Source organism: Rattus norvegicus, chromosome 9, assembly GCF_021556685.1.
Source record: "Rattus norvegicus strain SHRSP/BbbUtx chromosome 9, alternate assembly SHRSP_T2T, whole genome shotgun sequence".
Lineage (NCBI taxonomy): Eukaryota > Metazoa > Chordata > Mammalia > Rodentia > Muridae > Rattus > Rattus norvegicus.
Window position 1 is genome coordinate 19,400,792 of NC_141542.1, and position 72,089 is coordinate 19,472,880.

The following is a 72,089-nucleotide window of genomic DNA, read 5'->3' on the forward strand; positions in this document are numbered from 1 at the left end:
GGGTGAGCTGACTCTGTGATACGATGCCACCTCAACTCACATATGTCAGGGTGAAAATCATGTATGACTTTTCTGGGAAGAACTCTGCCTTTTCCTACCATCTGGAGTTATACAACATCACTATGCAAAGCTCAGAAGAGAGGGGTGGAGATTGTGGAGGCCTTAGAAGTTGAGGATCTTTTCTGATTAAGGCACATATTTTTTCCTGTATAATTTTTCCCTTGCTCTTTCACTAATGATGGTTGACTTCATTCCTGGCCTGAAGTAAACTGGATTCCAAGGTTTTGGATTAGGGAAGCCCCTATTTTTGAGATGACAGGCCCAGCAAGGGATCCCACTGCATACAGGTTCCTATTCCCAAGGAAGTTGTTGTTGCAGAATCACAGCATGGGGGCAGCAGCACAGGATGTCTCCGGGCTTTCTCTCCTGCACTTGCTGCAAGTGTAATAAGGCTGTTTGTTTGTTTGTTTGTTTGTTTGTTTGTTTTTTATTGGAAATTACTACAAAGCTGGTCAGAATTAATACATGGCTTTAATACCAGCACCCACAAGGTATTTTTGTTTTTGCTTTTGTTTTTGTTTTATTTCATTTCATTATTTCTGTAATTGTTGTTAGGATTCTTATTGTTTTCTTTGGTAATTCCCTCTAGCTATTCAATTTGCAAGTAGAATGTAAAGCCATGCTCTGCATGGTCCTCTTATTCATGTTAAGGATTTTATTCTTACCACCAATGCCACAGATGAACACAATATTTACTTTCAAATCAGGAAAACAGGCATAAAGAAGAGAGCTATGTAGTTTGGTCTCAGGTAAGCAGGCAATCAGGAGTGTTGGATGGCTTCCCAATGTTTTGGATTAGGTAAGCTTCTGTTATTGAGATGAAAGGCCTCTGCTGAAACCTTCAGTTGAGTAACAGAGAGCCTGTAAAGACTGAAAGAGTGGTTGCACCTTGAAGGTGAAGGCTGGCTCTTCAGTGCCTCTGCAGCCTGAGGCAGAGTAATTTTGGGAACACAAGAGCACTTGGCCAGAGATCATAGGGGACTGCATTTTGCTTGAGCCCTGAGACCTGGATGAGAGGAGGCCTCCACAGTCCTGATAAAGGGAAGCAGAGTCACATAGATGCGAGGGAACAATGGATCTGTGATCTGCATGTTATCCACTTCATTTATCTTTGCTGTGTACATAGTATATGTAAACGACAAGGGCATCCTACTTTATCACATCTAGTCTCTCTAGATGTTAAAGCATGTGCAAGTGTAAACACAGTAGAGTTATTTCAGCAATACATTGTGTCCCATTTTGTTAAAGAACTTTATTTTATTTCTATTTATGTATTTTTTCTTTTTCACTTTACGTTCTGCTCACTGACTACTGATACTTAATTACTCTCTCCCACAATCCTTCCCCAATTCTCCTGGCACAGTCTTCTCTGAGTGTATGAGGGCCAACTGTCTCGGTACCTCCCTTCTTTTATCAAAGCCTTTCCTGGGGGCATTGGTGAGGATGCTGGTTTTGAATGCCTTGGACTTGGCTTTCTTCATGCTCCAGTTTGCTGGCTTTGAGAAGTTTGTGAAGAACTGTCTGTGAACTTGGTACTTCATCCAGATGGTACACAAGAGGCAGTGGTTTTGTTAACATTTTTGAGAGTATATTTCAATCAAACCTCTCCTACTAATATCCTAACAATGACAAAGGTAATGGGAGGCTACACATCTATTTCATTAGTTTTCAGTTCTTCTCAGACCAGCAGTGTAGAAGCCCACAAAGCTGGCAAAGTGAAGTGAGGTCACGCAGGGGTCCTAGGGGAGCACAGTCCTACTTTCTTAGAGTAACTCCTAGGGACTTACCATATCCATACACCCGTAGCTCCATATGCACTGGACCCCAGTGAAGTGCTCAACATTCATTGCTTTTTTACTCAGTTTGCCACAAATGTTAGAAATCTGAAAAGTTCAGCAAATTTGAAGGTGTGAATAAGTCCCAGTGACTGGAGTAAGCTCAAACAGTCTGTGACAACGAAGAAATGATTAAGTATCCAAGAGAGAAGACCCTCACCAGGATCGTAGTCCTATTCCAGTAAGAAAATTTAATAATAAGGCTTCAGGTGAAAAGATAAATTAGGAGGTCTAGGCCAAATATTTTATCCTCTGCCCTCAGGGTTGCAGCCATTCTGTCAGCCTTTCCTGGCTCTCTCACAGGATCAGAGATCTCACCTGGAAGCAGGAATATCTGGAAGGCACATAATACATATCCACAGACGACTCTTTGGGTACAAACTGACAGGCAACTTCAAGGCTTAAAGTTATTCTCTCTCTCTCTCTCTCTCTCTCTCTCTCTCTCTCTCTCTTTCTCTCTCTCTTTCAGCTTGAGGCTGCACACACTCTGCATTCTTTTGTGCACTCTGCCTTTTTTATTGCAGTTTTCTTTTCTCAAACTCCCACAATCATTCACACATCTGTTCATTACCCTTTCATTCTCACACACACTCTTCATACACACCTCACACATATCTCACACACACCACATGCACTCTCCTGTCACGCACACACACAATCTTCATACACACCTCACATTCTCTCCTCACTCATTTTCACATTCTCCTCTCATGCTCTCTCCCTGGCTCTCACATTTGTTCTTACATTAACTCTGTGATTTACTCTCTCATTCACTCCCTCATGCTCCCTCTCATTTACTCTTCACATGTTCTACAGAACTACAGCCTTTCTCTTGCCCCAGTCCTTTATTAATAATCCAAAAGCGGGTAGAAAAAAGAGATTTTATAATAATTGCCAAATCAAATGCAAAGAATGACTACATCACACCAAGAACTAAAAACTACAAATGTTCTCCAAAGTTTCAGGCTTGCCCTGTACCCAGGCCTGTGGCCAATATAATAATAATAATTGTAAACTTATCATTATTTAAACTTTAACTCTTTACTTTTATACTTCAGAGTCCAAAGCTCCGAGATCAGCTAATTGCATTTTCCTGTGACACTCTAATGATAAATGACATAGGCAAAACTGCCAGGCAGTGGCCAGAAAGAATCAAGGTAACCCTTAGCACACTAATTCCACTAGCGTTCTGTTCCTTGCACACAATGACTCTCATAAGGGTTCCAGTAGTTAGACTTAGTTTACTAGTATATTATTTTATATATTCTATACTTCCTTAACCAGTCTATAATATTATGTAAAACTTACTTCCTAACTTCAATAACTTTTTCCTTTCTTAGGGTCCCAATGTCGGCTCTAATTCATTTTCTCTTATTTTCTTCAAGGTGTCTTTGCAAGTAAAACCCTAATCTAGAACTACAATTCTGCAGTTATTACATCTTTTCCAAGATGAGAATACACAGTATCCACCTGGGCCACTAGGGCTGTGCTGTGCTGTGCCCCTATGCATCAATTTCCAATTGTCTAAGAATCATAACATCAAGGAACATCTAGTTTCACAGAATTCACCAGAGCAGAAGGAGAAAGAAGTAGGAAAGTCAGATATAATACAATAATTGTGCACACCAAGGCCAACTGATAAGCAGTCACACACAAATGAAATCTATACAGCCGTTGTCCAGGGCTAAGGTTTGGAGAAATGGAAATAACCAGTTTTTACAAAAAGCTACTGCGGGCTACTGCGATGTCTCCATTGTATGTTGTCCCCAGCATTAGCCAAAACTCAGACAACAAAGGGAGGTCAAAAGGATACAGATTGGAAAGGAAGAAGTCAAAATATCACTGTTGCAGAGGATAGGGTAGTATACATGGGACACCCCAAAAGTTACAACAGAGAACTCCTAAGCCTGATAAACAACTTCAGCAAAGTGGGTGGGTATAAAATTAACTCAAACAAATCAGTAGCCTTCCTCTACACAAAAGATAAACAAGCTGAGAAAGAAATTAGGGAAATGACACCTTTCATACCAGTCCCAAATCAAATAAAAATACCTCAGTGTCACTTTTATCAAACCAGTGAAAGATCTATGTGACAAGAATTTCATGATCTGAAGAAAGAAATTGAAGAAGATCTCAGAAAATGGAAAGATCTCCCATGTTCATGGCTTGGCAGTTGGAAGATAGTAAAAATGGCCATTTTCCCAAAGTGACCTACAGTTGCAATGCAATCTCCATCAAAATTCGATTCCAATTCTTCATAGGGTTAGACAGAACAATTTGCAAATTCATTTGGAATAACAAGTAACGCAGGATAGCTAAAACTATCCTCAACAGTAAAAGGACTTCCCTGGGAATCACCATCCCTGAACTCAAGCAGTTTACAGATCATTAGTGATAAAACTGTATGGTATTGGTACAGAGACAGGAAGATAGACCAGTGGAATAGAACTGCAGACCCAGAAATGAACCAGCACACCTATGGTCCCTTGATTTTTGACAAAGGAGACAAAAGCATCCAGTGGAAAAAGGATAGCATTTTTAGCAAAGGGTGCTGGTTCAAATGGAGGTCAGCATATGGAGGAGTACAAATCATCCCCTTCTTATTGCCCTGTGTAAAGCTTAAGTCCAGGTGGATCAAGGTCCTCTACATCAAACCAGATCACTCAAACTAATAGAAGCAAAAGCGGGGAAGAATCTTGAACACATGGACACTGGAAAAAATTTCCTGAACAAAACACAAATGGCTTATGCTCTAAGATCAAGAATAGACAAATGGGACCTCATAAAGCTACAAAGCTTCTGTAAGACAAAGGACACTGCGGTTAGGACAAAACAGCAACCAAAAGACTGGGAAAAGACCTTTACTAATCCTACAACTGATAGAGGGCTAATATCCAAAATATACAAAGAACTCATGAAGTTGGACTGCAGGGAACTAGTAACCCTATTAAAAATTGTAGTTCAGAGCTAAACAAAGAATTCATAGCTGAGGAATATAGAGTGGCTGAGAAGCACCAAAAGAAATGTTCAACATCTTTAGTTATGTGGGAAATGCAAATCAAAACAACCCTGAGATTCCACCTCACAGCAGTCTGAATGGCTAAGATAAAACACTCAGGTGACAGAAGATGCTTTTGCGGATGTGAAAAAGAGGAACACTCCTCCATTGTTGGTGAGATTGCAGACTGGTACAACCATTCTGGATATCAGTCTGGAGGTTCCTTAGAAAATTAGACATTGCACTAGTTGAGGACCCAGCTATACTTCTCTTGCACATATACCCAAAAGATGCTCCAACATACAACAGGGCACATGCTCCACCATGTTCATAGCAGCCTTATTTATAATAGTCAGAAAATGAAAAGATCCCAGATGCCCTTCAACAGAGGAATGGAAACAGAAAGTGTGGTACATCTACACAATGGAGTACTACAGAGATATCAAAAACAATGACTTCATGAAATTCATAGACAAAGAGAACGAACTAAAACATATCCTCCTGAGTGAGTTAACCCAATGACAGAAATACACACATGGTATGCACTCATTGATAAGTGGATATTAGCCCAAATGCTCAAATTCTCCAAGATTCACAGACCAAATGAAAGTCAGGAAGGATGACCAAAATGCTGATTCTTCACTCCTTCCTTTAAAGGAGAAGAAGAATCCCTATTGAAGGGATAGGGATGCAAAGTTTATGAGTAAAGAGTAATGGCCATTCAGAGTCTACCCCACATGTGGCCTATACATATATAGCCTTCAAACTAGATAAGGTGGATGAAGCTAAGAAGTACAGGCTGACAGGAACTGGATATAGATGTCTCCTGAGAGGCACAGCCAGATCATGTCAAATACAGTGGCAAATGCTAGCAGCAAACCATTGAACTGAGAACCGGACCTCAGTGGGAGGAATTACAGAAAGATTGAAAGAGCTGAAGGGAATTGCAACCCCATAAGAACAACCATGGCTGCCAAGCAGAGTTCCCAGAGACTAAACCAGTACCAATCACTATACAGGGACTGTGCCATGGCCTCATCTGCATGTGTATCAGAGGATGGTCTTCTTGGGCACAAATGGAATGAACAGCCCTTGGTCCTGCCTAGGCTGGGAAAGTGGATGGCTGGTGAAGGGAGTACTTTTATAGCAGAGGTGGAGGGCGATGGTATTCAGACTTATTTCTGGAAAACAAGGAAGGAATAACATTTGAATTCGAAATGAAAAATATCCAACTAAAAATCAACAACAACAAAATGGTATATTGAGCTTCGAATCAAAAAAAGCCACAGTCAGGAAACAGAGAAATGTACGCCTATGGTTTTCTTCAAATATGCTCAGGGCCCAGGTAGGTTCTGGGTCCAGGCTGAACCAAGCAGGTTCCTGCCACTGACTGCTCCTCTATTCCTCTTTCCAGAGGCATCATGCAGATTAATATTGGGCCAGAGATGTGGGCAGAGCTGGTCAGAAGTGGCTTTCTTTCCTGTGGTCTCAGGATTATCTGCATTCCTGGGTGATCAGCATTTTCTGCCCCGGGATTTGGGTGCAGGATTCCCGATGGCTTTAAACTCCCTTATACCTTTTTTATATGTCCTGGGAGGTGTTACAGAAAAATTTATGTTTATCCTATTAATTTGGTCAAAACTGTCATCGACAGTATAATTTAGAGTTAACTATATAGTTGACAGCAAGCATACACAGTGGGTAATGTATGCATGATGAAGTTGAAATTCAGAGTTGGAAACACAGTGCACAGTGACTGTATAAATGCCTGTGAATCTCAGTCTGACTGGGAAGTGATTTGATGCCCAGTCCCCATGAGAATTCAGAGATCCATCCCTCCCTGATAGCTGTGGGACTTCAGATGTTGACACTAATGATCAATAAAGAAGGTTCTTAAGAGTGAAGAGTTTGAGATTACTCCTTTATTGACCAGAATACATCCAATTTACTTGATAGTAACCAGATGCAGGTAGTCAATATATACAGTCTATATCCTTATCAAAATAGACAAGCAAATGAACAAAACAACAACAGATAAATAATAAATCTTCAAATGAATAGAAGGAAAACCAAATAACCAAAACATTTAAAAATTAACCAAACTTTAAAAAGAAGAATTGCGCTAAGCATTCTTTTGCTGCTCCTTTTGCAGAATAGACTTATAGCTGTGGCTTGCCTTGGAGACATAGTAGAAAAGCTGTTAGTGATGGTAACAATCTTCTCGAGAGGAGTGGAAGTAGGTCTGTTTTGTTGGAGTGGGGGTATTAAGGAAAAAGCCTACCAATACTGAGTATAAATGATATTACAGACTTTGTCACAAAGTCTTTCCAATGTTGTGAACTGATCTCCATGAAACTCTTCTGGATGACCCATCAGGACAAGTACAAATTTACACGTGCACAGTCTTTCTGGATGACCAGCAGCTCTTGATTGATGTGCATCAACACTTCTCTGAGTCCCTCAAAAAGTGCACACTTGTTGGAGAGAGCTGAGGTGAAAGTACAGCCTATTCAATCCAAAGAAGTTAAACTAAAGGAGGAAAATGCCGTCCACAATTGCTATGGACACTACAGATGAGACGCAATAGTGGTGTGTTTGCTGTGCACACTTAGTTCTCCTACTGTAGCTCTTCTCTCCAAGGGAGATCTTGTCCTGGTCTGTGTCATGTTCGAGTTTCTGCTGGAGAATTTCAGACCTAGCAGAGCAAGGGAATAAAGATTTATTGAGTGGTTGTCAATTCAGCTCTCCCTCTTACATCAGCTCTATTCAGTTGGACAATCCAGCATGACCTGTCAGCCTAGGTCAGTCCCTGCATCCCCAAGTGACATAGAGTACCTGCGCTTGGATTTATATCTCAGCTTTTAACACTGCTAGAATTTGAACTGTGGACTATGCACTGTACTGGGATTAAGAGAAAAATGAGCATTTTTTCCCACTGGTCCAGGTATATGACAATGAATAATAACATTGTAGCTATGTCTGAACCTGAGTTCAAGAGAGGTATGAGCAACCTAGAATACCATGTGGATTCCTTCTGGAGAACATGCCCAGAATTGAGGTGAAATTTCTGATTACGTTAGCACTGAAGGAACCTGCGGAGGTTCAATTTGTAACCACTGTATCTGCAAATACACAGAGAAGCCATCTCACATCAAATCCATGGGAATTGCATAGATCCTGTAATCACTGAGAATGTGCTCCATGCAAATCTTCCCAGCGTACACACGGACATTAAATGTGATTGTGATGTAGAAACAGAACAGCACCCCTGTAAGTCTATGGCTAGTGTAAGGCAATTTGTGAGAGGACAGAAGAGAAAATGTCCTCAGATATTTCCGGAGAGATCACAGGAAGAAAGGAGTAGAACATAGCAAGAAATCCAGAGGATCATATATATTGTTTCATGGGCAAAATTCACATGAACTGTACCAGAACAATACTCTGAGTAGCTCCTTAGCTGCCTGAGGCTGAAATCCAGGTGGGGTGGTCATCCACCCAAAAAGGGTATTTATATAGGGAAGGATATTCAAATGGCTTCTTCCAGCCTGTGTTCCTACCTGAACATTAATGCTTAATGTAAAGATTCCCCAGGATTCGCTAGAGGCATAAAAAAAATGTTGAGTGGGATATGTACATAGTGGCCAGAGCCTATAGACAGCTCAGTCAGTGATGTGCTGTCCTCCCATAAACCGTCATAGACTCAGGGTTCTTTCCCCATTAACAATCTGGCTTAGCAAGTCCCAAAGGCTGTGTAGAGCTGTCTTGTTGCTCAGCAAAGGATCATATATTGGTGGTGGACTAGACTCTTGTTCTTGTTCACTCTTTCAGACTTTCCCCAAAGTGTGCAACTTCTTCTAATCGGAGCTGTCTTTACCATAGCCTGAGTGACTTCATGCCCAAAGCTAGAATCATAGGAAATCTCCATAACCAGGATCCAAATCAACAAATTTTCTCCCCGTAATGTGATTGTTCCACAGATAATTTGAATAAGTAAGTAAACGCTTGCATGGATTATCTCACACTGAATCAGAATCTATGGAAGGGCTCCATCGTATGGTACACTTTTACTCCTTGGCTGATGGACGTCTGGATAGATTCTCCTTCAGGGCTACTCTGGGACCACTACAACATTGATGCTCCCTAGTTGCAATGGCAATACCTACTCCTTGTTGTGGAATCACTGGGTTAACTAAAACTTCTGTTCCACTTTCTGAACATGGCTTCTCATAGGGCTACCTGTTCTTACACTGTCAGACCCATTTGAAGCTCATCATTTCTCCTAACCCATTGAGGCTGAAATTAACTGAGAGAAAATGATGTTGATTGACAGCACTTGCAGAATGCTACACAGATAACATAGGGGAGCGCTTTGGATTATCTGTGCACCTAAAGGGTTCCTGAAACTGCCCTGTTCTTGCACCACAGCATAGCTATGGGACTTTTTCTGGATGACGATACAATTCCAAGCAACTCAAATTCTCAATGAATAAAATCCAAGCCAACTCCCACGGGAAGTTGTAGTGTGCCAAGGTAGCTGGAAAGAAATGGTAGCAGGCAATGTGGAAAGCAACCTTGGAGAAGACACAGTGAGTGACACAACCTTCCAGTGGGCTTTCACAATTCACAAAGAACAGAGAAGCAGGATAAACTCATGGATTTTTCTAGAGAAGCCTTGCCCTTACCTCCCAGTACTCCATTCCTTTGATGTGCTCCAAAGGATTTCAATGCAGATCAGTGGTTTTGCCTGTAATCACTTGAAAATCTAACTTTACAGGTGTTTTTGTGTCCTCTTTTTGGGGGTTGCATTTCTAAAGTATTTTATTGTCCTGCTTCTACACCATAACAAAAAGGTACCTGCAAGCTCTAGGCCTGTACCATTTGTTACCCCTGTGAAATACGACTAACTTGAACATATTTCCACTCCTCCCCCAGACTTCACAGGATAATTCTGTTCTGAAATTTTTGGAAACAGAATAAATTAGTAATTTAAGTGTCCTTTTGCTGTACAGAGCTAGATGGAGATGCCAAATGACTGGGCAGCTCTATTTCATGTTTCATGGATGTAAAGTGAATGCTTAGAGTACTTTTCTCATGAAACTTGGAATTGAGGGAAACACACGTTCACTACTGCAAACACACACACACACACACACCACACACACACACACACACACAAACACTCACACAAACACAGACACACAGATACACACTCGCATGCACAAATGAAAACTTTGCTCTTATGCAGCACATTTCCTGTTGAGTGAGGAATTAGTGGGAACAATGCTGTGTACAAGTCTCTTAGACTCAAGCAGGCTGTGCTGCCCTGGCCTGTACTCATTTCCACTTCAGGAAAACTTTCTATGCAGATACTTGCTGGTCCGACAAGTAATTTACATGTTCTGCACAGATACTCTAAACAACACAACATCAAATCCTCAAGAGAGAGATTTCTAGGAAAAGACTCCATCAAGCTCTATGCTGACTCATCATAGGCCCCTCACTAAAACTACCCTGTTTCCTTCATAGAAGACTTTGGAAGCATCAGAGAAGACAGTGACTCATGGTCAGTTCCCAGGAATATTTCATCACATTAGAGTTCCTGTGATATTAAAACAACCTCAATGTCAGTCAGAAAAAGGCTAAATAAATAACATACAGTGACTTTTCTGAAAGGCAGCACTGTGTACAATATTGAGAGGGAATCTATCCTGAAAGAATGCAGTACCCATGATATAGTCAGCAAAGCAATGTCAGCAGAGGGTTGCACTCTAGGATTCCATGCAAGATCATGGTGAAGCCAATAAGACAATCCAGAATCTTCCCGGGAGATAACCTGTTCAGGTAAAGTGAAGAAATCTAATCCTTATTTTTAAAATAGCTGAATGGTTTAAGAATGTGTTGAGACAAATAAGAGAGGGGGCTCATCTTGGAACTGGACGAATGATGCAAAGACTGCTGGCCAGCACAAAACAGGAAGCTTCATGTTTGTTGAGAGACCTAGGCTTAAAGGACTAAGTTAGATAATGACTGGACAAAACTGCATGTCATGAACTGGCCTCCCCGCATGCTCCCTAAGATGCAGGTCAGCACAGCAATGCACCTTTCTTGGTGAGAATTGGGGGTACATATGGATAACTTTGTTCTTGAAGCCTCAAGTCTCTCATGTCAACCCTCAGCCTTTGAGAAACCTTTTCCACATCCTTGCTCTTCTAAACAGCTTCAGGTTCTAAGGCCCAGTTATGAACTCTCCAGGAGCACTCAAATAAGACAGGACTGACATGCTGATACACAGGCTCTGTAGTTACCCAAGATCTATGAAGCATGAAGTCACCATCTTCATATACAGGGACATGAGGGGAGGAAGAACAAAAGCCACCACAAATGACAATGAGAACCATTTCTTTGGCATTTCCACCAAGCTCTCCTCCTTGAAACCTACTTACTTCCTGAGTCTCAAGGATCCCTGTAAAGAAAATGAGCTCCAGGCTTTTGCTTCATCCCTCAAAGCCCTGTTCTAGTCTAAAGAGGGGCTCCCACATAGCACCCTCCATACATAATGGCATGTAGTGCTGTGCTGTGTGATCAACCTATCTCCCTTAATGAAGTGCAGATTCTCAAAGAGCAGGAGCATTTCATTTCCAAACATGCAGTTTCTTGAAAAGGGGCTATCTCCACAGAAAGCCTTGTAAACCATCACATGAATGAACACTTGGATGAGACCTAGGTCAGGACATGGATCAGTCAATAGACAGTTACATTGGTGTGTCTATGTTTATGGTAAGACATGAGGACCACCTGACCTGAGTCCTAACCCTACCTGCTGTTGCTTGGCTCTGGGGTCACAGATGTTCATTCCGGCCTCTTCACAGAACCTCTTTGCCTCCACAGAGGATGCTGGCAGTTCAGTCTGCTCCACCAGCAGTTCTCTCTTCTCATTCAGCAAAATCTGTATATTGTTCTTCAATTGAGCTTGTTCACGCAGGAGCTGGGATTGCCTGATGCTGAACCACAAACAAAAAATGGTAAATCCCAGCCAGCCTCTATTTGCCTGTCACTCCTGCAAGTCCAATCATCCCTTCAAGGGTCCTCATCCTCAGAAATCCCCAGAATAGAGCCACACTATACAAGTTAACACCAATTAGAGGAGGTCAAATCCAGAATCCACATTCCACATGAAGCAAAGTACTTCTGAAAATCCTGACACTAAGACGGTTTATATAAATCAAGGAAGAAGAGATGGTCCATAAGGGAGCTCGTATATCCATGGTATGGTGAAACCATCTTCACGTTGTGGGGAAAGCCCCTCTGAGGGGTAGTTGAAGACCCAATAGCTATACAATCTTTCCATGTGTTTCTCATGGATCACAGATCTTTATATCTCCTGTCAGAGTCCTAGAGATTCAGAGTTGATTGATATTCCCATCATGGTGCAAACCTTTTCTATCTAGAGGATCTTTAACGGGGAAAATAACAATTGGAGGGTCTTCTACACCCCTCACATGTACGACAACTGAGTCCAAGAGCTACAAATCTAAGACCCTTGCCAGGAGGCAGGCTTCTTGTTAAGAGTCAGACACCATGGAACCAGAGCCCTGACTTTTGTTAAAGTCATACAGGACAGAAGCATTCCCTGCCTAGTGCTGGGTTCTCATCTCTGTCAGCGACTCACCGGTAGGAACTGTTCACTTGTATGAGCTCCTTGTACCTCTCCATGGCATCACTTATTGAGTTGGTCATCATTTGCATAGCCATCATTCTCATCTCATGTTCAGATTGAAGTATTGGCAATTCGACATGCAGCCTGGGTTAGGTCATGGCCAAAGGAACAAATAATGTTTTGAACTCACGATTTCAGAATTAGGTGAAATGTAAATAAAAATATATAATAAAAAAGTTCAAATTCAAAGAATGGTGGAAGGAAAGAAATTGGCAAAGTCAAAAACCAGACCAAAACCCAACAGTGAGACTCAATCCACAGAAAATATTTCTATGTAAATAAGCAAACATTTGTTTTGAAATAAGGATCCTTGGAATTCTGAGAGATATGGTTCTGCAAAGACTCACTATATAGGAGGGGGCAGAGCCTGAGAGCTGCCTGTTTGGGAATAACAACTGTCAAGACCACAGTGACCTTTCTAGGTCACAATAAACAATCCCTGGATAGTTAAAAAAATAAAAACCTAAAGATCAAAGCAGGTGAAACAAATTAGGTGAAATCAGACTGTTCTCTCGATTACTTAAACTCAGTATGTACCACATACTTTCTCCTTCAAAGTATTTGTACTGGTTAAGTTTATTATCCTGGGCACAGGACAACAGAGCCACGGTACCAGTTGGAGGGACCTGACCTTCAAGAGCTGGCAAGGTTAGCATGATGGAATTGACTAGTTCAGGAAGAAGATTCCTCCAGTCTGTGCCACAGCTTTGGGCCCAAGAGAAAGCTGTGATGACATTTCTCTTGTTTTGAAAGCAGGTATACTCAATCCTTGGTTTCTATCGTTACATGAATTCCCAGAGGGCATAAATAAGTTTGACCAGGAAGAGGATTTATAGCACCTCCTCCCCTCGGGAGAGTCCTGGGTGCCACCAAGGTATACAGAAGGAACAAAGTTCTCTTTTGATCACTGTGGGCCTCCACGTACTCATCATGATCATGACCTGCAAAGTGTTGATCAAACAAATCCTCAGACCCCATCAAAGGTCCCAGACGTCCTGATCCAGAGTAAAACACCAACAAATACATCCACATATATACACACCAACCCATATCCAAACACACTTAGAATGCCAACTACATCCATGGAGGTGCCATAGAATCAGTGTATAATGAACAAATGCAGAGTAAAAGAGTGATGACATGCAGGCATTTCATTCACTCCCACAGTTGCAGCAAGTGTGACAAGGTCCTTCTAGCTGTTGACAGAACCAAAGCTAATCCAGTGAGATCAGGGTCAAGTACAAAAAGTTTGACCCTAAACACACAGCACCTAGCTTATCTCACAAGCAAATGCCTGCCAAATCTCCTTAAAATCCAGGATGAGAGGTGAAACTTTCTCGTGCTATGAGTAAATCTTGAGGTAGTAGAGAGAGAGCGCAAGACAGTGAACAGGTTACTGGGCATAATGACTACCTGTGGTCCCACTCATCATAGATATAAAGGTCCAGGATTTGGTAAAGTTCATCCCTCTCGAATTGACACTTCTGGATTTCAAATTTGAGTTCCTCCAGTTCCTTTAGACACTCCTCTTGCTTACTGATGACATTTTGGGATGATGCCTTCCTACCAAAACCTGTACACAGATAAACCCAAGTGAATTTGCATATTTGAACCAATGGGCAGAATAGATCATTCTGAATCCGAAAAGGAGGTTGAGGAAGGGGAAATGGTAGAGACTGGGTGAATCCCTGAAAGAGCAGAAAAGCTTTCTTAAAGGTTGATTCTTAAGCTATGTCCCTCTTCCCAACCTCTAATGCCATATGCGTACCACACTCACTATTACACAAACCCCGGCACAGAAATGTATAATCTGACTGAGACATAAACATCTGCGACATTGTTATCTCATATCAGATGTGGTGCAGATAATCCTGGAGTTCATAATGACTTCATAATGCTTAGCACCATCAAGCTCTAACCAAGTGTGGTCCAGCCCAAAGTGTCTGAGAACTCAATTCATGACTAGGGGTGCATCCTTCCTTGTTCTCGCCATCAGAGACTTCTGTAACCTACAGTAATCTAGAGGATGAAGTGCTTCAACTCCCAACCATGGATGGTCACATTGTTAATCTCACAGTGACTCCTCCTGCCAATCATTGACACTCACAGTTAAAAAGCTTCAAGAAAAGACACTGAAGTCTTACCACTTTATGTCTTTCTCTCAAATTAAAGATCAGGAACTCCTGACTCTTGGTTTGCCTTTGAAAAATCCCAACTCTCCTGCTTGTAAGGCCTAGTCTTAGAAGGCACATCTCAAACCTACCTCCTTGAGGATGTTCCCCAACTCTGCCCATGACTCACCAAGCCTTCCCCAGAATGATTTCCTCCTTCCTGTTTCACTAGAGAGGGGGTCAGCTTCCCTCTGACCTGGTGTGGTTTCTCCTTGATCAACACTTTCCTTCCGAAATAGCCTGAGCAGCTGGCGAAACATGCCTGCTTGTGAACCCAAAGGGAACTGAAGTAATATCCCAAAGGCAGTTGGTGTCACCACAACACTGGTGACATCACAGAAGATTCTAGGGATCTCTTAGATACAATAGAGTGTCCAGTGAAGGGCTTACTGGTGATGTCACTGGAAAATTCTATGGCCTACCTACTAACCAGCTCTCCCCACACTGATGAATTTCTGTGGAGACCCTTTCCTCCAGTCTCCCATGTGTCACTGGGAATACCATTTGGCAACCTCTATTTCAGAGCTACATATGCCTCTCTGCTTCATTAGAAGTCAACAATGCTTTTGCTGGGGAGGGTTGCTTACAACCCTGAATTGGAGAACAGATTTTTCTTAGCACCCAAATCTCTAGGGACCAAGGAGGAGGGAGATTTTTCTTAAAAGTAAATCTACTACTCGAGACAATGCATGTGACATGTACTTCGATTCCTAAGCTTTTCCCTTTTTCTGGAGGCCAATATATTTCTTCTATACCTCTGAGTGTATAAAACCTGGAAATATTTGCTTACTGTGCAGTCCTTGACAGCTGACATTGTTTCCATTTACATATCCAGGTATTTCACAAAATCAATGGTCTATAATCCTATTTTTTTTCCAATAAAGGCTCCTTTTCCTTGGGATCATAGGGATCAACTACAGGGCATATAAAAATAATAAATTTCTGTCCGTTTTATATATAAAGTAGGGCATCCTCCCTTTCTCAAATATAACAAGACAATTAAATTGGACATCAGTGAGCAAATGTCAACTTGGACCTTGTGTTACTACATTGTAACTATATAGCCATCACTTCTCCAATATCATACTTCCTGAATAGACAAGTCTAGGCATGAGGATGTTGGGGACTACACCATGATCTTTTACGTGTAGCAAACATAAGAATCAGGAGGATGGAAAGGGAGTGGAATGGCCTGAGTTCAGGTTGAAACTCAATTTTAATGGGTCCATAAGTTCAGGAGGGAGTCCATTTGGCATTGTGATATATGGATTCTGTTTTCTTATCATAGGTGTTATAATAATTCAACATGAATGTGTGCTATAATGCCACCCCACCTAACAGATGTAAGAGTGAAAATCATGTCTGACCTTTCTGGGAAGAACTCTGCCTTTTACTACCATCTGGAGTTATACAACATCACTATACAAAGCTCAGAAGAGAGGGGTGCAGATGTGCGGCCCTTAGAATTTGAGGATCTTTTCTTCTGATTAGGGCACTTATGTGTCCTATGTACTTTTTCCCTTGCTCTTTTACTAATGGTGGCTGACTTCTTTCCTGGCCTGAGGTAAACTGGATTCCAATCTTTTGGATTACTGAACCTTCTATTTTTGAGATGACAGTCCCACCAAGGGTCCTACTTCATACAGAAGTTATGAATAAGTCTCAGGGGCTGGAGTAAGTTAAAAACGTCTGTGACAACAAAGAACTGATTAAGAAAACAAGAGTCCAGCTGCTCATCAAGATCACAGTTGTATGATAGTAAGAAAATGTGAATAGGGCATCAGGTGAAAAGATAAATTAATTAGGAGGTCACAGGCCTAGAAGGGTAGCCTTTGCTCTCAGTGGAGCTGCCATTCTTTCTGCCATTCCTCGCCCTCTGCCACAGGACCAGAGACTTCCCCATACAACTGGCTGGCCTTGCCAAAGACCTGGCAGGGCTTCTCCCTGTAGAATAGGACACATAGAGTCCTTGAGGACTCACCAAGAGGTCTCCTCCACACAGGTTCCTTGTTGTCAAAGGGAAATGTTCCTGCAGAATCCTGCCATGGCAGCAGGAATTTCAACCTGGCTGCTCTTGGTCCAGCTCACTGGGTGCAGGCCTGAGGCCCAGGGGTATCTGGGGAAAGAAGCAGCACGCACTACCTCACAGCTCTCTCTTTGTTGGATGCAACTGCTAGGACTGTGATGGGATTTTTGTTTCTTTGTGTGTTTATTAGAAATACCTACAAAGCTGATTAAAGTTGCAACATGCCTTCATACCCAGCGTGCAGAATGTTTTTACATCGTTGTTTTCCTGTTTTATGTTTGGATTTTGTTCTTTAATCCCCTCAGGAAATTTCCCTGTTCTTAGAATATTAAGCACATGCTTGGGAGGGATCGATTATTCAAGTTCGGCAAAGCTTTTGTTCTCACCATCACTCCACAGATGATGCCATTACTTACTTTGAAATAAGAAAACAGTTATAGAGAAGTAAATTAACCTGTAAGCTATCAAAGAAGAAACACATCATGATTGTGGAATGGCACCCCAGTATTTTGTATTTCCGAAGTTATTTTTATTTTAAATTTTTTATTGGATTTTTTTGGGTACATTTCATCTTTTTTAAATCCTTAAAGGTATCTTTTATTCCTCTCGTCCCATTTACAAGGTGGAATTTCACCTGTGATTGTTAGTCCAGATGGTTTGGTCAATGTCTTAGACATCACCCTGGCCTAGTTTCCTTGGCATAAGCTGAGTTAGAAGCAGACTCAAAGGTTCAGGACCAACAAATAATGAATTCCACTACATCTGGATACCTAGCCTCACAGCCAGGAAGGGACTGGATTTCCATTCACTATTTAAAAAAAGATGCAGTTCATTAACATGTAAAAAATTTTTCAAGTATATTAAAGTGTTTACCATGGTCATACAGTTTTTCAAATACCTGGCATTCATCTTTTTCCAAAACCTAAAATTTCTTTCTTATTCACATTTTTTGATTATTTTTTGGTATTAGTATCATTTTTTTAAATTACAGTTTTTTTACTAGATATATATGTTTTATTCAAACGTTATTCCCTTTCCCAGCTTTTGGTCCATAAGCACCCCTGCCATGACCTCTCCCATATGTATGGTCCCCCAATCCATGCCACTTAGAAACCCCTTCCCGGACATTCCACTGCACTGAGGGTCCCACCTTGTTAAGAACAAGGGCTTCCCCTTCCACAGGTGCCCCATCAAGGCTATTCTCTCCTACATATGCAGTTGGACCCCTGGGTCAGTCCATGTATAGTCTTTTGCTAGTGGTTTATTTGGTTGGCATTGCTGTTCTTATGGGGTTGCAAGCCCTTCAGCTCTTTGAATACTTCTTCTAATTCCCATAAAGGGCGTCTTGTTCTCAGTTCACTAGTTTACTGCTAGCACTGACCTCTTTATTTGACATGCCCTGGATGTGTCTCTCAGGGGAGATGCATAATCTGTCCCTTTCAGTAAGCACTTTTTAGCTTTATCAATCTTACCTAGTTTTGGTGGCTGTATATATATGGGCCACATGTGGGGCAGACTCTGAATGGCTGTTCCTTCAGTCTCTGCTTTAGATTTGGCCTCCATATCCCCTCCTATGGATATTTTTGTTCCCCATTTTAAGAAGGAGTGGGAGCATATGCACTTTGGTCATCCTTCTTCTTGAGTTTCCTGAGATCTGTTGATTGCATCTTGGGTAATTCGAGGTTTTGGTCAATATCTACTTATCAATGAGTGCATACTGTCAACGAGGGGTGTTCAGTACCTGGAAGAGAATGAAGGACAAGAGATGTGATGAAGGACTCCAAGACAAGTGTCTGATCAAGGCGACAATTTTATTTTTCCCCAAGGCTGAATTTGTACCATAAAAAGGGTAACAGAGAGAGGGGGGAAGTAAGAAACATTTACCCACGCTAAGGACACAATATTCGTGTGGTCAGAGAATTGGCTGGTGTTGACAGGTTGTCAGAAAGGTCACGGGTTTTTCATATCTATTAGTCAGCAGGATGTTGGTTTTTCAGAAAGGTTACAGGTCATGACATTGGGTATCTTAATGTCACACGTTATCATATGATTATTCATCTTGACCACCACATTTGTATTAGTCTTCTGCAGCTGGCTGGCGATTTTCCATGAACCCAGGCATACTTAATGCTCACCATAATAATAACATCAATAATGGAGGGCTTCATGGCCATCGCTCCCAACAGCATACCAAGTGTGTTTTTCTGTGATAGGGTTACCTCACTGTGGATGATATTTTCTAGTTCTTTCCATTTGCCTATGAATTGAATGTTGTCATTGTTTTTGATAGCTGAGTGGTACTCCATTGTGTAGATGTACCACATTTTTCGAATAAATTCCTCTGATGAAGGGCATCTGGGTTCATTCCAGCTTCTGGCTAATATGAATAAGGCTGCTATGAACATAGTGGATCATATGTGTTGTTGTATGTTGGAGTATCTTTTGGGTACATGCCCAGGACAGGTATAGCTGTGTGCTCAGGTAGTGCAATGTCCAATTTTACAGGAACGTTCAGACTGATTTCCAGAGTTCTTGTACCAGTTTGCCATCCCAGCAACAATGGACGAGTGTTCCTCTTTCTCCACATCCTCGCCAGCATCTGTTGTCACCTGATTTTTTGATCTTAGACATCCTGACTGGTGTGAGGTGGATTCTTAGGGTTGTTTTGATTTGCATTTCCCTGATGACTAAGGATATTGAGCATTTCTTTAGGTGCTTTTCAGCTATTCTATATTCCTCAGCTGAGAATGTTTTCTTTAACTGTGAACCCCATTTATTAACAGGGGTGTTTGGCTCTCTGTACTCTAACTTCTTCTGTTTTGTGTATACTTTGGATATAAGCCCTCCATCAGATGCAGGATTGGTAAAGATTTTTTCCCAATCTGTGGGTTGCCTTTTTGTCCTAATGACACTGTCCTTTGCCTTACAAAAGCTTTTCAGTTTTATGAGGTCCCATTTGTCGATTCTTGATCTTAAAGCATAAGCCACTGGTATTTTGTTCAGGAAATTTTCCTTAGTTCTTATGTCTTCGAGACTCTTCCCTACTTTTTATCCATTACTTTTAGTGTATCTGGTTTGATGTGGAGGTCCTTGATCCACTTGGACTTAAGCTTTGTACAGGGTAATAAGAATGGGTCAACTTGCATTCTTTTACATGTTGACCTCCAGTTGATCCAGCACCATTTGTTAAAAATACTATCTTTCTTCCATTGGATGTTTTACCTCCTTTGTCAAAGATCAAATGACCATAGGTGTGTGGGTTCTTTTCTGTGTCTTCAATTATGTTCCACTGATCTGCCTGTCGGTATGCCAATACCATACAAACTATTGCTCTGTAATACTGCTTGAGGTCAGAGATGGTGATTCCCCCAGAAGTTCTTTTATTGTTGAGTATAGTTTTGCTATCCTGGGTTTTATGTTCTACCAAATGACGGCAAATTGCACTTTCTACCTTTATAAAGAATTGAGTAGGAATATTGTTGGTGATGGCATTGAATCTGTAGATTGCCTTTGGCAAAATGGTCATTTTTTACCATATTCATCCTGCCAATCTATGAGCATGGGAAATCTTTCCATCTTCTGAGACCTTCTTCAATTTCTTCAGAGATTTGAAGTTCTTGTCATACAGATTTTTTACTTGCTTGGTTCAAGTAACAGCAAGTTATTTTATATTATTTGGGACTATTGTGAAGGGTGCCATTTCCCTAATTTCTTTCTCAGCCTGTTTACCCTTTGAGTAGAGGAAGGCTACTGAATTGTTTGGGTAGATTTTATACTCGGACAGTTTGCTGAAGTTGTTGATCAGGTTAAGTAGTTCTCTGGTAGAATTTTGGTGTTGCTTAAGTAGACTATCATATCATCTTCAAATATTAGTGTTTTGACTTCATCTCTTCTATTTTTTTCCCTTTGACCTACTTTCATTGTTTGATTGCTATGTCTAGGATGTTAAGTACCATATTGAAAAAGTAGGGAAAGAGTGGGCAGCCTTGTCTAGTCCCTGATTTTAGTGGGATTCCTTCAATATTCTAAGTTTAGTTTGATGTTAGGTACAGGTTTGATGTATTTTGCATTTTCCTATATTTAGATTCAGGCCTTCAATTCCTGATCTTTCCAGGACTTTATTAATGAAAGGGTAATGAATTTTGTCAAATAATTTCTCAGCATCTAATGAAATGATCATGTGGTTTTGGCTTTGTTTATATGATGAATTTCGTTGATGGACTTCTGTATATTAAATCATCCCTGCATCCTTGCCATGAGGTCTACTTGACCATGATGGATGATTGTTTGGATGCGTTCTTGGATTCAGTTTGCAAGAATTTTATTGAGCATTTTGATCAATGTTCATAAATAAAATAGGTCTGAATTTCTCTATCTTTGTTGTATCTTTGTGTGGTTTAGGTATAAGAGTAATTGTGGCTTCATAGAAGGAGTTTGGTAGTGCTCTGTCTGTTTCTATTTTGCGGAATAGTTTGGACAGTATTGGTATGAAGTCTTCTATGAAGGTCTGATAGAATTCTGCACTAAATCCATCTGGTCCTGGGCTCTTTTTGGATGGGAGATGTTTATTAGCAGTTTCTATGTCTTTATGAGTTATGGGGTTGTTTCAATGGTTTATTTGTTCCTGATTTAACTGTGGTACCTGGTATCTGTATAGAAAATTGTCCATTTCCTCCACATTCTCCAGTTTTGTTGAATATATGTTTTTGTAGTAGGATCTGATGATCTTCTTAATTTCTTCAGATTTTGTTGTTATGTCTCCCTTTTATTTCTGATTTTATTAATTTGGATACACTCTGTGACCTCTGGTTAATATAGCTATGCGTTTATGTATCTTGTTGATTTTCTCAAAGAACCAGCTCCTGGGTTTGCTGATTCTTTTGATACTAGGTTTTGTTTCTTCTTGTTTGATTTCAGCCCTGAGTTTGATTATTTCCTGCCTTCTACTCCTCTAGGGTTTATTTAATTTTTTCTAGAGCTTTTAGGTGTGCTGTCAAGCTGCTGACATATGCTCTCTCTTGTTTCTTTTTGCAGTCATACAGAGCTATGTGTTTTCCTCTTAGTGCTGCTTTTATTGTGTCCCATAAGTTTTGGTATGTTGTATCTTCATTTTCATTAAATTCTAAGAAGTCTTTAATTTCTTTCTTATGTCTCCAATGACCAAGTTGTCATTGACTTCAACTTCCATGTATATGTGGGCTTTCTGTCCTATTTGTTGTTATTGATCAGCAGCCTTAGTCCGTGGTTTTTTGATAGGATGCATGGGGTTATTTCTATCTTCCTGTATCTGTTGAGGCCTGTTTTGTGACCGATTATATGGTCAATTTTGTAGAAGGTACAATGGGATGCTGAGAAGAAGGTATATCCTTTGGTTTTAGGGTGGAGTGTTCTATATATATATATGTTAAATCCATTTGTTTCATAACCTGTTAGTCTTTCTGTGTCTCTGTTTAATTTCTGTTTCCCTTATCTGTACATTGATGAAAGTGGCGTGTTTAAATTTCCTACTATTATTGTTTGTGGTGCAATGTATGATTTTTTTGAGCTTTAGAAAGGTTTCTTATTGTTTAGGGACACAACTGCTATATACTTGACAAATATAGCAATCACCCAGAACATCCGTAGAAAGCATGTGACTGTTGGCCACATGAGGATGAGTTTCTTTCAAAGATCATCATGATTTTTGGTAAGATCTTCTCTGTAATTGGTGGCATGGCTTCCCACAAACATGGTCCAGTTGTCTAGAATCTCCTCCTTGGTCAGCATCTCATCCTTGTTTTTATCTGACTCATACACCAGATGCTGGGCCTCAGCCTGTGCATGGTCATAGTCCTGAGGGAGGATCCAATGGTGAATCTCATCCTAATCCAGTTCCCCATCCTTGTTCAGATTTGGGAAATCATTGAACTGCTCCCCAGACAAAACCCAGTAGGTCTCAGGGCAATTGTCTTCGTGAGAAAAAGATGTCCACAATGTACTCATCCTGGTCCACAAAACCATCCCTGTTCTTGTCGATATTCCCCAGCGTTTCCAGAACTACAATCTCCTTCATATGTTCTAAATCCTCTTAGTGCAGAAAAGCAATGAACCCGTACTGAGTAGCTGTCAGGTCACCGTCAAGGCCTTAAACCTCCTCTCATCTCGTGGAGGCAACTTTTTAAAGTTGTGATGATCAGAGCTATCTTGGAATTCAGAAAGGTTTCCCAGGTAGTAGCCATAGGTAGCCTGCTTGTATTCCTCCCAGGAGATTTTTCATCTATGTCCCTATCATAATCCTTCCAGAGTTTAGCCACATTTTGGTTGATGTATCTTTTCTGTACCTGTTTGATCCAAACTTTCAGATCCTCAGTAGTAACAAGGCTGCCTTCATCACTGTCAGTTGGATCAACAATTTTCCCCAACTACTCCTGCTCTCGTCCAGGATTAGCTATCAAAGGTCTTGGAGTCCTCCTTGCCCAGGAAGACCTCATGATCGTACAGGAAGCTGTGCTTATTCTCTGGTGGCCACTGGCCCTGCTCTGAATCGGGACAAACCATGTGCTCCTTGCTTATCATGCTCTTGGCCATGAACGCCAGGACCAGTGCCAGCAGCAGCCCATGGACAGTCCCAGGCTGAGACCATGCACCACAGTTGCGATCAAAGGGAGGCAGCAGGGAAGTAGGGGCTCAGAGCACCTTATCCGCTGTCCCTTCCCCAGAGAGGGCTTTTGTTACATTTCAAACGTTATACGTTTTCCTGGTTTCCACAAAACCCCTTATAAAACCCCCTCCTCCTTCTACTATGAGGGTGTTACCACACCCACCCAAACACCCAGGCCTATCTGCCTCCCTGTTCTGGTTTCCCCTACACTGGGGCATCAAGCCTTGACAAGACCAAGGGCTTCTCCTCCCATTTGTGCCCAAGAAGGCCATCCTCTTCTACATATGCAGCTGTAGCCATGGGTCTGTCCATGTGTACTCTTTGGATGGTGGTTTCGGCCCTGGGAGCTCTGGGTGTTTCTTAGTGTTGTTCTTATGGGGCTGTAAACCCCTTCAGCTCCCTCAATCCTTTCTCTTACTCCTCCATTGGGGACCCTGCTCTCAGTTGAATGGTTGGCTGCAAGTATCTGCCTCTGTATTTGTCATGCTCTTTACCCCACTCTTTTGAGCAGATCACCACAGAGCAATGAAGATGTATTGTCTTGGCGTGATGATGTACAGACAAATAGATGATTTCTTAATTCTTATGATGGTTCTATAAGAATTCCTAAAATTAGATTAGTAATTTTAAGCTCCTTTATAATGGGACAGCTATTATGTTTTCTCTGGTAATCAAAATTGCATTGAGAACTCTTCCTTCTTAAAGTTTCATGAGTGAATTGCTTCTGCAATACCAAGCAGGCATCTACAAATTAGAACCCATGCTAAGAGGGTACAAACCAATTAACCAAAGTTCATAAAAAGAGAACTAATGATTTACTATAGGTGCGAGGACTGAACGTAAATAATTGACTGGATTTGCCTATAGGCAATTTCACTTATTCTTTTCTCATAAAAATTACAGCTTTTAACTCTCCATGAACATGCAGAGCCAGTGACAGATGGTGACGGTTTATCCTGATGATTACTCTTCATGGATATGCATGTAAACATTCTCTGTCGTAAACTGATTATCCAACTTATGATTTGAATTCCTGTGCAAACTTGTGGTGAACTTTTCACCATGTGATGCTGTGTTCAGAAAGATATACAAATGCTGAGGACAAAGAGAGAGAAAGCTTTTTAGACAGAACTGAACTGAAGAGAACAGAACTCAAGAAGAACTTAGAAGTAAAGGCATAGCGTTGAGAGTAAGGCATTGAGAGTAAGGAAATTATTGTGTCATAAGAGCAAGAGGAAAGGAGATAAGAAGAAGAGAGCAAGGAGAACCTTATAAGTCAAACTTTATGGAGGCAAACCTTTGTAGAAATTTTAGGAAAACTGAAGAACTTATAAATAAAGGTTAAAATCACTGCTCTTCAGTCTTCAGCCTGGCTCACTGGCTAGCCTGTGCTCTTCAGGCAGGCTCACTGGCTAGCCTGTGCTCTTCAACCTGGCTCACTGGCTAGCCTCTGCTCTTCAGTCAGACTCACTGGCTATCCTCTGCTCTTCAGTCAGGCTCACTGGCTAGCCTCTGCTCTTCAGCCTGGCTCACTGGCTAGCCTGTGCTCTTCAGTCAGGCTCACTGGCTAGCCTCTGCTCTTCAGCCTGGCTCACTGGCTAGCCTGTGCTCCTCAGCCTGGCTCACTGACTAGCCTCTGCTCTTCAGTCAGGCTCACTGGCTAGCCTCTGCTCTTCAGCTAGGCTCACTGGCTAGCCTCTGCTCTTCAGTCAGGTTCACTGTCTAGCCTCTGCTATTCAGTTACGCTCACTGGCTAGACTCTGCATCTCAGCTGGGCTCACTGACCTATGGGCCCCTAGCACATCGCTTAACCATCTGCTCATGATTGCCTGACCACACTGACCACCTGACCGCCCTGACTTCTTAAAGTCATTCTCTAGAAAGAGCAAAAGAAACCAAAGAGAAACACCACAGCAAACTTTTCCCATGGGCTCTGCTTTAACCTTAAGTGCTTTCATTATTTCTTTAAAAGAGTGAAATATAATTTCGGCTATTCATATGGCCAGGAGAGCTGAGCAGTAGTCATTGCTTTAGGGAATTTGGTGCTAAATCAAAAGATTCCTTTATTCTCTCACGATGTTATCTGTATGCTGTAAGATGTATGTTTAGAAAACACAACACCAAATTCCTAAAATCTAGATGTTTTAAGACATCAGCTCATGGAGAAACATAACTGCTTCCTATCTAGACTGGGCTTTTTTGCTATACTGCAGGTACAATCAATTTTCCACACTACTTCTATGATTTTCAAGAATGATTAAGAGAAAAATAAGTTGAACATAATGGCCAGAAAGGGGGTTCTGTCAAGTTGTCTTATGTGGGACAAGATACCAAACTATGATGGTAAACCTAAAACCACCTGTTCCCAAAACTAACAGAACTTACAGAAAATACATACTTTCTTATCACACCTCCTCCCCAATGGTCAGTGATTTAATGAGCACCTACTACGATCCTAGCACTGTGCATCTAAGTGTGTAATGGTGAATAAAAAAACTTAATAAAAAGCCTCATTAAGGAATAAAGAAAAATGAAACATAACTTTGAAACTCAGAATTCAATATAAGCAAAACCACCATTTCTTCAACTGGTGATTTCTGAAAACTTCATAATTTTTTCCATGGGCTTCTATAGTAATGATACTGAGTCTTGATTTGGTAAATCACAAAAAGCAAGTCACTCTTCTTTCTTGGCTCCCACAACTGTCAAAGGGAACAACACTGTTGCTGTCCATTGTGCTTCCCTATCAATCCTGCTATGGATGGTAATGAATTCCAGTCTTTTCAATGTGAAAACAGGCCACCACTTGAGGGCAAAGATTATTAAAATTACCCAAACCGGTATATTCTCTAAAATTTTCACATAGCATTTTACTGATATCACAATGTAAATTCACCACAAATATTTAACCAATGAAAATATTGAATAGCTCTGCAAATAGGAGCGATAATCATATATACTTGAAAACAACTATTATGGAAACAAAGGACGTACTAGGAGAAAAGATACATCACTAAAAGCTACACAAGCAGCAAAAAAGACACTACATTTCTTGGTTTAAAAGTTAGGTGATACACTTGATCTTTAAAGACAGGCAATGTACTTGATCTTTAAGCCCTTCAACTGTGCCCTGTCCACATAGAAACTGCAGTAGATGACAATCTTTTGTAAGATTTATTTATTTATATGTGAGACAATGCATCTGTCTTCAGACACACCAGAAGAGGGCATCAGTACTCATTACAGATGGTTGTGAGCCACCATGTGGTTGCTGGCATTTGAACTCAGGACCTCTGGAAGAACACTTGGTGCTCTTACCCATTGAGTCATCTCTCCAGCCCTCACAACAGCCTCTCTTTCACAGCATCACAGTGGTCTATTTCACTAGATGGCTCCAGGGTGATAACAGAGAAACTTTCACAGTTCCTGAGCACTTCTGAGTTCAAACACCACCAGTGCCAACTCTGTGCTGTTGGCACATTCTGACCTGTCTCCTAAGGGTTGTCAGCCACAAAAGGGACGGGTTAGCACCAGACAGCATTCACTGCCCAATCCTAAAAACCCCATCGATTCTGAAAAAGCCACATTCCATGCTTGCTCCATATTTGAGGAAGCCAAATGGTTGATCTGGCTCAAGGCTCTACTTTTCTTAGCTCATCAACTTTCTTTTTCCACTTCTTGTCACAAGAAGTATTTTTTTATGCTGCAAATACACTGCAGTGTTTGAAGGAAACCACCATCAACTCTGGGTGCCACCTCTTGAAATTTAAAATTCACAAAACAATTCATGGCTTTCTAATCAGCACCATGGAAAATGAACAACAACGAGCAAAACCATTCCAAAGGAACTTGCTGATCTGAAGGTCTGCTCATAGCAGGTAGGAAAGAATTAAATTATGCAGAACTGTAATCTCTCAGAGCTTTGGAGGCTAAAAAAGAGGAAATCTCTGTTTATGTTCCCTTTCTCCAAGTAATTGAATGAGGGTATTTTGCATCCTCCAAATACAATTTCTTGCAAGGGGCAACCAATTACATAGTAGATCAGAAGAAATCTATTAAATAATACATTCACTGCCTGAGGTTTTTAGAAAATATTTTCCCTTGATCCCAGGCCTTTAACATACATTAGAAACATTACAGGGATGTGCCACCAGGCTAAGCTGCCTCTGAAAAGCCTGTCCTGCCCTGGCAGGTACAGGCCATTTAATTCCAAGTCATCTGGAGAGGTGTGACAACCCCAAGTTGCTGTGGGGATGTCAGAGCACAGCTCTCATGCACACTCCAGATTACCTCTCCATTCTTTCTCAATGCCATGGGCTTTCCAATCCCTGCTTCAGCTCTCCATACATTCCTGAACCCTCCCTTCCCCTACCCAATGGGCTCACTTTGCATTGCCTCCTTCTGCCACTGCTTTCCCAGGGCGCGGGGGGGCGGGGGGGGGCAGAACCAGTCCAAGGAGGGGAGCAGGTCTCCTACCTACCTTGATGATGCTGCTCTTAAGGTGCAGCCCGCCCTGCTTGCTCCTTGCTGTCCCTGGGGACCAGACCGGAGGTCGGGCTAGGGGTCTGCGCGAGCGCCAGGCCTCGAGGTCCCCTGGCAGGACTGGCCTGGGCTTCTTCCTTGGACACTGCGAGGCTGTAGTCTCAGTTGGAAACCCCGTCGCTGTCATAGCGCGCCCTCCGGTGGCCGAGGTGACGCCCAACGCTGCTAAGGCCCCCTTCCCTGGCCGCTTCTTCTGCTTTTTCTTTTCTTTTCTTCTTTCTCTTTTTGTTCGCGATGTGGCGCCTGCGAAGAGCTCGCCTCCAGGAAGGAGGACATCGTGCAGTCAGAATCACCTCTGGGCCCTGCCGGGGTTGGAGAGGGAGAGAGAGGAGTCAGCTTGGGCGGCGGCGCCCCGGCTGCTGGCACCTGCTGATGGAAAACTCGCCCAGGCACACGCGCTGCTGAGGGCGCCAAATATAACGCGGGCGCCCGGTCCCCTCAGGCCCCGCGCTCACCCACGAGCTCCGCGTGCCCTGAGGCCCGGCTCGGGCGCGGTCGAGCTGCGGGGTGGGACAGACACGGGTGCCCACTCCACGGTGCAGGCAACACGGGGAAGCAGGACACGGGGAGGCGTGTGGTGTGAATCTCTGGGCTCCGCCCAGGCCCGTCAGACCCCCTCAGTGCTCTGAGGAGGCGCAGGGCGGCTTCTGTGGCCCCCAGGCCCAACATAACCTAACCGCGGCCATCGCCTGCGGAGCTTCCAGCTGCCCCAGGCTTGAGGCTTGGGCATGGTGATTGTGGTTGCCACTCTCCTAGGCCAGCTCAGCAGGGTGCAAGCCACCACCTGCTGTCCTCACCTGAAGGCATCCTGATGGGGCTGAGATCCCAGATCCAGCAGGCGAGCCTCAGGGCACTGGGCCATGGTCTTGGCTCTGCACCTTGTTGCCAGCCCCTCATACATATGGCAGCATCACACATATGGCTCCTACCAACCGCCACTAATTACCATTTGGACATTCCATCACAGTGTTCTCAAGAAGAAAGATTGTAAACAAACAGAAATAGAATGAAATTTAAAATCTTTTTTATCAGGTTGGAGAGATGGCGTGGTGGTTAAGAGCCCTGCTTCTCCAGTGCTCCCAAGTTCAATTCCCAGCAACCACATGCTGACAGACAACTATCTGTAGTGGGATCCAATGCCCTCTTCTGTCTGAAGCTCTCTTCTGACATGCAGGCACACTCGCAGAGTGTTCATGTACATAAATAAATAAATCTTTAAAAATAAAACCTTCTAATCAGTTAATGTATCTACATCTAGAAGCTAGAAAAGGGTCACAGCAATATTAAAAATAATTCAGAAAGGGTAAAGGGATGTACGAGAGTCACAAAATTCACTGGGCAAGATGGTGTATGCCTGGAATCCCAGCACTCACAAGGCTGAGGTAGGTGGATTGCCTTGAGTTCAAGCCTAGACTAAAGTGTGAGACCTTGTATTAGAAAACAAAACAATTGGGGAGGGGATGGAGAGAGAGACAGAGAGACAGAGAGACAGAGAGACAGAGAGACAGAAAGACAGAGAAAGACAGAGAGGGTGACAGAGACAGAGAGCCAGCGCCAGAGAGAGACAGAAACAGAGAGAGACATCGATGTCATTTCCTGCACTGATGACAAGCTACTGAAGAATGTGAATGTCTCCTACCAAGCACTGAGATAATCCTAATGACAGAATGGGTTTCTTATTAAGATATCATCAACTGTAGATGGAAAAGTAAAGGAATGTATAAAACATAAAAGAGAAATCCTACATTTGGAAAGCCTTAATTTAGAAGACTGTATAAGTTTAAGTCATAGGGGAGGGGATGAGAAGATGTGGGGGAGAGAATAACCAGAATAAATTATATATGTGTATGAAAATGTTAACTAAGAGCAACCAATGAAAAGAGAAAAGCAGGTTTATTTTACGGTGAAATTGAGTTCCCATATGATACTATATAACATTTTTTAAATTGATTATATGAATTATCTGCAATAAAAAATCAATTGTTATTAAAGATGTGGTTGTGTTCATATTAATTTCAAGTGTTTTAAATTCTTTTTATTTATTTGCTTATTTATTGATTAATTTTTTAAGACAGGGTTTTCCTATGTAGACCAGGTAGACCTCAAAAAAGAGACCCACCTGCCTATGCCTCCAAAGAGTTAGGATCAAAAGTATACATACAGATGAAATTTACATTCTTAAAGTGATCAAAAATTACAGCTATCAACTTGGTACAATTATTGAACAGTGATCAAGTGAATAAAAATATCAGAAACACATGTAAGGCATTAGGTTACTGTTGTTAAAAGGATCTTGAGCAGCATATATAATTCAAATCATCCAGGAGACACATAGTGAAAAAAAAACATGAAACTGGGTAAAGATGATTTAAATTTTTTTAATCTATTAAAAATTTTAAAGTGCATTCGATATGAAAGCTGTAAGTGATATACTTCACATTTTTGCTTATATACCATCTTCAATTTTATGTGCATTCTGCAAGTATTGTCCATGTTTATTCAGGCTCTTAATATTTCCCCATGACTGATACCATTCACAGAAATCATATTGAGCAAACTGTATATGTTGACGTATAATAGAATTGTATTCTACAAAGTATAGCATAGAAATATGTATACATAACTTCCCATATGTATGTATATACATATGTAAATGGCTCAAGAAAATGAGTATGTAAATGGCTCAAGAAAATGAGTATCATGTTATCACTGTGGTATTATTTTCATTAAAATCCTGAGAACATTGAAATGGCATCAAATAATGACCAGATTGGCAAAAAAAAACTCCACAAAATAAAATTCTTATAAAGAATCTAACGATACTAGCAAAAGATGCAAAATATTAAAGACTCATTGAAATATAAAGCCCAGATGAAATTCTGTATAATATTTTCTCAACTCTAGGATAATGTATTTTTGTACAACTATATCAATAAAAGGCCTGAATTTTGAAGAATTCAAAAGTAGTACAGTATGATTATGCAGTGGTCAATACTGTTGCATACCATTTTACATAACTGCAAACACTCTTGATCTTTTGTTCCGTGGTCTAGTGATGAACTCGGGTAGATTTATGGGGAACCATTGCACTGTAGACTTAAACTGGATTAATTTGGGGATGAGTAAGCCATATTTTGGTAAAGTTGCTTTAAAAATAAACCGTTGGATATTAGTACGGTAAGTAATTCTCCCTGAAGGAAAAACCAGACACCAAGAACCTAGACCACTGCTGTCCAGGAGAAATTTCTAGATGATAGAAATATTCTATATCTGCGGTGTTTCTGTCTATGGATTCTGGCTGGCTGTTTGCCTCCTGGTTTGCCTGCTGTGACTAAAGAGGCAGATTTTAGTTCTAAGTTTAGTTCATCTCAAATAGCAATGTGTGACCAGTGGGTGCCATTTGAACAGTGTAGCCACAGAAAACTGAAGCAGTCAAAGACTCACCTAGGAGTCAGTTGACCTCCTAGAAGGTGACTTGGGAAAACATTGGCATTGATAGCCTCTTGGGGAGCTCACCTTCTCCAAAAGCAAACTGTGAATCCTTTACTCTTCTGCAATAGTCATAATGCAACTGGTCTCACACCCACCCCATCCCTCACCAAAGACACTTGAGAGGGAGCTAAACCCACTGTGTGCTTTAGATTTCAGTTTAGAAAGCACTTCCTTCAAAGTGGAGCAGACTGAGATTGCCAAGTCCTTTTCGTGGCTCCGGGGACTTGGGTCTGACCAGGGATGAGGAGGAAATGAAGAATGACATTGGACACCCATAGATGGGGAAGGCTGGGTCCGTGAGCTGGAGAAAATGCAGCATCCCAGAAGCTCAGCATGTTTATTATATAGAGTTGGCCAGGAAGCAGGGCTGTTGCACAGGGAAGCAAGGAGGTGGGCATTACATGCAGATAAACAAGGAGGGGAGGACTATGCATATGTAACTGACAAGGGGCAGATTTAGCTAATCTCAGTAGGAGCAGTCTCTGCAGGGAACAGTCTTCAGGCTGTAAATATACAGATGGGGCCAGGGAGAAAGGTAGAGTTGACTTTTTCTGCACACACTATCAATGCCATCCTGAGAAGGCTTTGTTGTCTCTGAGTCTCAAGGGGCATGGGGGCCTTTGCCTTTTCCCCATGGATAAACAGCATTGGGTCCATGGCATGGTCATATCAGGTTTACAGCACACATCCACTCAGGGCTGCACTTCCTCAGGGCTTCCTCTGCTCCCACAGTGAGATCTCAAAAGAAAAACAGAAACCAAAGAAAAAATGTGCTCAGTTAACTGGTTAATTCCCTAAAGTATACAGATCCAGTGTCCTAACTAGGACTTCTTCAAAGGCTACAGAAAATCCTGTGGACCTAAAGTAAGCAAGAAAAAAAAAACCCAAAGACCCTTCGTCCCCCAAAAGATGAATGGGAGAAAAAAATTATTAAAGGTTTTCATAGAAAATTGTTTAAGAAAAACACACGGGAATTATACTTAATAGAGTTAGTGTGCTGAGATGTGAGACCCACTCACAACATGCAGCATTTGGAAGTCTCAGACAACTTAACAGAAGAGGACTCCTAAATGTTCGTTGTGACCACTCTCCACATACTACTCACAGCTTAATACTAACCTCCATAATTGAGTTGGGGACAGTGTTCACCATAGCAGATAATTGAAGCATTAGTGCACACAGACACACAGACACACACAAACACACACACACAAAACACACACACACAAACACACTCACACACACAAAACACACACAAAACACACACACTCACTCACACTCACACATACACTCACAAACATACACACACACTCAAACACACACACAAAAAACACACACTCACACACCCTCACACATACAGTCACACACATACACACACACTCAAACACAAGCACACACACATACACACACCCTCACACATACACACACACAAAACATACCAAACACACACACACTCAGTAGCACACACAAGAGAAATGTATATTCTATGAAATTTCTTGGTGTATTTTTATTTGTAAGCCTCAATGCTGGAGTATTCTTGGTTTTGCATAAAGTGGGGGGAAAAGTCAGGCTTCATTTTCCCCCTTTTGAAATGACAGATATCTGTGTGTTAAACAGACTCTGATGGCTGTCCAGGCTGCCTCGGCCTATTTGACAGCATCCAGGTCACCTTGGTCTGGACAGTGGTTGTTCTTCTTATTGGCAACTGGTTTGCATCAGAAGAATTTTTCACATCCTTACCAATATTAGAAGATTGGTGACACAAGCAGCTTGACAAACAGTAAAATTATTGTGGTTTTGCCTTTCTGGAGGACATTAAAATTTACATGGTTTGCATATGGCTTTTTTTTCTTAGCATTTAGTCCTGCTTTAGTGCTGTTCAAATGTGGCCATGCAGCCAGCATCCCTTTGCTCCAGGCTCTCAGCACCCCATTCCTGTCACTGATCTGATACATACTTGGTCCCAGAGATTGACAGCAGAGGGACTTGACACACAGCGTCCACTCTGCTTCACTGCATTGATTTTTGTAAATTCTTTACAATGGCTATTTCTTTTTTTTTTAATTAAATTGAGTATTTCTTATATACATTTCTGTTATTCTGTTTCCCGCTTTCCGGGCAAACATCCCCCTCCTCCCTCCCATTCTTTATGGGTGTTGCCCTCCCCATCCTCCCCCCATTGCCGCCCTGCCCCCAACAATCTAGTTCACTGGGGGTTCAGTCTTAGCAGGACCCAGGGCTTCCCCTTCCACTGGTGCTCTTACTAGGATATTCATTGCTACCTATGAGGTCAGAGTCCAGGGTCAGTCCATGTATAGTCTTTAGGTAGTGGCTTAGTCCCTGGAAGCTCTGGTTGCTTGGCATTGTTGTACATATGGGGTCTCGAGCCCCTTCAAGCTCTTCCAGTTCTTTCTCTTCAACGGGGGTCCTATTCTCAGTTCAGTGGTTTGCTGCTTGCATTCGCCTCTGTGTTTGCTGTATTCTGGCTTTGTCTGTCAGGAGTGATCTACATCCGGCTCCTGTCGGCCTGCACTTCTTTGCTTCATCCATCTTGTCTAATTGGGTGGCTGTATATGTATGGGCCACATGTGGGGCAGGCTCTGAATGGGTGTTCCTTCTGTGTCTGTTTTAATCTTTGCCTCTCTATTCCCTGCCAAGGGTATTCTTGTTCCCCTTTTAAAGAAGGAGTGAAGCATTCACATTTTGATCATCCTTCTTGAGTTTCATGTGTTCTAGGCATCTAGGGTAATTCAAGCATTTGGGCTAATAGCCACTTATCAATGAGTGCATACCATGTGTGTTTTTCTGTGATTGAGTTACCTCACTCAGGATGATATTTTCCAGTTCCGACCATTTGCCTACGAATTTCATAAAGTCATTGTTTTTGATAGCTGAGTAATATTCCATTGTGTAGATGTACCACATTTTCTGTATCCATTCCTCTGTTGAAGGGCATCTGGGTTCTTTCCAGCTTCTGGCTATTATAAATAAGGCTGCAATGAACATAGTGCAGCACGTGTCTTTTTTATATGTTGGGGCATCTTTTGGGTATATGCCCAAGAGAGGTATAGCTGGATCCCCAGGCAGTTCAATGTCCAATTTTCTGAGGAACCTCCAGACTGATTTCCAGAATGGTTGTACCAGTCTGCAATCCCACCAACAATGGAGGAGTGTTCCTCTTTCTCCGCATCCTTGCCAGCATCTACTGTCACCTGAGTTTTTGATCTTAGCCATTCTCACTGGTGTGAGGTGAAATCTCAGGGTTGTTTTGATTTGCATTTCCCTTATGACTAAAGATGTTGAACATTTCTTTAGGTGTTTCTCAGACATTCGGCATTCCTCAGCTGTGAATTCTTTGTTTAGCTCTGAACCCCATTTTTTAATAGGGTTATTTGTCTCCCTGCGGTCTAACTTCTTGAGTTCTTTGTATAGTTTGGATATAAGGCCTCTATCTGTTGTAGGATTGGTAAAGATCTTTTCCGAATCTGTTGGTTGCCATTTTGTCCGAACCACAGTGTCCTTTGCCTTATATAAGCTTTGCAGTTTTATGAGATCCCATTTGTCGATTCTTGATCTTAGAGCATAAGCCATTGGTGTTTTGTTCAGGAAATTTATCCCGTGCCCATGTGTTCCAGATTCTGCCCTAGTTTTTCTTCTATTAGTTTGAGTGTGTCTGGTTTGATGTGGAGGTCCTTGATCCACTTGGACTTAAGCTTTGTACAGGGTGATAAACATGGATCAATCTGCATTCTTCTACATGTTGACCTCCAGTTGACCCAGCACCATTTGCTGAAAATGCTATCTTTTTTCCATTGGATGGTTTTGGCTCCTTTGTCAAAAATCAAGTGCCCATGGGTGTGTGGGTTCATTTCTGTGTCTTCAATTCTGTTCCATTGGTCTATCTGTCTGTCTCTGTACCAATACCATGCAGTTTTTATCACTATTGCTCTGTAATACTGCTTGAGTTCAGGGATAGTGATTCCCCCTGAAGTCCTTTTATTGTTGAGGATAGTTTTAGCTATCCTGGGTTTTTTGTTATTCCAGATGAATTTGAAAATTGTTCTGTCTTACTCTTTGAAGAATTGGATTGGTATTTTGATGGGGATTGCATTGAATCTGTAGATCGCTTTTGGTAAAATGGCCATTTTTACTATATTAATCCTGCCAATCCATGAGCTTGGGAGATCTTTCCATCTTCTGAGGTCTTCTTCAATTTCATTCTTCAGAGTCTTGAAGTTCTTATTGTACAAATCTTTTACTTGCTTGGTTAAAGTCACACCGAGGTACTTTATATTATTTGGGTCTATTATGAAGGGTGTCCTTTCCCTAATTTCTTTCTCGGCTTGTTTCTCTTTTGTGTAGCGGAAGGCTACTGATTTATTTGAATTAATTTTATACCCAGCCACTTTGCTGAAGTTGTCTATCAGCTTTAGTAGTTCTCTGTTGGAACTTTTGCGATCACTTAAATATACTATCATATCATCTGCAAATAGTGATATTTTGACTTCTTCTTTTACGATCTCTATACACTTGACCTCCTTTTGTTGTCTGGTTGATCTGGCTAGAACTTCAAGAACTATATTGAATAAGTAGGGAGAGAGTGGGCAACCTTGTCTAGTCTCTGATTTTAGTGGGATTGCATCAAGTTTCTCTCCATTTAGTTTAATGTTAGCAACTGGTTTGCTGTATATGGCTTTTACTATGTTTAGGTATGGGCCTTGAATTCCTATTCTTTCCAGGACTTTTATCATGAAGGGGTGTTGAATTTTGTCAAATGCTTTCTCAGCATCTAATGAAATGATCATATGGTTTTGATCTTTCAGTTTGTTTATATAATGGATCATGTTGATTGTTTTCCATATATTAAACCATCCCTGCATGCCTGGGATGAAGCCTACTTGATCATGGTGGATGATTGTTTTGATGTGCTCTTGGATTCGGTTTGCCAGAATTTTATTGAGTATTTTTGCGTCGATATTCATAAGGGAAATTGGTCTGAAGTTCTCTTTCTTTGTTGTGTCTTTGTGTGGTTTAGGTATAAGAGTAATTGTGGCTTCATAGAAGGAATTTGGTAGTGCTCCATCTGTTTCAATTTTGTGGAATAGTTTGGATAATATTGGTATGAGGTCTTCTATGAAGGTCTGATAGAATTCTGCACTAAACCTGTCTGGACCTGTGCTCTTTTTGGTTGGGAGACCTTTAATGACTGCTTCTATTTCCTTAGGAGTTATGGGGTTGTTTAACTGGTTTATCTATTCCTGATTTAACTTTGGTACCTGATATCTGTCTAGGAAATTGTCCATTTCCTGCAGATTTTCAAGTTTTGTTGAATATAGGCTTTTATAGTAAGATCTGATGATTTTTTGAATTTCCTCTGAATCTGTAGTTATGTCTCCCTTTTCATTTCTGATTTTGTTAATTTGGACACACTCTCTGTGTCCTCTCATTAGTCTGTCTAAGGGATTATCTATCTTGTTAATTTTCTCAAAGAACCAACTTTTGGTCTGTTGATTCTTTCTATGGTCCTTTTTGTTTCTACTTGGTTGATTTCAGCTCTGAGTTTGATTATTTCCTGCCTTCCACTACTCCTGGGTTTATTTGCTTCTTTTTGTTCTAGAGCTTTTAGGTGTGCTGTCAAGCTGCTGACATATGCTCTCTCCTGTTTCTTTCTGCAGGCACTCAGCGCTATGAGTTTTCCTCTTAGCACAGCTTTCATTGTGTCCCATAAGTTTGAGTATGTCGTACCTTCATTTTCATTAAATTCTAAAAAGTCTTTAATTTCTTTCTTTATTTCTTCCTTGACCAGGTTATCATTGAGTAGAGCATTGTTCAATTTCCACGTATATGTGGGCATTCTTCCCTTATTGTTATTGAAGACCAGTTTTAGGCCGTGGTGGTCCGATAGCAGGCATGGGATTATTTCTGTCTTTCTGTACCTGTTGAGGCCTGTTTTTTGACCAATTATATGGTCAATTTTGGAGAAAGTACCATGAGGAGCTGAGAAGAAGGTATATCCTTTTGCTTTAGGATAGAATATTCTACAAATATCTGTTAAGTCCATTTGGCTCATGACTTCTCTTAGTCTGTCTACGTCTCTGTTTAATTTCTGTTTCCATGATCTGTCCATTGGTGAGAGTGGGGTGTTGAAGTCTCCTACTATTATTGTGTGAGGTGCAATGTGTGTTTTGAGCTTTAGTAAGGTTTCTTTTACGTATGTAGGTGCCCTTGTATTTGGGCATAGAAATTTAGGATTGAGAGTTCATCTTGGTGGATTTTTCCTTTGATGAATATGAAGTGTCCTTCCTTACCTTTTTTGATGAATTTTAGTTGAAAATTAATTTTATTTGATATTAGAATGGCGACTCCAGCTTGCTTCTTCTGACCATTTGCTTGGAAAGTTGTTTTCCAGCCTTTCACTCTGAGGTAGTGTCTGTCTTTGTCTCTGAGGTGTGTTTCCTGTAGGCAGCAGAATGCAGGGTCCTCATTGCATATCCAGTTTGTTAATCTATGTCTTTTTATTGGGGAGTTGAGGCCATTGATATTGAGAGATATTAAGGAATAGTGATTATTGCTTCCTGTTATATTCATATTTGGATGTGAGGTTATGTTTGTGTGCTTTTCTTCTCTTTGTTTTGTTGCCAAGACAATTAGTCTCTTGCTTCTTGTAGGATATAGCCTGCCTCCTTATGTTGGGCTTTACCATTTATTATCCTTTGTAGTGCTGGATTTGTAGAAAGATATTGTGTAAATTTGGTTTTGTCATGGAATATCTTGGTTTCTCCATCTATGTTAATTGAGAGTTTTGCAGGATACAGTAACCTGGGCTGGCATTTGTGTTCTCTTAGGGTCTGTATGACATCTGTCCAGGATCTTCTGGCTTTCATAGTTTCTGGCGAAAAGTGGTGTGATTCTGATAGGTCTGCCTTTATATGTTACTTGACCTTTTTCCCTTACTGCTTTTAATATTCTTTCTTTATTTTGTGCGTTTGGTGTTTTGACTATTATGTGACGGGAGGTGTTTCTTTTCTGGTCCAAACTATTTGGAGTTCTGTAGTCTTCTTGTATGCCTATGGGTATCTCTTTTTTTAGGTTAGGGAAGTTTTCTTCTATGATTTTGTTGAAAATATTTACTGGTCCTTTGAGCTGGGAGTCTTCACTCTCTTCTATACCTATTATCCTTAGGTTTGATCTTCTCATTGAGTCCTGGGTTTACTGTATGTTTTGGACCAGTAGCTTTTTCTGCTTTACATTATCTTTGACAGTTGCGTCAATGATTTCTATGGAATCTTCTGCTCCTGATATTCTCTCTTCCATCTCTTGTATTCTGTTTGTGAAGCTCGTATCTATAGCTCCTTGTCTCTTCTTTTGGTTTTCTATATCCAGGGTTGTTTCCATGTGTTCTTTCTTGATTGCTTCTATTTCCATTTTTAATTCCTTCAACTGTTTGATTGTGTTTTCCTGGAATTCTTTCAGGGATTTTTGTGACTCCTCTCTATGGCCTTCTACTTGTGTATTTATGATTTCCTGGAATTTTTTCAGGGATTTTTGTGACTCCTCTCTATGGGCTTCTACTTGTTTATTTATGATTTCCTAGAATTCTTTCAGGGATTTTTGAGATTCCTCTCTGTAGGCTTCTACTTGTTCTCTAAGGGAGTTAGTTCTTCACGTCTTTCTTGAAGTCCTCCAGCATCATGATCAAATATGATTTTGAAACTAGATCTTGCTTTTCTGGTGTGTTTGGATATTCCGTGTTTGCTTTGGTGGGAGAATTGGGCTCCGATGATGCCATGTAGTCTTGCTTTCTGTTGCTTAGGTTCCTGCGCTTGCCTCTCGCCATGAGATTATCTCTAGTGTTACTTTGTTCTGCTATTTCTGACAGTGGCTAGACTCTCCTATAAGCCTGTGTGTCAGGAGTGCTGTAGACCTATTTTCCTGTTTTCTTTCAGCCAGTTATGGGGACAGAGTGTTCTGCTTTCGGGCGTGTAGTTTTCCCCATCTACAGGTCTTCAGCTGTTCCTGTGGGCCTATGTCTGGTGTTCACCAGGCAGGTCACTTGCAGCAGAAAGGTTGGTCTTACCTGTGGTCCCAAGGCTCAAGTTTGCTCATGGGGTGCTGCCTACAAGCTCTACGCGGGGACAGCAAACAGGAAGATCTGTGCCACCCTTTCCGGGAGCCTCTGTGCACCAGGGTTCCAGATGGCGTTTGGTGTTTTCTTCTGGCGTCAGAGATGTGTGCAGAGTGCAGTCTCTTCTGCTTTCCCAGGCGTTTCTGCCTCTCTGAACGTTTAGGTCTCCCTCCCACGGGATTTGGGTGCAGAGAACTGTTTATCCGGTCTGTCCCTTCAGGTTCCAGCAGTGTCTCAGGCGCAGAGGTCCTGCAGCTCCTGGGCCCTCCCCCACCAATACCACCATTTCTTTAACTGGTGATTTCTGAAAAGCTCATCATTTTTTCCATGGGCTTCTACAGTAATGATACTCAGTCTCAGTTTTGTAAGACACAAACAGGCAACTCACACTTCTTTCTTGGCTCCCACAACTGTCAAAGGGAACAACACTGTCGCTGTCCATTGTGCTTCCCTATCAATCCTACTATGGATGGTAATGAATTCCAGTCTTTTCAATGTGAAAACAGGCCACCACTTGTGGGCAAAGATTATTAAAATTACCCAAACCGGTATATTCTCTAAAATTTTCACATAGCATTTTACTGATATCACAATGTAAATTCACCACAAATATTTAACCAATGAAAATATTGAATAGCTCTGCAAATAGGAGCGATAATCATATATACTTGAAAACAACTATTATGGAAACAAAGGACGTACTAGGAGAAAAGATACATCACTAAAAGCTACACAAGCAGCAAAAAAGACACTACATTTCTTGGTTTGAAAGTTAGGTGATACACTTGATCTTTAAAGACAGGCAATGTACTTGATCTTTAAGCCCTTCAACTGTGCCCTGTCCACATAGAAACTGCAGTAGATGACAATCTTTTGTAAGATTTATTTATTTATATGTGAGACAATGCAGCTGTCTTCAGACACACCAGAAGAGGGCATCAGTACTCCTTACAGATGGTTGTGAGCCACCACGTGGTTGCTGGCATTTGAACTCAAGACCTCTGAAAGAACACTTGATGCTCTTACCCACTAAGCCATCTCTCCAGCCCTCACAACAGCCTCTTACACAGCATCACAGTGGTCTATTTCACTAGATGGCTCCAGGCTGATAACAGAGAAACTTTCATAGTTCCTGAGCACTTCTGAGTTCAAATACCACCAGTGCTAACTCTGTGCTGTTGGCACATTCTGACCTGTCTCCTAAGGGTTGTCAGCCACAAAAGGGATGGGTTAGCACCAGACAGTATTCACTGCCCAATCCTAAAAACCCCATCAATTCTGAAAAAGCCACATTCCATGCTTGCTCCATATTTGAGGAAGCCAAATGGTTGATCTGGCTCAAGGCTCTACTTTTCTTAGCTCATCAACTTTCTTTTTCCACTTCTTGTCACAAGAAGTATTTTTTTATGCTGCAACTACACTGCAATGTTTGAAGGAAACCACCATAAACTCTGGATGTCACCTCTTGAAATTTAAAATTCACCAAACAATTCGTGGCTTTTTAATCAGCACCATGGAAAATAAATAAAAACAAGCAAAACCATTCCAAAGGAACTTGCAGATCTGGAGGCCTGCTCATAGCAGGCAGGAAAGAATTAAATTATGCAGAACTGTAATCTCTCAGAGCTTTGGAAGCTAAAAAAGAGGAAATCTCTGTTTATGTTCCCTTTCCCCCAGTAATTGAAGGAGTGTATTTTACATCCTCCAAATACAATTTCTTGCAAGGGGCAACCAATTACAAAGTAGATCAGAAGAAATCTATTAAATAATACATTCATTGCCTGAGGTTTTCAGAAAATATTTTCCCACGATCCCCGTCCATTAACAGCACACTCCAGATTACCTCTCCACTCTTTCTCAATGCCATAGGCTTTCCAATCCCTGCTTCAGCTCTCCATACATCCCTGAACCCTCCCTTCCCCTACCCAATGGACTCACTTTGCATTGCCTCCTTCTGCCACTGCTTTCCCAGGACAGGGGGACCAGGTGGGGGGGGGGGCGGAGCCAGAACCAGGCAAGTAGGGACGCGGGTCTCCTACCTACCTTGATTCTGCTGCTCTGGCGGTGCAGCCCGCCCTGCTTGCTCCTTGCTGTCCCTGGGGACCAGAGCGGAGGTCGGGCTAGGGGTCCGCGCGAGCACCACGCCTCCAGGTCCCCTGGCAGGGCTGGCCTGGGCTTCGTCCCTGGACACTGAAGGCTGCAGTCTCTGTTTGAAACCCCGCCGCTATCATAGCGCGCCTGCCCTAGGCCGAGCTGACCCCCAACGCCTTTAAGGCCCGCTTCCCTGGCTGCTTCTTCTGCTTTTTCTTTTCTTTTTGTCTTTCTCTTTTTGTTCGCGACGTGGCGCCTGCGAAGAGCTCGCTTCCAGGAAGGAGGACATCGTGCAGGCAGAATCACCTCTGGGCCCTGCCGGGATTGGAGAGGGAGAGAGAGGAGTCAGCTTGGGCGGCGGCGCCCTGACTGCAGGCACCTGCTGATGGAAAACTCGCCCAGGCACACGCGCTGCTGCCGGCGCCAAATATAACGCGAGCGCCCGGTCCCCTCAGGCCCCGCGCTCACCCACGAGATCCGCGTGCCCTGAGGCCTGGCTCGGGCGCGGTCGAACGGCGGGGTGGGAAGGACACGTGTGCCCACTCCAAGGTGCAGGCAACCTGTTGAGGTGCAACACTGGGAAGCGCGTGGTGCTGAGCTCCTGGCTCAGTCCAGGTGGGTCAGTCCCCTCTCAGGGCTCTGGGGAGGCTTAGGGCGGCTTCTGTGGCCCCCAGGCCTACCTTGACCTAACTGTGGCCAAAGCCTCAGGAGCTTCCAGCTGCCCCAGGCTGGAGACTTGGGCAGGGTGATTGTGGCTGCCACTCTCCTAGGCCAGCTCAGCAGGGCACAAGCCACCACCTGCTGTCCTCACCTGAAGGCATCCTGATGGGGCTGAGAGCCCAAGTCCAGCAGGCGAGCCTCAGGGCACAGGGCCATGGTCTTGGGTCTGCACCTTGTTGCCAGCCCCTCACACATATGGCAGCATCACACATATGGTTCCTTCTACCAACCGCCACTAATTACCATTTGGACATTCCATTACAGTGTTCTCAAGAAGAAAGATTGCAAACAATCACGAAAAGAATGAAATTTAAAATCTTTTTTATCAGGCTGGAGAGATGGCTTGGTGGTTAAGAGTGCTGCTTCTCCATTGCTCCCAAGTTCAATTCCCAGCAACCACATGGTGACCTACAACTATCTGTAGTGGGATCCAATGCCCTCTTCTGTCTGAAGCTCTCTTCTGACATGCAGGCACACTCGCAGACAGAGTGCTCATGTACATAAATAAATAAATCTTTAAAAATAAAACCTTCTAATCAGTTAATGTATCTACATCTAGAAGCTAGAAAAGGGTCACAGCAATATTAAAAATAATTCAGAAATTGTAAAGGGATGTACGAGAGTCACAAAATTCACTGGGCAAGATGGTGTATACCTGGAATCCCAAAACTCACAAGGCTGAGGTAGGTGGATTGCCTTGAGTTCAAGGCTAGACTAAAGTGTGAGACCTTATATTAGAAAACAAAACAATTGGGGAGGGGATGGAGAGAGAGACAGAGAGACAGAGAGACAGAGAGACAGAAGAGACAGACAGAAGAGACAGAGAGGGAGACAGAGACAGAGAGACAGAAAAACAGAGAAAGACGGAGAGGGTGACAGAGACAGAGAGAGAGAGAGAGAGAGAGAGAGACCTCGATGTCATTTCCTGCACTGATGACAAGCTACTGAAGAATGTGAATGTCTCCTACCAAGCACTGAGATAATGCTAATGACAGAATGGGTTTCTTATTAAGATATCATAAACTGTAGATGGAAAAGTAAAGGAATGTATAAAAAATAAAAGAGAAATCCTACATTTGGAAAGCCTAAATTTAGAAGACTGTATAAGTTTAAGTCATAGGGGTGGGATTGAGACGATGTGGGGGGAGAGAATAATCACAATAAACTATATATGTACATGAAAATGTTAACTAAGTGCAACCAATTAAAAGAGAAAAGCAGGTTTGTTTTACGATGAAATTGATTTCCCATATGACACTATATAACATTTTGTGAATGGATTATATGAATTATCTGCAATAAAAAAATCAATTGTTGTTAAAGATGTGGTTGTGTTCATATTAATTTCAAGTGTTTTAAATTCTTTTTTTATTTGCTTATTTATTGATTGATTTTTTTAAGATAGGGTTTTTCTATGTAGACCAGGTTGACTCAAAAAAGAGATGCACCTGCCTATGCCTCCAAAGAGTTAGGATCAAAAGTGTATACATACACATGAAATTTACATTCTTAAAGTCATAAAAAATTACAGTTATCAACTTGGTACAATTTTTGAACAGTGATCAAGTGAATAGAAATATCAGAAACACATGTAAGGCATTAGGTTACTGTTGTTAAAAGGATCTTGAGCAGCATATATAATTCAAATCATCCAGGAGATACATTGTGAAAAAAAAACATGAAACTGGGTAAAGATGATTTAAATTTTTTAATCTATTAAAAATTTTAAAGTGCATTTGATATGAAAGCTCTAAGTGATATACTTCACACTTTTGCTTATATACCATCTTCAATTTTATGTGCATTCTGCAAATATTGTCCATGTTTATTCAGGCTCTTATTATTTCCCCATGACTGATAACATTCACAGAAATCATATTGAGCAAACTGTATATGTTGACGTATAATAGAATTGTATTCTACACAGTATAGCATAGAAATAGTTATATATAACTTCCCACATGTGTGTATATACATATGTAAATGGCTCAAGAAAATGAGTATCACTTTATCATTGTGGTATTATTGTCATCAAAATCCTGAGAACATTGAAATGGCATCAAATAGTGACCAGATCGGCAAAAAAATCCACAAAATAAAACTCTTATAAAGAATCTAACAATACTAGCAAAAGATGCAAAAATATTAAAGTCTCAATGAAATAAAAAGCCCAGATGAAATATTGTATAATATTTTCTCAACTCTAGGATAATGTATTTTTGTAAAACTATCAATAAAAGGCCTGAATTTTGAAGAAATCAAAAGTAGTACAGTATAATTTTGCAGTGGTCAATATTGATGCATACCATTTTACATAACTGCATAAACTGTCTTTCTTTTGTTCCGTGGTCTACCGTCGAACTCAGATAGATTTATGGGGAACCATTACATTGTAGACTTAAACTGGATTAATTTGGGGGTGAGTAAGTCATTTTGGTAAAGTTGCTTTAAAAATAAACCTTTTGATATTAGTACCGCAAATAATTCTCCCTGAAGGAAAAACCAGACACCAAGAACCTAGACCACTGCTGTCCAGGAAAAATTTCTAGATGATAGAAATATTCTATATCTGCGGTGTTTCTGGCTATGGATTCTGGCTGGCTGTTTGCCTCCTGGTTTGCCTGCTGTGACTAAAGGGGCAGATTTTAGGTCTAAGTTTAGTTCATCTCAAATAGCCATGTGTGACCAGTGGGTGCCATTTGGACAGTGTAGCCACAGAAAACTGAAGCAGTGTAACCAAAGACTCACCTAGGAGTCAGTTGACCTCCTAGAAGTGACTTGGGAAAACATTGGCAATGATAGCCTCTTGGGGAGCTCACCTTCACCAAAAGCAAACTGTGAATCCTTTACTCTTCTGCAATAGTCATAATGCAACTGGTCTCACACCCACCCCAACCCTCACCAAAGACATTTGAGAGGGAGCTGAACCCACTGTGTGCTTTAGATTTCAGTGTAGAAAGCACTTCCTTCGAAGTGGAGCAGACTGAGATTGCCAAGTCCTTTGCGTGGCTCCAGGGACTTGGGTCTGACCAGGGGTGAGGAGGAAATGAAGAATGACATTGGACACACATACATGGGGAAGGCTGGGTCCGTGAGCTGGAGAAAATGCAGCATCCCAGAAGCTCAGCATGTTTATTATATAGAGTTGGCCAGGAAGCAGGGCTGTTGCACAGGGCAGCAAGGAGGTGGGCATTACATGCAGATAAACAAGGAGGGGAGGACTATGCATATGCAACTGACAAGGGGCAGATTTAGCTAATCTCAGTAGGAGCAGTCTCTGCAGGGAGCAGTCTTCAGGCTGTAAATATCCAGATGGGGCCAGGGAGAAAGGTAGAGTAGACTTTTTCTGCACACACTATCAACACCATCCTGAGAAGGCATTGTCATGTCTCTGAGCCTCAAGGGGCATGGGGGCCTTTGCCTTTTCCCCATGGATAAATGGCTTTGGGTCCAAGGCATGGTCATATCATGTTTACAGCACATATCCACTTAGGGCTTCAGTTCCTCAGGACTTCCTCTGCTCCCACAGTGAGATCTCAAAAGAAAAACAGAAACCAACAAACAAAAAATGTGCTCAGTGAACTGGTTAATTCCCTTAACTGTACAGATCCAGTGTCCTAAGTCTAGGACTTCCTCCAAGGCTACAGAAAATCCTCTGGACCTAAAATAAGCAAAAAACAAACAAACAAACAAAAAGAAAACCAAAAAAAAAAACAAAAAGAAAACAAAAACCAAACAAAGACCCTTGCGCCCCCCCCCCAAAATGAATGGGAGAAAAAATTATTAAGGTTTTCATAAAAATTGTTTAAGAAAAACACACGGGAATTTACTTAATAGAGTTAGTGTGCTGAGATGTGAGGCCCACTCACATTATGCAGCATTTGGAAGTCTCAGACAACTTAACAGAAGAGGACTCCTAAATATTCTTTGTGACCACTCTCCACATACTACTCACAGCTTAATACTAACCTTCATAATTGAGTTGGGGACAGTATTCACCATAGCGGATAATTGAAGCATTAGTGCACACAGACACAGACACAGATACACACACACTCATACACACACTCACACATGCACACACACACAAAACACACACTCACACGCATACACACACACTCACACATGCATACACACTCACACACATACACACAGAGACACACAGACACTCACACACACAAGTACACACACATACACACACACTCACACATACACATAAAACACACACAAAACACATACAAATCACACACTCTGAGGAGCACACACAAGAGAAGTGTATATTCTATGAAGTTTCTTGGCATATTTTTATTTGTAATCCTCAATGCTTTAGTATTCTTGGTTTTGCTTAAAGGGGGGAAAAGTCAGGCTACATTTTCCCCGTTTTGAAATGACAGATATCTGTGTGTTAAACATACTCTGACGGCTGTCCAGGCTGCCTCGGCCTATTTGACAGCATCCAGGTCACCTTGGTCAGGACAGTGGTTGCTCTTCTTATTGGCAACTGGTTTGCATCACAAGAGTTTTCCACATCCTTACCAATATTAGAAGTTTGGTGACAGAAGCAGCTTGAGAAACAGTAAAATTATTGTGGTGTTGTCTTTCTGGAGGACATTAAAATTTACATGGTTTGCATATCGCTTTTTTTTCTTAGCATTTAGTCCTGCTTTAGCGCTGTTCAAATGTGGCCATGCAGCCAGCATCCCTTTGCTCCAGGCTCTCAGCACCCCATTCCTGTCACTGATCTGATGCATACTTGATCCCAGAGATGGACAGCAGAGGGATTTGACACACAGCATCCACTCTGCTCCACTGCTTTGCTTTTTGTAAATTCTTTACAATGGCTATTTCTTGATTTATTATTCCTACGAACATGACTTGGCTTGATATTTTGAGATAGGATCTTATTAGGCAGCCCAGGCTGGACTTGATTTCCCAATTCTCTGGCCTTAGTCTTCCACCATTCCCTGATTCTCAGTTTGTTACTAGAGGTAGTTATATGGCCCCATTTCCAAATCAAATGTTCTTCTGGCTTTATTACTCTGCCCTTTTCACAGACTTTTATTAATTATGCAAAGTAGATGGTATTTAATGTTTAAATACTAGATATATTAACTCATCAGTCCCCAAGACAACTCTGTGAATTAAACACTCATTATCATCCTCACTGTGCAGATAAGGGAATTGAGTCACACAAGGTAAAATAACTTCTCCACAGTTGAACATCTAAAGAGTGTGAGAGCCAAGCTTTGAGTCCAACTACAAAGTAGATCGGCCTATAATGGGGTGGCCTGTGGTGCTGTATATTCAAATGCTAAATTCTGTACCCTAAGGTCTGGTTGCTTCAAACAAGGAGACCCTCATGTATACCAGATTTTTTTTTGCCTCCTAAGTTATCCCTGATTGGTTAATAAAATCCCTACAACATGGGCTTGGAAGAAGAGAGGGGACAGAGCAAAGTTGTCCTTGGCTTGGGGGCTCAGGCAGGGTCCACGAGGAGAGGGAAAGGACATGGAGGAGAAGGAAGGAGACACCACCCCATAGGGTAGTTGGATCATGAGTGTATTGCCATGAGGGCCACTTTGTTAGAACAGGCGTGGCCCAGGCAGAGCATGGCAAGCAATACCTCAGTGTTACTGACAGGGAAGCAGAAAAAATAGCACAGAAGGTTGATGTCTGCCCAGTTCTAGTACTTTAAAGCTTATTATAAATCTAAAAGTTTTGTGTCTTTTATTTGGGAACAAAATGATCTACGGTCTGGTAGAAACCCCCTTATAATATTTACTGTAGCAATGGCCACTCAATTATTGTGGTATTTTAAATATAACACACATTGAATTTTACAATTCATATGCAAGGCTTTGTATATTTCCATGTGACTGTACATCTGAGGTCATGTGTAGGTATAGAGACATAACATGGCAGAAATACCTAGAACATTTTAAGGTCACCCCACCGACCAAATGAAAGCCACAGGCTATACAGACTATGATGGATGAGGAGAAGGCTTAGTGCTCTCTGGAGTCCCCTTCCCTAGTCTTGGGATAAGACTTCCAGTAAGCCAAGACCATATTCCTCTTCCATTTCTCAAGGAGCCAGGGGTAGACCCAGATATATGATTTATTGCCTGCAGGGTTTTTTTTTCTGCAAGCGCTGCCCTGTTTGAGGACTTGTCAAGGGTAAGCACTGTCAGAGGAAGGCCAGCATATGAATTCTGTATAACTCTGCTCTGACACCATGTAGCACAATCCTATCAAGTACTGGAAGCCTTGCTGGAAAGATTAATCAAACTCTAGGATCAAAAGGAAGCAACCCGAGGGCCACATGGCTGTAAATCAAGTCTGAAACCATAGCCCAGTATGGATGTTCAGCCTTGGATCTTATGTCAAACAGCGTTAGCATCCAAAAGAAACACAAAATTGAAATGGCAAGGTGACGGGTAATGACCCCATGGAAAGGATATCTAAGTCATGTGGAAAGATTCCAGTGCAAAGACATCTAGCAAAGATACTGAAAGAGTGTACCCCAAAACGGGGAGCCCCATCTCTCGCTCTGATCGTGGGCTGGGGTGCCCCCAGGAATCACGAGTAGCCATTCTTGATGTAACTGCAAGAGGTAGCTTTTATTAAGGGGATCCCGGGTCTTAGCGGGATCCCGGGTCGATCCGTGTCTCACACAGGAGAGAGAGGAATCGACCCCGAGCCTCCAATCTGGGGGGTTTATATAGGGGAGGTTAGGGGCATTCGCAGGGTTACACATGATTGGTCACTTCAAATGGTGCACAGTTACTTTCGGCACGAAATTACATCAGCAAGGAGTATGTGCTCTCTAGCAGCTCGGCAGGCAGGTAGGGTGGCTCATCTCACTCAGGGGGGTGAAGGAAGGGGAGGGGGTGGCTACTGATGGTCAATGTCCTTGGGGCTGGTAGCTGGTCCGGCAAGTCCTATCTCTGTCTCTCCCTCAGGCACGTCCGGCCCTGCACATCCGGACTCTGACAATGAGTAACCTTTTTAAAACTCTAGTTCTACATTCCCTTCTCCTTTTTTGTTAATAGTTCTAATCTTAGAACTTCATGGAGAACTCAGCTTCATCTAGCATAACAGCTTGGTATTGTTGTCTTAACATGAGGATTCTAATCTGGACACTATCTAAGCCTATACACCAAGGTCATGACTAGCTTTTAGAACTTCTAAGCTTATACAGACTGTGATCCCTGAGGCACGGTCCCAAGAAGTATTAAGAGTACTAACATATGCAGTGTTACATCATTTGTAATGGAAATCAAGCCTATCCCACACCTATCTTGATAGAACCCGGGACAAACATGACTGAATTTCCCTCTAGGTCCCAGCTCTCAGCCCCAACAGCTAGTACACGACTGGTGAGGGCTGAGAATTGACAGCTGTCAGGGTGGTCAGCAGCACCAGGTATGGTCCTTTCCAGCGAGGCTCAAGTGTCTGGGCTCAGTGTAGCTGCAGTCTCCGACCTGGAACTGATGGGATGTCTCAGGGGTCTCCGGGGCATAGGCTGCTGTCAGCTGTGAGCAGATTTCTTTCTGTATCACCTGTAGGTCTTTTAGCCTGGCACACAAATCATTATTACTATGGCACTATGACGTGTTGGTTCAGTAACATCATCTAATACAGTCAGGGGGGCTGAGGCCTCATATAAGATCTCAAAGGGGGTAAGGCTGAATCTGGAAGGGGTATTTCTTGCTCTGAAGAGAGCAAGAGGGAAGGAGTGTCACCCAGGCTGTGCCAGTCTCCATGGTTAATTTAATTTGGTCAGGGTCTCTTTTAGAGTTGTATTTATTTACTCTACCTGTCCTGAACTTTGAGGTCTGTAGATACAATGTAATTTCCAATCGACCTCTAAATACTTGGCCACACCCTGGCTTACCTTGGCAACGAAAATAGGACTGTTGTCTGACCAGATTACCTTGGGTACTCCAGACTGGGGGAAGATTTCTTCCAGTATCTTCTTGATGACTATCGAGGCCATCTCTTGCAGTTGTTGGCTTCACCAGGGCATCCAAGAGATGGTAAAGGCATCTGAAGTGCTGATGTGCTGGGGGTAGAAGTTCAGCCATCCCAGATGACATCGTGTTGTCCACCATGGCAGCACCCACTTGTCTCTGACCTTCATTCATGAAGAGAACTGTTCCCTTCGTGTGGACAAGGTCCTCGGCTTTCAGCAGGGGTCAATCAGCCAGTTGCAGAGGTCTTTCCTCCACCCATGGGCTTCTGTCAGTGCTTGACACTCGTGCTGAGGTGGCTCCAGGTCTGGATTGGGCAGCAAGGTGACCAGATTGTCCCCAACCATTGGAGAACCTAGTCCATGGCAGCTGACCAGTGGTCCCGTCTTTTGGGACACTCTATTTAAAGGCAAAACATCAGCCACTCTATCACAGTTTAAGTACTGGATTGGGTGATAATTGCCAGTGCCCGGCTGGCAGGAACGGTGTGTTCCAAGCAGAACAGCGCTAAGCCACACACCTCCCAGCATCAGGTACTGGTGCACTGAGACAGGTCTTAAGCTCCACATTCACAGTCTGTAGATATGCATACACATGGCCTCACCCAGCGATTTCAGCCCACGCAAGCCAATTTGGAGAGCAATTTTCTCATGAGTAGGGATAGGGGCAGTCAGGGATGACCATGAATTAGTGGGTGGGTTACCCGGCCCACCCCAAGGTCCACTGTTCTTCGGGCAGTCCATAACTATTGTTCGTTGCCAATAGCCCCTTGCACTCAAGGTTTTTGGATATTGGCCCACTGGGGGGCATAGGAGCACAGAGCATTGGGTCCCTCTCCAGCACTCTAGGACCAAGAAGCTCTCCAGTGGCCCCTCTTGTTCTTTCTTGGGCAGTCCCTGCCACAGTGTCCTTTTTCTTTGCATTAGGCACACTGATCTTTAGCCAGGAATTCTCTTCTATTGCCAGGTACTATCTTCCTAGGTTCCCTAACTACTGTGGCCAGTATATGTTCCTCTCTCATCTTTTATCTCTCTTTAGCTCTCTAACTTCTTCTTCTTTTTGTCTCTTTTCTTCCCTAGCTTCCTACTCTTTTTATCCTCTTTCTTTCTTTCTTTTTTTCAATCTCGTGTCTGCACCTTCTTCTACAGCTATTTTTCTCTGCAACTTACAATAACTCTCTCAGTGACTTAGCTTAACCCTTCAAGTTTCTGTAACTTTCTCTTCATATCCTTTCCTTATCTTAGCCAGATTGGTGGGGCATTTTCCAGCCCCTCAGAGACCCACCCTTGGAGCCTGGCGGCAGACATGGAGCACTCCCTACCTTCAGGCGTCTGAAGAGAGCACGCAGAAGTGAGGGCCTTCTATCCGTGTCTGGAACATTTTTTCTGGCCTCTAGTAGGATCCCGTCTTTCCTCAGTGGTAAAGAAAACCTGTAACAGTTATTAACAAGCATGAAGAGGGCAAACAGCATTTAGTCACACAGCTAAACCAGCAGGCCTTCTTGGACAAAAAGCCATTGTACAAATAAGCACAAGCTTTGTCTATGAAACGGAAAGGTGAGCAGAGAGGCAGCAGATCTGCTATCGACTATCTCTCTAGACTTAGATTTTTCCCTCAAGGAGTATAACCAAAGGATGGAGAGATGGTTAGAACCTGGGTGCTAGATGACAGGTGGCTGACAAAAGAATCGTAACCAATTCACCTGGGGCTATCAGGACCTCAGTAGCAGCCCTTTACCAAACTGTCTCACTGGGTTTAAAGGCCCATGGAAAAGAAAACATTAATCCTGACCTTGGCCACCGCCTGATAAGGCAGGCTCCCTTAAAGAACTTCTCTAAATGAGCGCTCTCCTACTATGAGCAAATGTCAGAAATTCCTTTCTTGTTCTTGTTTTCCTTATAGTCCTCTCCCACCTCGCTCTCAGCCTTTTCAGATAGTTCCTCCTGTAGCATTTCTAACACAGCCTGTCTCTCTCTCTCTCTTTTTTTTTTTTGATAGCCTGTTGACAGCATTTCTGATCTTTTAGGCAGCTACGCACTAAGTGTCAAAACGGCTGAAACTCTGCCTTTAAGATTCCTTACTCCCAAGCAAAATTTAAATCTTTCTCTAGCTTATCTCAGCTGGCTGCGAGCACAAGCACAGAGAAAACACTGTTTTAAAAATTAACTTTGGCTATCAACCAACACACCGCCGCTAGAGCAGGGTCCATAAGATTAAGTTTCTTACTCACTAAGCATTAAGGGGACCAAGTAAAACTCTTCAACGAACAAAGCAAAACATGATTTCAAACACAGTCGTCAGTCCAAGATTTTAAACACAGTCAGATCTTTTTGACTGTCAGTTGCCGGGTCCTCCCTGCAAAATTCAGCTCGTGTAACGGTCTCATGCGTCCCAGAACCTGCGCGATTGGGGCGTCCCCCTGTGCACTTTCTACAAAGGAAAAAGAAAAAAAAAAGACTATTCGGAGTAGGAATCCTTCATCTACTCACAGGCGCCTATTCGGGGTGGGGAACCTTCTTCCACCCGTGCACAGGGCAGGAATCCTCCTTCTGCCCAGACAGTGCACTCTCAAGCTAGCTTTCTACTGGGTGGGAATCCTTCTTCCACCCGTGCACAGGGCAGGAATCCTCCTTCTGCCCAGACAGTGCACTCTCAAGCTAGCTTTCTACAGGGTGGGAATCCTTCTTCCACCCGTGCACAGGGCAGGAATCCTCCTTCTGCCCAGACAGTGCACCCTCAAGCTAGCTTTCTACGGGGTGGGAATCCTTCTTCCACCCGTGCACAGGGCAGGAATCCTTCATCTGCCCAGACAGTGCACCAAGACCTTAAACCGGTACTGAAAAACACAGACTACAAGACTTAATTCACACAAACTCACACACAGCAGCCGCTTTCCAGCACTCACATTAACGTACCTCCAAGTGGCATTCGGGGTTCCGGGGGGGGGGGGGGGGGGGGTCACGCTCAGATCCCGGACGAGCCCCCAAATGAAAGATCATACCCCAAAACGGGGAGCCCCGTCTCTCACTCCGATCGTGGGCTAGGGTGCCCCCAGGAATCACGAGTAGCCATTCTTGTTGTAACAGCAAGAGGTAGCTTTATTAAACGAGACCCCAAGTCTTAGCGGGATCCCGGGTCGACACGTATCTCACACAGGAGAGAGAGGAATCGACCCCGAGCCTCCAAACTCGGGTGTTTATATAGGGGAGGTTAGGGGCATTCGTGCGGTTACACATGATTGGTCAATTCAAATGGTGCACAGGTACTTTCGGCACGAAATTACATCAGCAAGGAGTATGTGCTCTCTAGCAGCTCGGCAGGCAGGTAGGGTGGCTCATCTCACTCAGGGGGGTGAAGGAAGGGGAGGGGGTGGCTACTGATGGTCAATGTCCTTGGGGCTGGTAGCTGGTTTGGCAAGTCCTATCTCTGTCTCTCCCTCAGGCATATCCGGCCCTGAACATCCGGACTCTGACAATGAGTAACCTTTTTAAAACTCTAGTTCTACAATACATGTCCATGAAGCTTTCACCAAGAATCCCCATTCTGTGTTCTAAAATACTATATATATACACACACACAGTGAATCCTAATTTATGGTCAGCTATGGGGATTGATTCTCTGGGAACCTGACTTTGAGATAGAGATAGATGTATAAATGTGTTTGACAAGTGCTCTTGGTGACCATGGCTGTGACAAAGAGGAGAGAAGAGGATAGGGTGGAGAGCACTCTGGCTCTAATGCAGTCACAAGAGTATGTAGGCAGCCCTGTGTGGGGCTCAGGAGATGGCCTGACACTGAAGTCTTAGCCTGCACTGGAACAAGCAGGAGGCCCCGCCTTAAAGTCCCCATTGGCTAAGGACGAGGTCCTGGTCAGAAACTAGTTACCACATTGTAACCACATAGCCATCCCTTCTCCAATATCATTCTTCCTGAATTTCCAAGTCCAATCATGAGGATATTTGGGGCTCCACTCTGATCTTTTACTCAGAGCAAACATAGAAATCAGGTGGATGGGCAGGGAGTGGAATGGCCTAAGGTTAGGCTAAACCTCAATTTTAATGGGTCCATAAGATCAGGAGGGAGTCCATTTGGCATTGTCATCTGTGGCTTCTGTGTCCTTATCCCGGGTATGCTGACTCTATGATACGATGCCACCTCAACTCACATATGTCAGGGTGAAAATCATGTATGACATTTCTGGGAAGAACTCTGCCTTTTCCTACCATCTGGAGTTATACAACATCACTATGCAAAGCTCAGAAGAGAGGGGTGGAGATTGTGGAGGCCTTAGAAGTTGAGGATCTTTTCTGATTAAGGCACATATTTTTTCCTGTATAATTTTTCCCTTGCTCTTTCCCTAATGATGGTTGACTTCATTCCTGGCCTGAAGTAAACTGGATTCTAAGGTTTGGATTAGGGAAGCCCCTCTTTTTGAGATGATAGGCCCAGCAAGGGATTCCACTGCATACAGGTTCCTATTCCCAAGGAAGTTGTTGCTGCAGAATCACAGCATGGGGGCAGCAGCTCATGATGTCTCCCAGCTTTCTCTCCTGCACTTGCTGCAAGTGTAATAAGGCTGTTTGTTTGTTTGTTTGTTTTTTATTGGAAATTCCTACAAAGCTGGTCAGAATTAATACATGCCTTTAATACCAGCACCCACAAGGTATTTTTGTTTTTGCTTTTGTTTTTGTTTTATTTCATTTCATTATTTCTGTAATTGTTGTTAGGATTCTTATTGTTTTCTTTGGTAATTCCCTCTAGCTATTCACTCTGTACCTAGAATGTGAAGCCCATGCTCTGCATGGTCCTATTATTCATGTTAAGAATTTTATTCTTACCACCAACACCACAGATGATCACATTATTTACTTTCAAATCAGGAAAACAGGCATAAAGAAGAGAGCTATGTTGTTTGGTCTCAGGTAACCAGCCAATCAGGAGTGTAGGATGGCTTCCCATTGTTTTGGGTTAGGTAAGCTTCTGTTATTGAGATGAAAGGCCTCTGTTGAAACCTCCAGTTGAGTAACAGAGAGCCTGGAAAGACTGAAAGAGTGGTTGCACCTTGAAGGTGAAGGCTGGCCCTTCAGTGCCTCTGCAGCCTGAGGCAGAGTAATTTTGGGAACACAAGAGCACTTGGCCAGAGATCATAGAGGACTGCATTTTGCTTGAGCCCTGAGACCTGGATGAGCATAGAACTCCACAGTCCTGATAAAGGGAAGCAGAGCCACATAGATGTGAGGGAACAATGGATCTTTGAACTGCATGTTCTCCACCTCATTTATCTTTGCTGTGTACATAGTATATGTAAATGACAAGGGCATCCTACTTTATCACATCTAGTCACTCTATCTGTTAAAGCATGTGCAAATGTAAACACAGTAGAGTTAGTTCAGCAATACATTGTATCCCATTTTGTTAAAGAACTTTATTTTATTTCTATTTATATATTTTTTCTTTTTCACTTTACGTTCTGCTCACTGACTACTGATACCTAATTACTCTCCCACAATCCTTCCCCAATTCTCCTGGCACAGTCTTCTCTGAGTGTATGAGGGCCAACTGTCTCACTGCCTCCCTTCTTTTACCAAAGCCTTTTCTGGTTGCATTGGTGAGGATGCTGGTTTTGAGTGCCTTGGACTTGGCTTTCTTCATGCTCCAATTTTCTGGCTTTCATAGTTTGTGAAGAAATGTCTGTGAACTTGGTCCTTCATCCAAATGGTACACAAGAGGCAATGGTTTTGTTAATATTTTTGAGAGTATATTTCAATCAAACCTATCCTACTAATATCCTAACAATAACAAAGGTAATGGGAGGCTACACATCTATTCCCTTAGTTTTCAGTTCTTCTCAGAGCAGCAGTGTAGAAGCCCACAAAGCTGGCAAAGTGAAGTGAGGTCACGCAGGGGTCCTAAGAGCACAGTCCTACTTTCTTAGAGTAACTCCTAGGGATTTACCATATCCATACACCCGTAGCTCCATATGCACTGGACCCCAGGGAAGTGCTCAACATTCATTGCTTTTGCCACGCAGTTTGCCACAAATGTTAGAAATCTGAAAAGTTCAGGAAAATTGAAGGTGTGAATAAGTCCCAGTGACTGGAGTAAGCTCAAACAGTCTGTGACAACAAAGAACTGATTGAGCATCCAAGAGACAAGACGCTCACCAGGACCATAGTTGTATCCCAGTAAGAAAATTTGAATAATAAGTCTTCAGGTGAAAAGATAAATTAGGAGGTCCTAGACCTAAAAGTTTTATCCTCTGCCCTCAGGGTTGCAGCCATTCTTTCAGAATTTCCTGGCCCTGGGTCACAGGATCAGAGTTCTCACCTGGAAGCAGGGTTATCTGGAAGGCGCATAATACATATCCACAGACTCCTCTTTGGGTACAAACTGATAGGCAACTTCATGTCTTAAAGTCATTCTCTCTCTCTCTCTCTCTCTCTCTCTCTCTCTCTCTCTCTCTCTCTCTCTCTCTCTCTCTCAGCTTGAGGCTGCACACACACTGCATTCTTTTGTGCACTCCGATTTTTTTATTGCAGTTTTCTTTTCTCAAACTCCCACAATCATGCACACGTCTGTTCATTACCCTTTCATTCTCACACACACTCTTCATACACACCTCGTACATATCTCACACACACCACATGCACTCTCCTGTCATGCACACACACAATCTTCATACACACCTCACACATATCTCACACACACAGCACATGCACTCTCCTGTCACTCACACACAGTCTTCATGCACACCTCATACATATCTCACACACAGCACATGCACTCTCCTGTCACGCACACACACAATCTTCGTAAACACCTCATACATATCTCACACATACCACATGCACTCTCCTGTCATGCACACACACAATCTTCACACACACCTCACATATATCTCACACACAGCACATGCACTCTCCTGTCACGCACAAACACAGTCTTCACACACACCTCACATTCTCTCCTCACTCATTCTCACATGCTCTCCTCATGCTCTCTCCCTGGCTCTCACATTTGTTCTCAGACTCGCTCCCTCATTAGCTCCCTCATTCACTATCACATTCTCTCTCCACTCACTCTTCACATGCTCTTCTCATGCTCTCTCATTCACTCTCACATTTGTTCATACATTTGCTCTGTCATTTACTCTCTCATTCACTCCCTCATGCTCTCTCTCATTTACTCTTCACATGTTCTGTAGCCTTTCTCTTGCCCCAGTCCTTTATTAATAATCCAAAAGCGGGTAGAAAAAAGAGATTTATAATCATTGCCAAATCAGATGCAAAGAATGACTACATCCCACCAAGACCTAAGAATTACAACTGTTCCCCAAAGTTTCAGGCTTCCCCTATACCCAGGCCTGTGGCCAATATAATAATAATTGTAAACTTATCATTATTTAAACTTTAATTCTTTACTTTTATACTTCAGAGTCCAAAGCTCCGAGATCAGCTAATTGCATTTTCCTGTGACACTCTAATGATAAATGACATAGGCAAAACTGCCAGGCAGTGGCCAGAAAGAATCAAGGTAACCCTTAGCACACTAATTCCACTAGCGTTCTGTTCCTTGCACACAATGACTCTCATAAGGGTTCCAGTAGTTAGACTTAGTTTACTAGTATATTATTTTATATATTCTATACTTCCTTAACCAGTCTATAATATTATGTAAAACTTACTTCCTAACTTCAATAACTTTTTCCTTTCTTAGGGTCCCAATGTCGGCTCTAATTCATTTTCTCTTATTTTCTTCAAGCTGTCTTTGCAAGTAAAACCCTAATCTAGAACTACAATTCTGCAGTTATTACATTTTTTTCCAAGATGAGAATACACAGTATCCACCAGGGCGACTAGGGCTGTGCTGTGCTGTGCCCCTATGCATCAATTTCCAATTGTCTAAGAATCATAACATCAACGAACATCTAGTTTCACAGAATTCACCAGAGCAGAAGGAGAAAGAAGTAGGAAAGTCAGATATAATACAATAATTGTGCACACCAAGGCCAACTGATAGGCAGTCACACACAAATGAATCTATACAGCCGTTGTTCAGGGCTAAGGTTTGGAGAAATGGAAACAACCAATTTTTACAAAAAGCTACTGCGGGCTACTGAGATGTCTCCATTGTATGTTGTCCCCAGCATTAGCCAGAACTCAGACAACAAAGGGAGGTCAAAAGGATACAGATTGGAAAGGAAGAAGTCAAAATATCACTGTTGCAGAGGATAGGGTAGTATACATGGGACACTCCAAAAGTTACAACAGAGAACTCCTAAGCCTGATAAACAACTTCAGCAAAGTGGTTGGGTATAGAATTAATTCAAACAAATCAGTAGCCTTCCTCTACACAAAAGATAAACAGGCTGAGAAAGAAATTAGGGAAATGACACCTTTCATAACAGTCCCAAATCATATAAAAATACCTCAGTGTGACTTTTATCAAACAAGTGAAAGATCTGTGTGACAAGAACTTCATGATATGAAGAAAGAAATTGAAGAAGATCTCAGAAAATGGAAAGATCTCCCATGCTCGTGGGTTGGCAGTATGAAGATAGTAAAAATGGCCATTTTCCCAAAGTGACCTACAGTTGCAATGCAATCTCCATCAAAATTCGATTCCAATTCTTCATAGGGTTAGACAGAACAATTTGCAAATTCATTTGGAATAACAAGTAATGCAGGATAACTAAAACTATCCTCAACAATAAAAGGACATCCCTGGGAATCACCATCCCTGAACTCAACCAGTTTACAGAGCATTAGTGATAAAACTGTATGGTATTGGTGCAGAGACAGGAAGATAGACCAGTGGAATAGAACTGCAGACCCAGAAATGAACCGGCACACCTATGGTCCCTTGATTTTTGACAAAGGAGACAAAAGCATCCAGTGGAAAAAGGATAGCATTTTTAGCAAAGGGTGCTGGTTCAAATGGAGGTCAACATATGGAGGAGTACAAATCAACCCCTTCTTATTGCCCTGTGTAAAGCTTAAGTCCAGGTGGATCAAGGACCTCTACATCAAACCAGATCACTCAAACTAATAGAAGCAAAAGCGGGGAAGAATCTTGAACACATGGACACTGGAAAAAATTTCCTGAACAAAACACGAATGGCTTATGCTCTAAGATCAAGAATAGACAAATGGGACCTCATAAAGCTACAAAGCTTCTGTAAGGCAAAGGACACTGTGGTTAGGACAAAACAGCAGCCAACAGATTGGGAATAGACCTTTACTAATCCTACAACTGATATAGGGCTAATATCCAAAATATACAAGAACTCATGAAGTTGGACTGCAGGGAGACTAATAACCCTATTAAAAATTGCAGTTCAGAGCTAAACAAAGAATTCATAGCTGAGGAATATGGAGTGACTGAGAAGGACCAAAAGAAATGTTCAACATCTTTAGTTATAAGGGAAATGTAAATCAAAACAACCCTGAGATTCCACCTCACACCAGTCTGAATGCCTAAGATAAAACACTCATGCCACAGAAGATACTTGCAGGGATGTGAGAAATAGGAACACTCCTCCATTGTCGGTGAGATTGCAGACTGCTACAACCATTCTGGATATCAGTCTGGAGGTTCCTCAGAAAATTAGACATTGCACTAGCTTAGGACCCAGCTATACCTCTCTTGCACATATACCCAAAAGATGCTCCAACATACAACAGGGCACATGCTCCACCATGTTCATAGCAGCCTTATTTATAATAGTCAGAAAATGAAAAGATCCCAGATGCCCTTCAACAGAGGAATGGAAACAGAAAGTGTGGTACATCTACACAATGGAGTACTACAGAGATATCAAAAACAATGACTTCATGAAATTCATAGGCAAAGAGAACGAACTAAAACATATCATCCTGAGTGAGTTAACCCAATGACAGAAACACACACATGGTATGCACTCACTGATAAGTGGATATTAGCCCAAATGCTCAAATTCTCCAAGATTCACAGACCAAATGAAATTCAGGAAGGATGACCAAAATGCTGATTCTTCACTCCTTCCTTTAAAGGAGAAGAAGAATCCCTATTGACGTGATAGGGATGCAAAGTTTAAAACAGAGCCTAGAGGAATGTCCATTCAAGAGTCTACCCCACATGTGGCCTATACATATACAGCCTTCAAACTAGATAAGGTGGATGAAGCTAAGAAGTGCAGGCTGATAGGAACTGGATATAGATGTCTCCTGAGAGGCACAGCCAGAGCATGTCAAATACAGTGGCGAATGCTAGCAGCAAACCATTGAACTGAGAACTGGACCTCAGTTGGAGGAATTAGAGAAAGATTGAAAGAGCTGAAGGGACTTGCAACCCCATAAGAACAACCATGCCTGCCAAGCAGAGTTCCCAGAGACTAAACCACTACCCAATCACTATACAGGGACTGTGCGATGGACTCATCTGCATGTGTATCAGAGGATGGTCTTCTTGGGCACAAATGGAATGAACAGCCCTTGGTCCTGCCTAGGCTGGGAAAGTGGATGGCTGGTGAAGGTAATACTTTTATAGCAGAGGTGGAGGGCGATGGTATTCAGACTTATTTCTGGAAAACAAGGAAGGAATAACATTTGAATTCAAAATGAAAAATACCCAATTAAAATTCAACAACAACAAAATGGTATTTTGAGCTTCGAATCAAAAAAAGCCACAGTCAGGAAACAGAGAATTGTATGCCTATGGTTTTCTTCAAATATGCTCAGGGCCCAGGTAGGTTCTGGGTCCAGGCTGGACCAAGCAGGTTCCTGCCACTGACTGCTCTTCTATTCCTGTTTCCAGAGGCACCATGCAGATTAATATTGGGCCAGAGATGTGGGCAGAGCTGGTCAGAAGTGGCTTTCTTTCCTGTGGTCTCAGGATTATCTGCATTCCTGGGTGTTCAGCATTTTCTGCCCCGGGATTTGGGTGCAGGATTCCCAATGGCTTTAAACTCCCTTATACCATGTTTATATGTCCTGGGAGGTGTTACAGAAAAATTAATGTTTATCCTATTAATTTGGTCAAAACTCTCATCGACAGAGTATAATTTACAGGTAACTATATATTTGACAGCAAGCATACACAGTGGGTAATGTATGCATGATGAAGTTGAAATTCAGAGTTGGAAACACAGTGCACAGTGACTGTATAAATGCCTGTGAATCTCAGTCTGACTGGGAAGTGATTTGATGCCCAGTCCCCATGAGAATGCAGACATCCATCCCTCCCTGATAGCTGTGGGACTTCAGATGTTGACACTAATGATCAATAAAGAAGGTTCCTAAGAGTGAAGAGTTTAAGATTACTCCTTTATTGACCAGAATACATCCAATTTACTTGATAGTAAACAGATGCAGGTAGTAAATATATACAGTCTATATCCTTATCAAAATAGAAAAGCAAATGAACAAAACAACAACAACAGATAAATAATAAATCTTCAAATGAATAGAAGGAAAACCAAATAACCAAAACAATTAAAAATTATCCAAACTTTAAATAGAAGAATTGCGCTAAGCATTCTTTTGCTGCTCCTTTTGCAGAATAGACTTATAGCCTGTGGCTTGCCTTGGAGACATAGTAGACAAGCAGTTAGTGATGGTAACAATCTTTTCGAGAGGAGTGGAAGTAGGTCTGTTTTGTTGGAGTGGGGGTATTAAGGAAAAAGCCTACCAATACTGAGTATAAATGATATTACAGACTTTGTCACAAAGTCTTTCCAATGTTGTGAACTGATCTCCATGAAACTCTTCTGGATGACCCATCAGGACAAGTACAAATTTACACATGCACAGTCTTTCTGGATGACCAGCAGCTCTTGATTGATGTGCATCAGCACTTCTCTGAGTCCCTCAAAAAGTGCACATTAGTTGGAGAGGCTGAGGTGAAAGTACGGCCTATTCAATCCAAAGAAGTTAAACTAAAGGAGGAAAATGCAGTCCACAATTGCTATGGATACTACAGATGAGACACAATAGTGGTGTATTTGCTGTGCACACTTAGTTCTCCTCCTGTAGCTCTTCTCTCCAAGGGAGATCTTATCCTGGTCTGTGTCATGTTCGAGTTTCTGCTGGAGAATTTCAGACCTAGCAGAGCAAGGGAATAAAGATTTATTGAGTGGTTGTCAATTCAGCTCTCCCTCTTACATCAGCTCTATTCAGTTGGACAATCCAGCATGACTTGTCAGCTGAGGTCAGTCCCTGCATCCCCAAGTGACATAGAGTACCTGCGCTTGGATTTATATCTCAGCTTTTAACACTGCTGGAATTTGAACTGTGGACTATGCACTGTGCTGGGATTAAGAGAAAAATGAGCATTTTTTCCCACTGGTCCAGGTATATGACATTGAATAATAACATTGTAGCTATGTCTGAATCTGAGTTCAAGAGAGGTATGAGCAACGTAGAATACCATGTGGATTCCTTCTGGAGAACATGCCCAGAATTGAGGTGAAATTTCTGATTATGTTAGCACTGAAGGAACCCGTCTAGTTTCCATTTGTAACCACTGAGTCTGCAAATACACAGAGAAGCCATCTCACTTCAAATTCATGCTCACTGCATAGATCCTGTAATCACTGAGAATGTGCTCCATGTAAATCTTCCCAGCGTACACATGGACATTAAAGGTGATTATGATGTAGAAACAGAACAGCACCCCTGTAAGTCTATGGCTAGTGTAAGGCAATTTGTGAGAGGACAGAAGAGAAAATGTCCTCAGATCTTTCCGGAGAGATCACAGGAAGAAAGGAGTAGAACATAGCAAGAAATCCAGAGGATCATATATATTGTTTCATGGGCAAAATTCACATGAACTGTACCAGAACTATACTCTGAGTAGCTCTTTAACTGCCTGAGGCTGAAATCCATGTAGGTGGTCATTCACCCAAAACGGGTACTTATATAGGGAAAGGATATTCAAATGGCTTCTTCCAGCCTGTGTTCCTACCTGAACATTAATGCTTAATGTAAAGATTCCCCAGGATTCGCTGGAGGCATAAAAACAAATGTTGACTGGGATATGTACATAGTGGCCAGACCTATAGACAGCTCAGTCAGTGATGTGCTGTCCTCCCATAAACCGTCATAGACTCAGGGTTCTTTCCCCATTAACAATCTGGCTTAGCAAGTCCCAAAGGCTGTGTAGAGCTGTCTTGTTGCTCAGCAAAGGATCATATATTGGTGGTGGACTAGACTCTTGTTCTTGTTCACTCTTTCAGACTTTCCCCAAAGTGTGCAACTTCTTCTAATCGGAGCTGTCTTTACCATAGCCTGAGTGACTTCATGCCCAAAGCTAGAATCATAGGAAATCTCCATAACCAGGATCCAAATCAACAAATTTTCTCCCCGTAATGTGATTGTTCCACAGATAATTTGAATAAGTAAGTAAACGCTTGCATGGATTATCTCACACTGAATCAGAATCTAGGGAAGGGCTCCATCGTATGGTACACTTTTACTCCTTGGCTGATGGACGTCTGGATAGATTCTCCTTCAAGGTTACTCTGGGACCACTACAACATTGATGCTCCCTAGTTGCAATGGCAATACCTACTCCTTGTTGTGGAATCACTGGGTTAACTAAAACTTCTGTTCCACTTTCTGAACATGGCTTCTCATAGGGCTACCTGTTCTTACACTGTCAGACCCATTTGAAGCTCATCATTTCTCCTAACCCATTGAGGCTGAAATCAACTGAGAGAAAATGATGTTGATCGACAGCAGTTGCAGAATGCTACACAGATAACATAGAGGAGCACTTTGGATTATCTGTGCACCTAAAGGGGTTCCTGAAACTGCCCTGTTCTTGCACCACAGCATAGCTATGGGACTTTTTCTGGATGACGATACAATTCCAAGCAACTCAAATTCTCAATGAATAAAATCCAAGCCAAACTCCCACGGGAAGTTGTAGTGTGCCAAGGTAGCTCGAAAGAAATGGTAGCAGGCAATGTGGAAAGCAACCTTGGAGAAGACACAGTGAGTGACATAACCTTCCAGTGGGCTTTCACAATTCACAAAGAACAGAGAAGCAGAATAAACTCATGGATTTTTCTAGAGAAGCCTTGCCCTTACCTCCCAGTACTCCATTCCTTTGATGTGCTCCAAAGGATTTCAATGCAGATCAGTAGTTTTGCCCCTAATCACTTGAAAATCTAACTTTACAGGTGTTTTTGTGTCCTCTTTTTGGGGGTTGCATTTCTAAAGGATTTTATTGTCCTGCTTCTACACCATAACAAAAAGGGACCTGCAAGCTCTACGCCTGTACCTTTTGTTACCCCTGTGAAACATGACTCACTTGAACATATTTCCACTCCTCCCCCAGACTTCACAAGATAATTCATTCTGAAATTTTTGGAAACAATAAATTAGTAATTTAAGTGTCCTTTTGCTGTACAGAGCTAGATGGAGATGCCAAATGACTGGGCAGCTCTATTTCATGTTTCATGGATGTAAAGTGAACGCTTAGAGTACTTTTCTCATGAAACTTGGAAATAGAGGGAAACATACGTTCACTACTGCAAACACACACACACACACACACACACACACACATATACCCACACACACACCACACACACACACACACACACAAACACACACACAAACACAGACACACAGATACACACTTCCATGCACAAATGAAAACTTTGCTCTTATGCAGCACATTTCCTGTTGAGTGAGGAATTAGTGGGAACAATGCTGTGTACAAGTCTCTTAGACACAAGTAAGATGTGCTGCCCTGGCCTGTACTCATTTCCACTTCAGGAAACCTTTCTATGCAGATACTTGCTGGTCCGACAAGTAAGTTACATGTTCTGCACAGATAGCCTAAACAACACAACATCAAATCCCCAAGAGAGATTTCTAGGAAAAGACTCCATCAAGCTCTATGCTGACTCATCATAGGCCCCTCACTAAAACTACTCTGTTTCCTTCATAGAAGACTTTGGAAGCACCAGAGGAGACAGTGACTCATGGTCAGTTCCCAGGAACATTTGATCACATTAGAGTTCCTGTGGTATTAAAACAACCTCAATGTCAGTCAGAAAAAGGCTAAATAAATAACATACAGTGAATTTTCTGAAATGCAGCACTGTGTACAATATTGAGAGGGAATCTATCCTGAAAGAATGCAGTGCCCATGATATAGTCAGCAAAGCAATGTCAGCAGAGGGTTGCACTCTAGGATTCCATGCAATATCATGGTGAAGCCAATAAGACAATCCAGAATCTTCCCGGGGGATAACTCTGTTCAGGTAAAGTGAAGAAATCTAATCCTTATTTTTAAAATAGCTGAATGGTTTAAGAATGTGTTGAGACAAATAAGAGAGGGGGCTCATCTTGGAACTGGACGAATGATGCAAAGACTGCTGGCCAGCACAAAACAGGAAGCTTCATGTTTGTTGAGAGACCTAGGCTTAAAGGACTAAGTTAGATAATGACTGGACAAAACTGCATGTCATGAACTGGCCTCCCCGCATTCTCCCTAAGATGCAGGTCAGCACAGCAATGCAACTTTCTTGGTGAGAATTGGGGGTACATATGGATAACTTTGTTCTTGAAGTCTCAAGTCTCTCATACCAACCCTCAGCCTTTGAGAAACCTTTTCCACATCCTTGCTCTTCTAAACAGCTTCAGGTTCTAAGGCCCAGTTATGAACTCTCCAGGAGCACTCAAATAAGACAGGACTGACATGCTGATACACAGGCTCTGTAGTTACCCAAGATCTATGAAGCATGAAGTCACCATCTTCATATACAGGGACATGAGGGGAGGAAGAACAAAAGCCACCACAAATGACAATGAGAACCATTTCTTTGGCATTTCCACCAGGCTCTCCTCCTTGAAAACTACTTACTTCCTGAGTCTCACACGATCCCTGTAAAGAAAATGGGCTCTGGGCTTTTGCTTCATCCCTCAAAGCCCTGCTCTAGTCTAAAGAGGGGCTCCCACATAGCACCCTCCATCCATAATGGCATGTAGTGCTCTGCTGTGTGATCAACCTATCTCCCTTAATGAAGTGCAGATTCTCGAAGAGCAGGAGCATTTGCTTTCCAAACATGCAGTTTCTTGAAAAGGGGCTATCTCCACAGAAAGCCTTGTAAACCATCACATGAATGAACACTTGGATGAGACCTAGGTCAGGACATGGATCAGTCAATAGACAGTTACATTGGTTTGTCTATGTTTATGGTAAGACCAGAGGACAACCTGACCCTGAGGCCTAACCCTACCTGCTGTTGCGTGGCACTGGGGTCACAGATGTTCATTCCGGCCTCTTCACAGAGCCTTTTTGTCTCCACAGAGAATGCTGGCAGTTCAGTCTGCTCCACCAGCAGTTCTCTCTTCTCATTCAGCAAAATCTGTATATTGTTCTTCAATTGAGCTTGTTCACGCAGGAGCTGGGAGTGCCTGATGCTGAACCACAAACAAAAAATGGTAAATCCCAGCCAGCTTCTATTTGCCTGTCACTCCTACAAGTCCAATCATCCCTTCAAGGGTCCTCATCCTCAGAAATCCCCAGAATAGAGCCACACTATGCAAGTTAGCACCAATTAGAGGAGGTCAAATCCAGAATCCACATTCCACATGAAGCAAAGTACTTCTGAAAATCCTGACACTAAGACGGTTTATATAAATCAAGGAAGAAGAGATGGTCCATAAGGGAGCTCGTATGTCCATGGTATGGTGAAACCATCTTCACGTTGTGGGGAAAGCCTCTCTGAGGGGTAGTTGAAGACCCAATAGATATAGACTCTTTCCATGTGTTTCTCATGGATCACAGATCTTTAAATCTCCTGTCAGAGTCCTAGAGATTCAGAGTTGATTGATATTCCCATCATGGTGCAAACCTTTTCAATCTAGAGGAACTTTAACGGGGAAAATAACAATTGGAGGGTCTTCTACACCCTTCACATGTAGGACAACTGAGTCCAAGAGCTACAAATCTAAGACCCTTGCCAGGAGGCAGCCTTCTTGTTAAGAGTCAAACACCATGGAACCAGAGCCCTGACTTTTGTTAAAGTCATACAGGACAGAAGCATTCCCTGCCTAGTGCTGGGTTCTCATCTCTGTCAGCGACTCACCGGTAGGAACTGTTCACTTGTATGAGCTCCTTGTACCTCTCCATGGCATCACTTATTGAGTTGGTCATCATTTGCATAGCCATCATTCTCATCTCATGTTCAGATTGAAGGACTGGCAATTCGACATGCAGCCTGGGTTAGGTCATGTCCAAAGGAACAAATAATGTTTTGAACTCACGATTTCAGAATTAGGTGAAATGTAAATAAAAATATATAATAAAAAATTTCAAATTCAAGGAATGGTGGAAGGGAAGAAAATGGCAAACTCAAAAACCAGACCAAAACCCAACAGTGAGACTCAATCCACAGAAAATATTTCTATGTAAATAAGCAAACATTTGTTTTGAAATAAGGACTCCTTGGAATCCTGAGAGATATGGTTCTGCAAAGACTCACTATATAGGAGGGGGCAGAGCCGGAGAGCTCCCTGTTTGGGAATAACAACTGTCAAGACCACAGTGACCATTTCTAGGTCACAATAAACAATCCCTGGATAGTTAAAAAAATAAAAAAACTAAAGATCAAAGCAGGTGAAACAAATTAGGTAAAATCAGACTGTTCTCTCTATTACTTAAACTCAGTATGTTCCACATACTTGCTCCTTCAAAGTATTTGTACTGGTTAAGTTTATTATCCTGGGCACAGGACAACAGAGTCACAGTACCAGTTGGAGGGACCTGACCATCAAGAGCTGGCCAGGTAAGCATGATGGAATTCACTAGTTCAGGAAGAAGATTCCTCCAGTCTGTGCCACAGCTTTGGGCCCAAGAGAAAGCTGTGATGACATTTCTCTTGTTTTGAAAGCAGGTATACTCAATCCTTGGTTTCTATCGTTACATGAATTCCCAGAGGGCATAACTATGTTTGACAGGGAAGAGGATTTATAGCACCCCCTCCCCTCAGGAGAGTCCTGTGTGCCACCAAGGTATACAGAAGGAGCAAAGTGCTGTGTTGATCAGTGTGGGCCTCCATGTACTAATCACTATCATGACCTGCAAACTGTTGATCAAACAAATCCTCAGACCCATTCAAAGGTCCCAGACGTCCTGATCCAGAGTAAACCACCAACAAATACTGCCACATATATACACACCAACCCATATCCAAACACGTTTAGAATTCCAACTACATCCATGGAGGTGCCATAGAATCAGTGTATAATGAACAAATTCAGAGGAAAGAGTGATGACGTGCAGGCATTTCATTCACACACACAGTTGCAGCAAGTGTGACAAGGTCATTCTAGCTGTTGACAGAACCAATGCTAATCCAAGAGGCTCAGGGTCAAGTACAAAAGAGGTTGACCCTAAACACACAGCACCTAGCTCATCTCACAAGCAAATGCCTGCCAAATCTCCTTCAAATCCAGGATGAGAGGTGAAACTCTCTCGTGCTATGAGTAAATCTTGAGGTAGCAGAGAGAGAGCGCAAGACAGTGAACAGGTTACTGGGCATAATGACTACCTGTGGTCCCACTCATCATAGATATAAAGATCCAGGATTTGATAAAGTTCATCCCTCTCGAATTGACACTTCTGGATTTCAAATTTGAGTTCCTCCAGTTCCTTTAGACACTCCTCTTGCTGACTGATGACATTTTGGGATGATGCCTTCCTACCAAAACCTGTAGACAGATAAACCCAAGTGAATTTGCATATTTGAACCAATGGGCAGAATAGATCATTCTGAATCCGAAAAGGAGGTTGAGGAAGGGGAAATGGTAGAGACTGGGTGAATCCCTGAAAGAGCAGAAAAGCTTTCTTAAAGGTTGATTCTTAAGCTATGTCCCTGTTCCCAACCTCTAATGCCATACACGTGCCACACTCACTATTACACAACCCGTGGCACTGAAAGGTATAATATGACTGAGACATAAACATCTGCGACATTGTTATATCAGATGTGGTGCAGATAATCCTGGAGTTCATAATGACTTCATAATGTTTAGCACCATCAAGCTCTAACCAAGTGTGGTCCAGCCCAAAGTGTCTGAGAACTCAATTCATGACTAGGGGTGCATCCTTCCTTGTTCTCGCCATCAAGACTTATGTAACGTACAGTAATCTAGAGGATGAAGTGCTTCAACTCCCAAACATGGATGGTTACATTGTTAATCTCACAGTGCCTCCTCCTGCCAATCATTGACACTCATAGTTAAAAAGCTTCAAGAAAAGACACTGAAGTCTTACAACTTTATGGCTTTCTCTCAAATTAAAGATCAGGAACTCCTGACTCTTGGTTTGCCTTTGAAAAATCCCAAGGCTCCTGCTTGTAAGGCCTAGTCTTAGAAGGCACATCTCAAACCTACCTCCTTGAGGATGTTCCCCAACTCTGCCCAAGACTCACCAAGCCTTCCCAAGAATGATTTCCTCCTTCCTGTTTCACTAGAGAGGGGGTCAGCTTCCCTCTGACCTGGTGCGGTCTCTCCTTGATCAACACTTTCCTTCCGAAATAGCCTGAGCAGCTGGCGAAACATGCCTGCTTGTGAACCCAAAGGGAACTGAAGTAATATCCCAAAGGCAGTTGGTGTCACCACAACACTGGTGACATCACAGAAGATTCTAGGGATCTCTTAGATACAATAGAGTGTCCAGTGAACGGCTTACTGGTGATGTCACTGGAAAATTCTATGGCCTACCTACTAACCAGCTCTCCCCACACTGATGAATTTCTGTGGGGACCCTTTCCTCCAGTCTCCCATGTGTCACTGGGAATACCATTTGGCAACCTCTATTTCAAAGCTAGATATGTCTCTCAGCTTCATTAGAAGTCAACAATGCTTTTGCTGCGGAGGGTTTCTTACAACCCTGAATTGGAGAACAGATTTTTCTTAGCACCCAAATCTCTAGGGACCAAGGAGGAGGGAGATTTTTCTTAAAAGTAAATCTACTACTCGAGACAATGCATGTGACATGTATTTCGATTTCTAAGCTTTTTCCCTTTTTCTGGAGGCCAATATATTTCTTCTATACCTCTGAGTGTATAAAACCTGGAAATATTTGCTTACTGTGCAGTCCTTGAAAGCCGACCTTGTTTCCATTTACATATCCATGTATTTCACAAAATCAATGGTCTATAATCCTATTTTTTTGCAATAAAAACTCCTTTTCCTTGGGAACATAGGGATCAACTACAGAGCATATATAAAACAATAAATTTCTGTCTGTTTTATATATTATGGAGGACATCCTCCCTTTCTCAAATATAACAAGACAATTAAATTGGACATCAGTGAGCAAATGTCAACCTGGACCTTGTGTTACTACATTGTAACTATATAACCATCACTTCTCCAATATCCTTCTCCGTGAATAGACAAGTCTAGGCATGAGAATATTGGGGACTACAACATGATCTTTTACTTGTAGCAAACATAAGAATCAGGAGGACGGGAAGGGAGTGGAATGGTCTGAGTTCAGGTTGAACCTCAATTTTAATGGGTCCATACGTTCAGGAGGGAGTCTATTTGGCATTGTGATATACGGATTCTGTCTTCTTATCATAGGTGTTATAATAATTCAACATGAATGTGTGCTATAATGCCAGCCCACCTCAGAGATGTAAGAGTGAAAATCATGTCTGACCTTTCTGGGAAGAACTCTCCCTTTTACTACCATCTGGAGTTATACAACATCACTATACAAAGCTCAGAAGAGAGGGGTGCAGATGTGCGGGCCTTAGAAGTTGAGGATCTTTTCTACTGATTAAGCCACTTGTTTTTCCTATGTTATTTTTCCCTTGCTCTTTTATTAATGGTGGCTGACTTCTTTCCTGGCCTGAGGTAAACTGGAGTCCAATCTTTTGGATTACCGAACCTTCTATTTTCGAGATGACAGTCCCACCAAGGGTCCTACTGCATACAGAAGGTATGAATAAGTCTCAGGGGCTGGAGTAAGTTAAAAAGGTCTGTTACAACAAAGAACTGATTAAGAAAACAAGAGCCCAGTTCTCATCAAGATCACAGTTGTATGAGATTAAGAAAATGTGAATAGGGCATCGGGTGAAAGATAAATTATTTAGGAGGTCATAGGCCTAGAAGGGTTATCCTTTGATCTCAGTGGCGCTGCCATTCTTTCTGCCATTCCTCGTTCTCTGCCACAGGACCAGAGACTTCCCCATACAAATGGCTGGCCTTGCCAAAGACCTGGCAGGGCTTCTCCCTGTAGAATAGGACATGTAGAGTCCTTGAGGACTCACCAAGCGGTCTCCTCCACACAGGTTCCTTGTTGTCAAAGGGAAATGTTCCTGCAGAATCCTGCCATGGCAGCAGGAATTTCAACCTGGCTGCTCTTGGTCCAATTCACTGGGTGCAGGCCTGAGGCCCAGGGGTATCTGGGGAAAGAAGGAGCACACACTACCTCACAGCTCTCTCTTTGTTGGATGCAACTGCTAGGACTGTGATAGGATCTTTGTTTCTTTGTGTGTTTATTAGAAATACCTACAAAGCTGATTAAAGTTGCAACATGCCTTCATACCCAGAGTGCAGAATGTTTTTACATCATTGTCGTTCCTGTTTTATGTTTGGATTTTGTTTTTTAATCCCCTCAGGAAATTTCCGTGTGCTTAGAATGTTAAGCACATGCTCAGGAGGGATCGATTATTCAAGTTAGGCAAAGC

At 42.3% G+C, this 72,089-nt stretch overlaps 2 protein-coding genes and 2 pseudogenes across 10 annotated transcripts in view; all 4 read right to left on the reverse strand.

Annotated features, from left to right (window-relative positions):
• Nucleotides 1–6,793: 6,793 nt before the first annotated feature.
• LOC148003413 (disks large homolog 5-like) lies at nucleotides 6,794–18,548 on the reverse strand. Of its 6 annotated transcripts, none has more exons than XM_087568620.1 (5): nucleotides 18,280–18,548; nucleotides 14,024–14,183; nucleotides 12,563–12,694; nucleotides 11,711–11,894; nucleotides 6,794–7,588 (listed from the first exon to the last, which is right to left on the reverse strand). In XM_087568620.1, the coding sequence occupies exons 1-5, from the start codon at nucleotides 18,368–18,370 to the stop codon at nucleotides 7,583–7,585; spliced, it is 573 nt and encodes a 190-aa protein (XP_087424746.1). In that variant the 5' UTR covers nucleotides 18,371–18,548; the 3' UTR covers nucleotides 6,794–7,582. The 6 variants fall into 6 exon arrangements, with proteins under 6 accessions (XP_087424746.1, XP_087424747.1, XP_087424744.1 ...); XM_087568621.1 differs by lacking the exon at nucleotides 18,280–18,548 and adding an exon at nucleotides 16,763–16,897; XM_087568618.1 differs by lacking the exon at nucleotides 18,280–18,548 and adding an exon at nucleotides 14,912–15,117.
• On the reverse strand, nucleotides 18,280–28,265 carry LOC148003414 (uncharacterized; annotated as a pseudogene). Its single transcript, XR_015629349.1, has 2 exons — nucleotides 27,928–28,265; nucleotides 18,280–18,548 (listed from the first exon to the last, which is right to left on the reverse strand). The product of XR_015629349.1 is annotated as an uncharacterized LOC148003414 (transcript).
• LOC148003415 (reticulocalbin-1 pseudogene) lies at nucleotides 21,273–26,181 on the reverse strand (annotated as a pseudogene).
• Nucleotides 28,266–61,681: 33,416 nt separating the features above from the next.
• LOC134480495 (uncharacterized) overlaps nucleotides 61,682–72,089 on the reverse strand; it is a 23,615-nt gene continuing 13,207 nt past the window's right edge. Inside the window, exons 2-6 of one of the 3 annotated variants that reach the window (XM_087568647.1) lie at nucleotides 71,670–71,804; nucleotides 68,937–69,096; nucleotides 67,473–67,604; nucleotides 66,621–66,804; nucleotides 61,682–62,469 (exon numbers count right to left, since the gene is read on the reverse strand). In XM_087568647.1, the coding sequence (XP_087424773.1) occupies nucleotides 62,464–62,469; nucleotides 66,621–66,804; nucleotides 67,473–67,564 (282 nt within the window). In that variant the 5' untranslated portion in view covers nucleotides 67,565–67,604; nucleotides 68,937–69,096; nucleotides 71,670–71,804 and the 3' untranslated portion in view covers nucleotides 61,682–62,463. Of the gene's footprint in view, nucleotides 62,470–66,620; nucleotides 66,805–67,472; nucleotides 67,605–68,936; nucleotides 69,097–69,818; nucleotides 70,034–71,669; nucleotides 71,805–72,089 lie in introns of those variants that run through there. The other 2 variants (XM_087568648.1, XM_087568646.1) reach the window with 2 other exon arrangements.

Coding starts and splice junctions, on each gene's coding strand:
- LOC148003413 (XM_087568623.1), bottom strand. CDS start 15,041: ATGTTTCGCCAGCTGCTCAGGCTATTTCGGAAGGAAAGTGTTGATCAA. Junction 14,184..14,911: donor ATCATTCTGGGGAAGGCTTG/GTGAGTCATGGG, acceptor ATCTGTGTACAG/GTTTTGGTAGGAAGGCATCA. Junction 11,895..12,562: donor CAAGTGAACAGTTCCTACCG/GTGAGTCGCTGA, acceptor TTTGTGGTTCAG/CATCAGGCAATCCCAGCTCC.